Source organism: Argopecten irradians, chromosome 14 (assembly GCF_041381155.1).
Source record: "Argopecten irradians isolate NY chromosome 14, Ai_NY, whole genome shotgun sequence".
NCBI lineage: Eukaryota > Metazoa > Mollusca > Bivalvia > Pectinida > Pectinidae > Argopecten > Argopecten irradians.
Genome location: NC_091147.1, coordinates 36,564,351 through 36,627,147, shown reverse-complemented (window position 1 = coordinate 36,627,147; position 62,797 = coordinate 36,564,351). Strand labels below are relative to the sequence as shown.

The 62,797-nt window shown below is 33.2% G+C and overlaps 2 protein-coding genes and 2 pseudogenes across 2 annotated transcripts; 3 read left to right on the top strand and 1 right to left on the bottom strand.

Moving 5' to 3' along the window:
- Positions 1–13,988: 13,988 nt before the first annotated feature.
- LOC138307182 (angiopoietin-related protein 7-like) lies at positions 13,989–20,970 on the top strand. The gene is made up of 5 exons (XM_069247814.1): positions 13,989–14,283; positions 17,147–17,256; positions 18,573–18,669; positions 19,074–19,238; positions 20,723–20,970. The coding sequence occupies exons 1-5, from the start codon at positions 13,989–13,991 to the stop codon at positions 20,968–20,970; spliced, it is 915 nt and encodes a 304-aa protein (XP_069103915.1).
- A 6,274-nt stretch (positions 20,971–27,244) lies between these two features.
- On the top strand, positions 27,245–33,866 carry LOC138307912 (leucine-rich repeat and transmembrane domain-containing protein 2-like). The gene is made up of 4 exons (XM_069248840.1): positions 27,245–28,473; positions 29,803–29,903; positions 31,842–31,866; positions 32,225–33,866. The coding sequence occupies exons 1-4, from the start codon at positions 27,696–27,698 to the stop codon at positions 32,434–32,436; spliced, it is 1,116 nt and encodes a 371-aa protein (XP_069104941.1). The 5' UTR covers positions 27,245–27,695; the 3' UTR covers positions 32,437–33,866.
- A 1,283-nt stretch (positions 33,867–35,149) lies between these two features.
- Positions 35,150–41,038, top strand: LOC138307181 (uncharacterized; annotated as a pseudogene).
- A 15,350-nt stretch (positions 41,039–56,388) lies between these two features.
- LOC138307180 (angiopoietin-related protein 7-like) overlaps positions 56,389–62,797 on the bottom strand; it is a 6,811-nt pseudogene continuing 402 nt past the window's right edge.

Here is a 62,797-nt window from a genome sequence, read left to right as displayed (position 1 = left end):
AATAATGTTTACACTAAGAACTATCTTTGATCACGCCAACTCATTTTGGAATGCAAATCTTAATAATATACACTGCATCCTTTAGATTTTTTTTCATTTGGAAACAAATGAAACGATTTACAGAAGACTTCTCTTTACCACTCACGTTCTTATATTGAAGAAGAACCAAGTTCCTTCAGGTCAATATAGAGTTAAGAACGCCAATATTTAAATTTGCCTTGGTTTTATCAAACACTCTCCAGTGTAACATTTATGATAATAAACGCAAAAACATACTACTTATTAATATCAACATATATTTACTTGTAATTACTATATTTACAATGAACATTGATTGTAAAATAATCGCAAACTGCAACATCTGACATGGTTTTTGGTAGCATATTGTTATTTCTTCGGAAAACAATTAATACAATTATTTTGTTTCCAGAAAAAGGAATTTCCTTCCAGCCAATGTTACTATTACTTTGTTGAATGCCAATAGGATGAGCAATATTTGTATAACGTCATGGGTATTGAACACGTGTAGGAAAAATAGGACCAAAATTCGGGTCGCAAATTCACTTAGCAATTTTACTTTACAAAAATAATGTGTTAATGATATATCACAAAATGATAATGCTTTAGACACCTACCTTATACATTGTGTTGGGAAAGTAACTAGGCACTGGGATTTTCTCCAGTAGATCTAGAGCATGTCAACTTCTGATCCACGTAGGTTAATCATGTGGCCTGTATGATATACATTGTGTTGGGAAGGTAACCAGGCACTGGGATTTTCTCCAGTAGATCTAGAGCATGTCAACTTCTGATCTAAGTAGGTTAATCATGTGGCCTGTATGATATACATTGTGCTGGGAAGATAACCAGGCACTGGGATTTTCTCCAGTAGATCTAGAGCATGTCAACTTCTGATCTTTGTAGGTTAATCATGTGGCCTGTATGATATACATTGTGTTGGGATGGTAACCAGGCACTAGAATTTTCTCCAGTAGATCTAGAGCATGCCAACTTCTGATCTATGTAGGTTAATCATGTGGCCTGTATGATATACATTGTGTTGGGATGGTAACCAGGCACTGGGATTTTCTCCAGTAGATCTAGAGCATGTCAACTTCTGATCTATGTAGGTTAATCATGTGGCCTGTATGATATACATTGTGTTGGGATGGTAACCAGGCACTGGGATTTTCTCCAGTAGATCTAGAGCATGTCAACTTCTGATCTATGTAGGTTAATCATGTGGCCTGTATGATATACATTGTGTTGGGATGGTAACCAGGCACTGGGATTTTCTCCAGTAGATCTAGAGCATGTCAACTTCTGATCTACGAAGTTTTATCCTGTGGCCTGTATGATGTAGACAAGCATTATTTGTTATTCCTATATTTATGATAAATGAACATGGAACACGGTATGTCGCACAGGAATTTGTCACCAAGGGGGAAGGTGCGGTGAATGGGGTTTAAAGCCCCAAATATGAAAATGAAACCGAATGATTTTTGATAATATTGGTAAAAAAATATTTTTATTAAACTACTTCCGTTGAACCCAATCTATGAACGCCGGAAGTGTAATACAATTACGACAAGTATCAATAGTCCATGATCAAAGACATGTACTCTGCGGCGTCGAGATTCGTTTACAAGGTGGGCGGGGCCAAATATGACTTAAAGGGCACGTGGGTTTGGATGTTACAATTTGGTATTTGTATCGAAGATGGACAGGGCCGTCGGGGAAATATCCAGAGATATAAGACTGTTTTAAAAGTAGGCAGTGTTTATATGTAGTGTCTAAGTATTACTATGGGAGGTATATACATTCCATATGCTTATTTCAATAGTTATTAATTGAATAAAACCTCGTTAGCATAATAGAAAATATAAACAGAAAATCTAAAGCGTGATACACGTAACGGCACTCAGTTTTATATATACCATCTATAGAGCGGTTAACATACTATAACTGATGAACGTTATATTTCATCGGTTGCTTAGTTACTGTTTGCATACAAAGGTCTACTGTTGGCTACAGGTCATATATTGACAAATATTTTACCACGTCTAATTTGTGTTTTCTATAATGAGTAGAGTGTTCATGTTGACATCGGCTCAGACAGAAATGATTCCTCTGGCCTGAAAGATTTAACTATAGTATATGAAGTGGACATATAATTGAAAATCATTTATCGATATTCGGTTTTTAACATAACTGAATATGGTAGAGAAATACGGTAGAAAACAGGAATAGTGAAATGAAACTGAGCATTTTTGTAGTGATCTTTTCGACTGTACAGTCTTTTACATGTGCTGGATTTCCACAACTGAGCAAAATAGTACTTCGTGTGGCACTTGCCTATATGAAGAATACGAATTTTACCGTTTTTTTATCTAGACACCAAGATCTTTTCATTATATTCAATAGGCTATCTAGTGTGTCCATATTGATATAAATTAACTAATTCTGAAATCTCTGTGGACTGTTCGTATACTTTTAAATTTACTTAAGGTCGACAAGTTTGTTATTTCCAAAACTGCTCACGGTTAGATAATATGGATAAGCGGTCTTATAAATGATTTGTGTTTTATAAGAAATACATATTGTTTCATGGCCCTGTGTTAGTTGAACTATCAAATGCGTATCTTGTCCACTGTACATATCATGCATATTTGGTCATTGTATTTAGTGTCTGTGCTTTGTCCCGTCTTTTTTATCGGTCGTATTTTTACTACTGTACATGTTATTCTATTTTCGTACCCGAAAAGCCCTGAAATTTTGTCGAATAAATCCGCAAAACTAATTACAGAACTTTTAAAAATAAATAAGCCTTACCTTTTCTGTGGGATGTTCTGAAGGATTAAGTTCCAAATAGGAAATAGACGTGTGTAGTACATACATATTGCGGGATAGGGGCACGTTTGTCGCTGTATGATAGGGTTTTAGAAAGGGTATTCAAAAAAGGTGGCGGGGTCTGCTTTTATAAATATGCAAATATATGTATGTACCTGTAGCATGTAGTGTCATTGTTGTTTGGGTCCATTTTCTTGTAAAATTATGTCATCTTGTTGATATAAACTTTAAAGTCTATGTTTAGAATTTTAATTTACAGACAAAAATCAAGCGCAACCCCCTCGAACCTGAGTGGACACACACGTACGCGATGTCAAATGGCTTTTGACTTCAAGAACATAACAAGTTTATAGCCCAGAATATAACGATTAAAATGAGTAAACGATCGTTTTTATTATATCAGGGTATTTTATAGATTGTATATTATATATACGGATACATTTCCACTTATTAATGTAGAAAGTACACGTAGCGCGACTGTTTTAAATATTTATAATCGCCAATACCGCAACACTGTCCCATTGAATTTCCCGGCTCTTGTCACCGCTATTTGTCTCATATGACGGCACGAATCTACGGCCACCTGGTGACATCAGGGGCGATAAGCTATGCGATTGTTCTAGACCTGGTGACATCGTTGTGGACTTCGTTTCAAGCATATTTTATTGAAAATAAGTTAAATACAACCTGCATTTTTTGTTGAAAATCATGAAGTGCACCACAATAAACAAACATCAAGACAAAAATAGCATATTATAATTTGTTTTTATCACCTTAAAGTGTCTTCTTATGGTAACTCTTTCGTTTCATTATTGCAGTGATTGTCAACAGCTCTGCAGACCTGATTGGATACAGCTCTGATATATACAAAATAGGAAAGAGAGGCTCTATTGTATACTGTGATATGGATACTGAAGATGGACCTTGAACTGAAAGTATTGTTCACATTAAACCCATATACTAGCAAAACTGTAACCAGAATGGGTTTTTTCCATTGGGGATTAAAATTGACAAAATTGACACTACTCTCCAATGCAATTTGACATTTGTACATGTATACATCTAACTTTCTATGTGCTTTCTGAGTATGTTGTTAGATACATCTTACCTGGTTATATAGATCGTTCAGTGAGTGATTGTTACTAGTGATAAAAACCTTTATAATGAATGAACACATACGTACATTTGTGTTTCTACCAAACCTGTCCCAAGAGAGCTATGGATCACTGAGGACGGCAGAAAAACATCGATTCATCATTTATATTTGAGAAAAAAATACAATGTTTATAATTCATTATTGCCGTTGAACCTTATCTGTGAACGCCGAAAGTGTAATACAATTACGACAAGTATCGATAGTACATATATATATGATCAAAGACAAGTACACCGCGGCGTCGAGAATCAAAACGTTTTCTCATGGCATGGTTCGTTTAAGAGGTGGGCGTGGCCAAATATGACTTGAAGGGCACGTGAGTTTGGATGTTACAATTTGGTGTTTGTGCCGAAGATGGACGGGGCTTTCATATGTACATATGTATTAGCGAGGACTGATGATATATCAAAATAAACAATTATGATATTCTAAGATTGACCAAATTATCGTTGGTGTCTTAATTCTTAATTAATAAGTACTCGGCTTAGTTTTTATTATCGACAATTTGAAGTCGGGATGGTCAGGAAACTCATGATCTATACATAAAATCGAACATGCATGAAGTTTAATAATATAATGTACGGCTCGTAGTAATGAACGTACATATAAAAATCTTCATCTAACATCTCTGGTATGTTTGGTATATTTTGGCCATCATACTGAAATGTTATAATTTTGTCACACACATATAGGCCTATAAAATCTAATTTCAAATTGTAGGCTAATGTTAATAACACAAGGAAAATTAAAAACGCAGGGTTTGTTTAGATTTAAATGCCTCTTAAATTTCAATATAAAAATTACGATTACAAATTAAAAATCGTTAGGATTTCTGTAATAAAACCGTACAAATTACAATGCATGTGTTAAATGCAATACAGATACATGTACAAGTATATATTAAGCTTATAATTAAGTACCGTGAAACCCGTCATGATATAATAAACTTGGAGTTTTAAAAATGAAAGGTAGATGCGTATACGAAAAACCGTAATGATTTCTCTTATACACCGATACAATATTTGCTAGATAAATTTTAGTGATAGCGAATATATAATTGAAATAATAAAAACACCTTCTTTGTTAAAGAACTAGGTGGATTTGATATCGTAAGGTTTTGAAAATAATTAACTTTATTAAATAAATTCTAAAGTCGCATAAGCAGTGAACATTTCCTTGAAGAAATGCAAGCTTATATAAAATGCCAGCGTGTTACCATCTCCTAATATTATATAAAAACCAAGAAATTTAATTATTTAAACACAATGAGGTAAAATCCACAAGAATCTTTATCCGGGCTATGCTCGTCAAGAAATTTTCAATCATTTCGGATAGGACCTCTCTAATCAGTGTCTGTTTTCTTGTCAGGAATTAAATGTTCACGTATATTTCAATTAGGTTATCTAAAGACGAACAAAGGGAGATGTCGATTTCTTTCGTACATGGAGTGACTACATGAATGGATTTGGTGATCCCCAATGATACTTCTGGCTCGGTTAGAGACAATGATTGTGTTTTGTAGCTAATTTATAATTTTTACTGCTTTCGTATGAAAATCAAAGCAGATTTACAGGCAATATGCTTCAATTGGTTTAATAACAAAATTTTGAATTTGTAACATTGTATATAATGCTTTTTAATTCATTATATGTCTGAAAATATGGTCAATTGAAAATTGTGCATGGATCCTCTATGTGACTTGTTGGTTGGTTGGTTGGATAGTTGGCTTATTAAAAATTACAGTCCTATTGACAACCAGTGGCATTTCAAAAATGTAGTCCATGTTTACGATGCGTAGCGTGTGTGGAAAACATGTATGTTCCGAGAAATTGCAGTATGTTCGTGTTGTAACGGTGGAACGCTTGTAATTTTTTTTAAGTCCATCTCACTGAAACGCAACACATCTGATCCTATTATATTGACAGCGGGCAAACCACATTCCTTTCACTTTCGTTATACTGAACCTTAATCGGGAGCAGACACTACCTCTTGAGAGATTATGAGTGTGTCTCGGTCAGTGGACAGAACAACAGCGATTGATCAAGTCCGAAAATTTTGACCATCATACTTTCATTTTTTAAAACTATATTATATGGAGTTTCTTTCTATCACGAAAGTCTTGTGTCTTTGATAGAATAACCTTGTTACAACGTTATATAACGGTTTACATCAACTCTTACGGTATTATTTGTAGATCACTTTTACAGGTAACGATAACCTTCACATCCTAACAAACGTGTCTAAGATCCTACGTGTGGAAGTTGAATCATTGACTGGGGAATGGGCGTATGCAGAGTTCTCCAATTTGCAACTGATAAATCTGAAAATTACAAACTGAGTGTGAATGGCTTTTCTGGAAACATAAAACGTAAATTAACAATTCTCATTATTTCAATTAGTATTTTATTGATTAGCAATATTTTTAGATATTTCTTAAATGTAAAAATAGCAAAAATATCAATAGTTTTCTACTGTTAAATGGAGCGGAAATCGTGATGTTATGTAAGGTGGAGGGTTCGTGGATGGCGGCTACAGAACTCAATGACATATTTATGAACAGGTGTCGATGTTCTGAGAAATGATCCCCGTGTAACGTTTACAGTGATCAAAGAAGTAAAACAATTCTTTTTACCTAACAATTTTGGAGACAAATGTGTTGTTTATTTAGGTGTTTTTGAAAGAAAACAGATATATTGAGAAACATTTCTTTACCCACGTGAGAGATAAATCTGGGGTCGGTTGTTCAAAGTTCTATTAAAACTTAATCGTGGATTACACCTACGTTAAACCATCATTAGTTTTATGACGTCGTTTCCAGAAATATAACGTTACACAAACGATCATTAACGTTAACGGGGATCAAAGTTCTCATAAGCCTTGATTAACTCTGAGATATTTAATGGCGGAATCATATTTAAAGGTTATTTCTGCAAAGGAACTTCCGTAAAATTCTTTTAGCGGAGTTCAGTTATCGAATTCACAAAGACATATCAAAACAATGTTTGAAGAAATGTTTAGAAGTGACACTGGAAGAAGCAGCATTGTGAACTTATTGGGTCGGGAATGTACATTTATGTGTAATAATTTAAACATGGTAATCGACTTATCAATATCAAAAACATGTTAGTGTGAATATCAAGCAAATGAAATAAATATTTTAACAAGCAAACAAGCCAAAGCGCATAAATAGTAGCTCTGAATATAAAGTAAATACACACTTTGGTGAATACAGTGTATTTCAAAATAAAGATGAAAATTTTGGTCTTGTGTATCTAGATATTTGTACATATGAAAGTTTACGTATACTTAACATAAGCACTGGGTTCCCCCAAAAGCAAAAAAAAAGTTCTTATTTGTTAAACATCACTCATATTTTACAACGCCAACCTAATTTCTAGACCACAGCAACCCACCTCTATGACACACATCATAAGAGGCTGTATAATTTGTAGGTAAGCACGGCTAACTGTATTGGTGAATTTTGCAGTTAATGTAAAATTTCTCTTACAAATAAAACAAAATCCTGGTAAAAAAATAAAATAAAAATTATTATCGTTCATTTCCCTCATACATTTGTAACTACATTGTACACATTTTGACGTCATATCGGGGAGAATTACGTCACTACAGGTAACCGTTGTAGTCATTTGTGCCGAGCCGTAGTTAAAATATATAGACATTTGCCGTCTTGTTAAATTAGATATATCCATGAAGATCCTCTTGATTCCTGAGTATGGAAATTATGGTATATATAACCTTAAACCTTATTTCTCAGATTATGGCATCCCAGCAGGCACATGACGTCACATAGACGTCAGAAGGACGTCGGAATCCGACGTTGGATTTTAGTCAGATACAGTTGGATGCGAAGGTTTTTTAGATGTCAAATTCTGACCTTGCATAGACGTTGTAATCTGACGTCAGGTTTTGACGTGGTATTAGACGCCATTATTATAGCTGGTTTGTCCTTTTAATTGTCAGTGATAAAAATGAATGCAAAAGTGCAGCACTTCAGGACATAGCTTTTTTTAAATAATTTAAACTCAACAGCACTGATATTGTTACCATCTAATTAAGACACTTGGCACATTTGCATTCATTTTTACCACTTACTTGAATAACGCATTTCACCTTGAGGTACAAAGTAATATAAAAAATAACACAAATTACAATTTAACTGTAGATTTTTCAAATTTATTTCTTAAACAAAAATGCATGGTATGTGTCTTTTACTTTAAAATCTTTAGATCTCTTAGTATGATTCACCTTTAATTGTAATACTTACTGAATAATTATCATTTCAAAACATCCTTGATTCAGAATGATTTTTAACTACGAAAGACAAAAAATCTTGAATTATCAGTGAATCATGAACATTTGAATTAAAGATTTAAGTTTTGTTCTTAATTGAATGTCTTTTTCCTTTTTTTCAGTTACTTGAAAATATTAAACTTCGTTTTAATCTGTCATTGTCATCTTCTTACCACTTAATATTAATGAAACAATATCTAATTATGAAATATCATTTTGACAATTTTCATTCAAGACCTATGGGGATGTACATATAAGCAGGAAACAAAACGCATCGGTAAGATCCTTGAATGAAAAGACACAACACTGTTCAGCACGTTCGGTGTTCACACGTTCCTTTGTCTGTCAGAAATTAGTATTACTTTGAACTAAGTGAAATGGGAGTATATTGACTTCAGCGTCCGTGCATTCCATTGTTTACATATCTGAAATATTTCAAGAAAATACTCTGCAAGTGAATGAAAAACCATAATTACAATCATTAAAACATTTCATTGATGTAAATGCCCAATTAAACAGTGTTTACCTCAACTTCGCCGAGTATCCGATTTCATAATGTGGTCTCTTGACTATTATATTGGCAAAGGAGGTTGATGTTCTGTCAATAATATATAGTATAGATAAATACAAAATACACATATATACTATGTAAAAACATCAGGAATAAAATGCATGGCTGGCTAGAATTTTCACCACCTTCGGTAAAAGTGCAATGTCTGCATGTGTCACCGCGCCTATAATACGATTAGATGTTATTCTTTGCATATATCAACACTAACCTGTTCACAACCCCATCACAATAAGTTTAATCCCATGTTATTTTGAAAGTTTGCAGATTTCGCGGCCACTTTGTTCTGTTCTCGAATCCATGCGCTGATTAGTTTATTGTGAAGCCATATTTGTGTCCACGCTGTCCTTCGAAGCTGAAGCAAAATGAAGCATCTAAAATGAATCATACATTAGTCTGTGTTTTTAAAGAGGCACCATTGATATTATCCGATATATGAGAAATAACTATTATGTGTGTTGTATTGCGTTCTAGGGGAGGGACTCCAGGTCTTAATGAAACAAAATTGTAATATTGATTTGTAATGTATAGGTTCAAAGGGTCATCGACCGCCTTGATAATTTAGGGCCAAGTTAAAAATAAAAAAGGTAAACATTGTTATATTATAACATTAAAAAAGCCGTCTTTAAGAAATTGTTTGTCTTTAGCTATGTAACGGTGATAATAGAAACTAATTTGATAGTTTGTTATAAATTGAATGAATTTTAAATTTGTTATTATGTCCGACACCTATAAACAATGATTGTTGTATGTTGCCATTTTGAAGATAAAACCTTAATCTGACAACGAACAATAACTTGCACCTACCTCTTGTGTTAAAGAGACAATTCAGTGAGGCGAATTCTGTTACATAACCACGAAGCAAAACATGACATGAATGTATTTTTCTACATCCCTTATGAAACATATGGCAATAAATAATGACAAATTTCACAACATTGTTGAGTATTTTGATTAATACTGTTGAAAGTCTAAATCGTTGATTAATACGATTCAGCAGGTACAATATGTAAGCTGTACCAATACCTGAGCTAATGTCACGCACATTTAACAAATACAATATATAGCCACGGAGGGGTTGATGAAATTATCTTAGGCAAGAACATACAGGCATACAAGTACAAGTAATTAAGGTTTGAATCTTGCTTTGGTCGATTTAATGGGTTGATGAATTGAGTTCCTCTTGAAACAAATTGAATGAACTGCGAAGCAGAGTATTTTAATTGTTTCAAGAGGAACCCAGTTGAATGAAGTGCGAAGTAGTTTATGTTAAACATGTTTCAAGAGGAACTCTACTCATCGCCCCAATGAAATCGACCAAAGCAAGACTCAATCCTTCTATATCAACGCAGTCGTATTTAATTAATTATTTCGATATTAATCAATTAAAACGTTTTGCGAGTCTCTGGACTCGTGCAAGTCTATAATAAGAGACATGAGAAAGAAGTCCGTCATTAGATTACAACTAATTAAAATAAAAAAGTGCAAAGATGATATTTTTTCATACATTTATTTACAAACAATTATCTAATCAGTGTTATTCAGTTAAACTAGAGTTTGAAATTATTGCAAAAAGAAGGATAATGTCTAGGCTCTGTGATAAGGTTGTATCCCGCTTCGATTCAAAGTAGAGAGTCACCGTAACGTGATGGGACTGGAATTGTTCTAGGCCTAGTGGTTTATATACCCTTTAAACTTGATACTAGTTAAACAACTGATTAAAGGTAAATCAATATTCATTGACTTTCATGAAGCTTTTCTTATCGTCGTTTCGCCTTCATATCACTTGTTACAAAGACGTTCTCAGTTTTGACACGCGTCACACAGGGACATGGCAAATTTTATTCTTTTTCGGTACCACAATGTTGCTCGACTCAAATGATGAACATGGGTCAGTAAAACGATTAAAGGAGAAAAAATAATTCTATAGACCCAATTAAATCATTCCTAAACCTCTAAATGTGTATTATATGCCTACTGATTAGGTCTACCCCCACTCTACAAAAAAGTAAGCTTAACAATGTCTCACACTCTTCCTTTGCTAACGACGTGATCAAAACTAATACTAAAACTACAAAATGAGGGTTCATAAAAATGTTTTTTGAAATTTAAATGGTAGAAGTCTGTAATATTTGCACTATTTAAATAAACCACTGTTAGGATCTAGGCCTACCACCACAGTAGGCCTACAGAAGCTGCACCTTCTTAGGCAAAAGTAGGCCCAGAATATTTTCTTGCGCGAAGACATATGTTAAAATATATCAAAGTTCATGTTAAAATTTACGTTACAGTTTATTATTTAAGTAGGACCTTGGGTAGCTACAGGTTAATGATGGACTATCAAAGGTAACATAATGGACAGCACTGGGTGAAGTTTTTAGTAAACAAGTGATTTAAATAAACAAAGAAAAATGAATACAGAAATTCAACGCCCTTGCTTTTCTCATATATGTTACTACAAATGGATATTAACATGTACATTTCAATGGTCGTATTTTCCGCATACAGGTAAAAATCCAAAGTGAAGACGGATTCAAAACATATTACGAAGTCTCAGACAATCCAATATTTCACATGATAACAAGTTTTCGGCATATCTCCCTTACATACTCCAGAGGTTGCTGAATATAATGACAGTGATAGTAACCCCTGGAATACATTAAGGATGTCCCGTTATTGGCATTTTAAGAAGGTGTTGTTACATATGTATAAGTTCTGGTTTGTCACACTCTAATCAGTTGGCCAAGAATGATTAATAAAACATAAACATATTTTTTGTGATATGTTAGATTCAGACAAACTATTAATAAATCGATTTTGTCATTTATAATGATTAGCAATGCATGGATATATTGAAAAAGGACATTTACTTAAGGACATCGTCGGCATATGCGTGACCCCGAAAAGATTGTCACAAAATCTTACCGGTATGTTGACTTCTACGCAATACAACTACTGATATCTCGACATGTGTAAGCTTAAATGAGTCATTAAAAAGTATTTTGACAATATTGTTGGTGCTAAAACACAGACAGTTATGTCAGAATATGTATTCTGGTAAATCTTGGTGTTTTCATCCCCGGCATTCAAGAGGTTACTTTTGTTATTGTTATATTAACGGCTGTACTATATAAGATATGTATGCCATAACGAGCCTTCAGGCTCGGTGTACGACAAAAACATGAAACAGGTACTTTGGTTCATTGATGTACATAAAAAAATCGAATAACGGCAAACTGTATGCTCTATGTAAATCTTTAAATATATTGTATACACCAGTGATTGGTGAGTCTTATCTCTTCAAAAGCCTTCGGTTTCAGTCCAGGGTGAAACCCTTATGGTATTAAAAATGTGATGTTTATGCTTATAATTAAGCAAATGAGTTATACGTGCATATAATCATTCTATTTTACATTTGTCTGTTGATATGAAGTCTTTGGAGATGTTATATTAACATTTTAAATTATATAAATATACTATGCTTCTTACTTATTCTTGTTATACTTTTTTATACTAACAGAGAATCATATTAACATTCAAAAATATCAGACTACATTAATACAAATCCCATGCAGTGAGCTTCGGCCGAATGTAAAATGATAAATGCAAGTTTTCATTCCACTTTACATATTTATATTATAATATATTTCTATGTTATCTATACTAACGTGAACCGCCTTTTCGTGACCTCAGGAACTCTGATAAATGTATGATTACGCTAGAGCCTAGGTTTCAATGAAAATTTGGGCTACTTAGTAACTTGCAGTAGCAATGTTGAAAAATGCAGATATGAATACTGTATTGTAAAATAGAATCTTGTTAAATCGTCATCAATATCAAAATGAGATATGGCTTTTCTGCATATTACAGAGTCATCTGACTTTGCGGGTAAGTATTGATGTGACATCATGTATTTGCGAGATGAATGTCATACTTTTCATGGAAAAGGTGTGGATTTCGCTAACAAAGTAATGAGGTCACATTGGGTGCCTGCCCTCAAGTGAGGTGACAGCAATAAGCAAAGACAAAATGTGTGAGTATATATCTGATACATTAATGTAGGTTTTCAAGAACCTGAAATGCAATATTGTTACCAACAATATATAAATATCTATTGACGCTTAAATTTGATCTTATGCTTGAAAAGGTATAAAAGGAAATTAATCTAAATGAAAAGTAGCAGAAGTGTAATCACTAGCATCATACTTAATAAAATTTGAGGTCATTTGGGATAATATCGCAACTGTTAATGAGACCAATAATAACATGAAAGCATGCTAAAGCATAGAGAAAACAAACTACAAAAATGGCTCTCAGTGATTAAATGACAACCTATTGCAGGATATTGGTGACCTTAGATAATGAAAAAAAGTAATGACGAAGCGTTTAGCTTTACATGAAAACTATATAATCAATAGTATTTCATTAGCAGCCGTTCATGGGTCCATGATATTGTTATCCTTGTATACTATATCTAACCCATTGATCTTTACTACTGTAATTCATAACGCCAGATAGATTGCGTTTGTAAGCTACATCTGTCTGAACCTGTCAATTCAATTATTCGCTTCCAGCAAAGTAATCAACATAAAACATCTGCCAGATATATGAAGAAATATGACTCCACCCATTGCTGGGCTTTTTAAATGATGTATGGTAAAGCACCCAATAAAATCATGCAAACATGAGACCAACGACGAATTGACAATATAATGAAGATTGTAACTGTGGTCAGAAGTGCCTCGAAACTATTTCAATTGACAGAATGATTAGCATAATAAAACAAAAGAAACGCAATATGAAATTAATTTTCATATATGACGTTTAGATTTTTTCGCTGATAGAAAACAAAAATGCGCAGAAGCGTGCCAGCTTGATAATTATTTCCATAACAAATACTGTTATTGGGTATAGGATAGAGATTTAGCCACGCCTACTTCGGTTTTTCTCTAATAAATACAGTCATCACAGATTCCACGAGCAAGGGATTAACAAGGATTTGGCTATATCATGTCGAGTATGTGATCATATATATGATATATAATCAGAAGCCACTCTCCACAATTAAGGGTTGTAAATACTTTTAACAAGGAGAAAACGAAAATGAAACTGAACATTTTAGCGTTGTTCGTTTCGACAGTGGAGGCTTTCAATGGGGTTGGAATTCCGCAACATAGCAAAAGAGTACTTCGTGTTGCACCAGCGAATCAAAGTGTATACAAACTGGACTCAATTTCTGAGATTTCGAATCATGGAGCATGTGCCAAGTACTGCAAAACTGAACCATGCCTTGCTTTTTCGTACACGACAGATAACTCAACATGCGTGACTTACTCCCGCTTTTTTGAAGAGTCAACGCATGCTGAAATCTCACAGTTGACTTCGTACTTTAACAGGGGTAAGTTTTAAATATTTTTCCTCACGATTTGTCAAAATAAGGCAGATTAATTCAAATACATAAATGTACACAACTTCACCAAATCACCTAATTAATAGAGATTTTTCCACGACTGATCCTGCTCAAAATTGATCACCTTCAAAAACCGAACGCGGGTGTGATATTTGGAATAACTTTCAATATATCATTAGTAATTAAAACTTTCCGATACCGATCTCTCTGGATCCCGAAAACCGGACCGGTTTGCGATCTGAACACTCAAATGAAACTGGCATCACTTCTTGAAACCGGCCTTACCTAATGAGCAACGTCTGATATACCGACCATGAAATGCACACTCGTATCCATGACTCTGTACCGGTGTGAAGACTATTTTAGTACACTAATTACACCCAAGGAGGTAATGGTTTAATCAAGTTTATTGTCTGCATAATGAATTGTAGCTAATTAAACAAAACAAATTATCATCGTGCCAGATGAATTGAAGCTAATTAAACAAAACAAATTATCATCGTGCCAGTAGGCTGCACATGGGTCAATGTTTTGCTCTATGAAAAACAGTAGAGTTAGAACTGAGGAAATTTTGAAATCAATTTTGAGTTCTCACATGAGTTAACTACTTTTGTTATACATGTTCTCATTTCGAAGAAGCCGAAGCCATTTGTATTTTTTAGATAACCATATGCATGGGTGTATAACTTAACTGCGGCCGTACGTATGCAGTGCAGACGAGGATATGACGAATCCTCACAAATGACGTTTATATAAGTGGTGACAGTGTCATGATTGTTGATTTTATTCATTTTAAACAGTAATTTTAAACATATAGGATATCACACTAGTGATTATTTCACATGACATTTTATGAAACGAGTCTAAGAAGTTTTTTTTGCAACCTAGGTGAATATAAAACGAATACTTTAAGATAGTTTTGATCACATAGCTAGCAAAACCTACATTACAAAGAATTTTTTACGTCAAAATGTATTCCAAAAATCAAGCGGAAGTCGCCATTTTGTCCCGCTGTACTCGAAATACAGAAGTCACGCCATTTTCCTGACGTCATTTTGTTTTGTTTCTGTTAATCAATTTAGTTGACGTTTTAACCAGCCGTCAGATATGAAAAAAACATAAAGGGGTCTTTAATATCAATTTATTACATCAGTGTAGAAAAACAATAATTGAAGCATAAATAATGACACATAAATTCATGTACTCTAACAGACACTCGCACAGCGGCAGAAACGGCAACTATTAATTCGGACTATAACCAAGTTTATCTGTAATATATCTTTATCCAAATAAGTGGTGATTTAAATTACATTTCAAGAGTTAACAATATAGTCTTATAAGTTGATATAATATTTACTGTACATAAAACACTTTCATCGTTTTTGTATAATAATCATTAAGAATTAGCATACTACGAATTAAAGACTTCTTTCAGAATATATATTATAATATAACTGAAACTTCCATTTACGCCAAACTCAATACAACGAATATCACAATTAAATCTAAATTACCTCATTATGTACACTTACCCCACGGGATAGGGCGGGGGTCCAACAGCTGACATCACTATATAGGGACAGTACGGACTGACAATTATAAACCTCTAAAACGGACAAGCTGGAAACAAGGACTTTATAATACTTTTTAAAATAATTTTCATACTTTATGAACTTATAATTAATTTTACTTTATACGATTGTTAAATCTATTTAGATACTTACTTAATTTATACCTCTGAAATATGTAATGGTAATAATTATCTATACTTACGATAGATCTAGCTGTTAAATTCATCCAACGACTTATAGTAGAAATGTGAATGCTTTGACAGCAAAGAAAAAAGTGTCAAAGTTAGTTCAAAGTATTAGTTACTAAAATAATACACTATTGAGCTTCTGATCGGTGTCCAGAATAAAGTCACATGCCAACTTACGAATATATTAAAATACAATACAAGTCATATAGTTTACAGGTCAAATGGTATAGCCTTTGTAAGAACATATTAATAAAAGTACAACCCAGAAATATCCCGTCACAGGTATATAAGCTTTTTTGTTTCTCAAATAGAAATTTATTGTTAAAGATAATAAAACGGGCCATGACCTTTGGTTACATATTAGATATTTTTGTTACTCTATTATCACGCCCAGCCCCGATTTCTCGAAACAAAAGTGTAGACTTCAGTCAAAATTTAAGTTTTTCTCCATATGTAACTTATATGAAAATTTATGACTAAAATCAGTTTTTGACTTAAGTTAAAGGCAAGATGTATCAATATCAGCTAAATTGTATACCAGAATTGTAAACTTGACACCAGTATTTATGACAATATGATTTAATGCGCATGTTAATCCCTCTGAAATGGAATTGAATTGTCTTGTGTTACACATGAAACTGATCTGGATATCATGTACATTTATTTTTTAATGTTTTAGGTATTATTATAGTAACTCTAACATTGCAATATATTTAACTGATGTTGCATTTATAATTACCATACGTTTATAAATATGTCGATGAATATTGTATATTGTTACAGATACGCTAGTATTGTTTAATATTCTTATATACTATTCAAGTTATAACTATTATTTGCTAATAGATATGTTTTTGAATGTATTACAGTAGAACCTGGTTAAATTGAAGTCCTTGGGGAATGGGAAATCTCTTCAAATTATTCATATATTCATATCAACAAGGAAAAATACTATGGATATGTGTGAGTAGGGATTATAATTCTTTTAAAATTAAGTAGTATATCAATGTAACCGTTTTCAAATTAAGTGTGTCCCACTGTATATTGTAACATCGTTACATGATAATGCACTGCTCAATTCCATTATTTTAGTGATAAACCACTGCGCAGACCTGATTGGATATAGCTCTGGTGTATACAAAATAGGAACAGACGGCCCTATTGTATACTGTGATATGGATACTGAAGGTGGACCTTGGACTGTGAGTATGATTCACATAAACCAATGATGCTCCAACAGAAGGAATAAATAAAGTTGATGACTGACAGACGTATAACTCAATTTATCACACTATAAAAATTCAAGATGCAAAGATGACGTGACATGACATTATGGTCGTCGTGACGTTACTTAATTGTTGTCGTGACGTCATACTGCTGTTACTACAACGTCACATAATCGTGGAGAACGCACCCCATGTAGCTTGTCATTATCATATGGGAAGATCGATCAAATTTTCACCGGTAAATAGCAGATGTTCAGAATAAGAGAATAATATGATATTCCCTACCTAGAGGTTTGGATAGAAAAATTTCTACCCGAGGTTAAGATTCACGACTGTCTAATCCCTCCCACAATTTTTTTAGGAAATGATCCTTTTTTTGTCCTCGGTGATTTCAAAACCAAAATACTTAAAACTACAATTAAAAAAATATTAAAAAACTAAAGACATATCTTATTGACTTATCATATCACATCATATCTGGAGAATTTTTGTTCCTTTACTTTGTCATAAACGTTGTTCCACTGTGACAAGAAATCTTCGTTATTTTGAAATATTAAAGTTCAAAGAAATATAACATATATTCTATCAAAACCTTTATTTTACAACTTCCGCTTTATCACGCGAATCTTTTCTACGCGTGCAGGATGTCTTGCCCTAGGTATGATAGCTTTTACCTTCACCGGAAGTGCAGAACCGGGGCACGTAATCTACGTGAGGACGCAGAGACGTGCAAAATGTTTATTATGGTTTTTTTTTCTTGACGGGGATCTTAAAAAGAATTAATAATTATGACAGTATCTTTATAATCCTGATACTGATTCGCTTATCAAGTTAGAGCATGGCTTATTAAAGGATTAACTTGATTAGATTTTTTATGTTATGGAGATATAACACAAAAATCTGAGTGTAATCTAAATACGAGTTATTATGTAAACCGCGATGCAGTTTATGATGATAGTACAATCAGTTTTTTGTGTTATATCTCCATCACATAAAAAATCTATTCAAATTAATCCTTATAATTTAATTTACTGAAGACGATCTCTTCAATATTCAAAATTTATTTTGGGACTCTTTTGTCTATGAAATCACTACGCCGTCATCTCAGCCAATCAGAAGCAGCGTTACATACGGCGACGCCATTTTTTCCTTTACGGGCTGATAAAGTAAATTTTTAAGCCAATGAAAATTCCCGTAAAAAGCAAAATTGAATTATAGCCAACTATTCAGGGTTTGAGACTTTGAGATGCATGTCAGTTTAGTTGTCATTTAATACACGATTTTTTAAATAGGTAATCCAAAGACGAACACAGGGAGATGTCGATTTCTATCGTCCATGGAGTGATTTTAAGAATGGATTTGGTGACGTCAATGGGGACTTCTGGCTCGGTAAGTGGCGATAATAGTATCTTGCAGTTGATTGGAACATTAATTTATTTATGGAAATCATAGCAAAAATACGTGAGACAAAACTGGTTATATGATGGTTACATTAGCAAGGATTGTGTTAATTACTCCAATGGTAATTTCCACTATATCTGGCAAAATAATCATAGAAACTAAGATGCATTGTGCAGGACATTTATATCAGGAAATGCAATGTTGAATGGTGTTTATACACAAATATGACAAAAAGCATACTTCCTTATCACTTTTCGGAAATTTACTTTCTATCCATGAAAACTTGTGTAATAATATAGAATATCATATTCAATATGCTTTGAACATAAATCAAATTGTGCTATTGTTTGTCTCGGGGACCATTCTTTGAATCGTTGTCTTCCCTTTTACAGGTAACGATTGCCTTCACCTCCTAACAAACGTGTCTAAGATCCTGCGTGTGGAACTTGAAGCTTTAACTGGGGAAAGGGGGTATGCAGAGTACTCCAATTTCCAGGTTGCTGATGAATCTCAAAATTACAAACTGTTTGTGAATGGCTTTTCCGGAAATCTTTCATGTAAGTTTCCAATCCATATTTCCGCAATTTAAACTCCTGAGCAACCCAATGCCCTTTCTGAAATTAAACGTATCGGTCCAAAATAAAATTACCATAACACAGAAGTTTTCGTTTGAAAGTAGTACTGATTACGAAACATACAACGGATTTATTGATGTTATTATCTAATTTATTGCCAGATAAGTAAGGTTATAGTTATTGTCCTTTGTAAACTTTGTGTTGACAAATGTATGCTAAAGGTAGGTTACAATGTAGCTTGGTTTAGGGTTGCATGGTATTATTTCCCAGTATACCAATTTAAGTTCCGGTCATGAATGAGCTTATAAAGCACGTATGTGCAGATACTTACATTCAAAATACAGTTGGAATAACACAGAAGCGTGCTGGTTTCTTTTCATTTGAAAATAATGCATTCCGAATGGTGATCGATTAAAGGAAATACCTTTATTTTAAATTTGATGAAGGTTATTAGGGAAAAGTGGTACTTAACACATATAATCCATTAGCATAGTACCTCATAATCTAAGTTATTCCTTCTACTTGCAGTATTATATGTCAGTTAAGATAATAACATGTTTGGTATCAGTATACCAGGGAAATAAAGATTTCCAAGAGGTTACTTATTAGGTAGGACAATATCAGTGCAAACTAAATTCTAAACATAACTAAACTATGTAAATAATAATATGCTACTATCAAATTTTACGCTTCACATTTTAGAATTTTTTTTTGATCCCGAAGAATATAATGTTCATCCGTGGATGGGCAATGAAAGACAACTCTGTATCCTACATATGCCGCAGCGTTGTTCCCATACGTTACATATGGCTGCCAAACTGTCACCACAATAACTAACTGCACTATGTTAAATCCTTGAAAAATTTCCAAGGAAAAAACGAGCTGCTTGATATCTAGACTATTAGTCGTGCTATTGTAACATCAAAATTTATTACGCTATATGAAATTATATGTGGTCAATACACATGTGTTGGTTACTGCAAATAATCCAGTTGTTGTGAAAAAAAAATCGTGATTTTGTCAGTAGGATAATACAGTAAGTAATGTTATTCAGGAATCAGAATCTGTATCATATCAGAGTTATGTTTATATAATACGAATCAAGTTGTAATTTGAATCATCAAATAATTGTGGCACATATACCTGTTCTCGTTTTGCTGCCAAACGTGGCGCAAATGTTCCTATAATGTATTGCCCATCCTCTTGCTATATACCACCTTTCACTAATGGACGAGGGAGGCAGTAAATGTTCACGCGTTTATCATACGACTTAGAAATATTACTCTCTATTTCGATAGGGTAGTTCATCTAGTGTATCTTTTTTCATAATAAAAGCAACAAAATATGGGAAGGTATCAAGGTATTAATTAAACAAGGTCCGTGTTCGTTCACCCAAAATGAGTCATCAAAGCAGACCTTTGTGGGATCATATTGCTGCTTTTAAAAACCTTATTATTCCATTGCAGTTGATAGCATGGCGTACAGCAATGACTGCCAGTTCAGCACGCCAGATAGAGACAACGACAAATCGATTCCTTACGAATGTACTCAGCACACCAAAAGTAGCTGGTGGCTGAATAACTGTGTGGAAGCTCAAATAAATGGGATTTTCAGGAAATCTGTTGTTGATGCTCAGGTTATGCGGTGGTCGTACTTCCCAGACCCAAGTGTGAGATATCAGCCGTTAGGCACGACGAAGATGATGATTCGATAGACTTACCGTAAACTTTTTTTTTAAGTTTTTGACCCGCGTCATCATCAATATTTAAAAAAAAGATAATTCCACTATTACCGTGGTACTACTGTATAGTCCCTACACTGATGTAAAATTTCATAGCTGATCTTTTAAAACAAATTTGTTGGGGTTATTATCATGCCGATCCTCTGTGTAGTCTTTGAAAACCTCATTCTTACGATAGAATATATAATACGTAAAAACCAGAATTTTGATAAATTTAGGGGGATCAGGGAATAAAGCAAAATTAAAACCTTTGCGGATATAAGCAACTACGCAGTACATGGGGTTTAGTGTATAGTTTTAATATTAGGAAACAGAAAGTAGGGTATTGGATTTAAGACATGTGTCGATTATTGTAGACAAGTTTAGACTATCCAAATCTCTCAAAATAACTATTTGCTCAATGTTACAAATAGGAAATGAATGTACGGTGTGTGTAATAATAGTGTTCCTATTTACTGCAGTCAGCGGCTTTCTGGCTTCGAGTGCGTTCAGTGTTTAGACAAAAGCAAACGACGAGGCAAATGGTGATTGATCTTTTTGATAGAAAATTTATATGGTGTATTGATCAGGTTGCGAAATTTGTTCCTACTCGAAATGGTTGAGTCGTGGGGGTCTGACAGTGGTCAGATAGATTGGTAGGCCCCCCTGATAGGGACTTTTGGATGATGTGACGGGGACGTTGGACTCTCGGGTCTGATCACAGTCAGATAGATTGGCGGAGGACTGCAAGCAGAATGGATGTGCTGATTACAGGACAGATAGACTGTCGGAATGACGGATGAACCGATGGGTAGACGGAATGATGGGATGGAAGGACTGATTTTTTAAAGTATAATATGTTTTATGCATTTGTGTCATGCATTTTTCAATTTGCTTATTTCCATTAAGATAATGTATTGCCGCTATGTAAAAACTGTAATTTGTATTATCATATTCTCTTGTCATGGGTGCAATTTTATGTCATGTTTGTAGTTGTAATGCATGTATTCTAACAGTGAAGGAATGACCTTACACGTTTTACTGCAAACACACCGTATTTGACTGCATTATTTATTTCTAATTAATTTGTTATATATGTGTTTCATCTATTTAACATTTTTGTAAATGTAATAAATATCTGTTATTCTATCTATATGGTAATTATGTGACTGCCGAAGGACATGATTTTTCATAAAGTGTGTATGCATTAGGGCTAAAATAAGGTATAACTCTTCTCATAAACTGTTGTGTGGCTTGTATATTTTGGCAAAATATTTGAAAAATAGTACTTTTCAATAAACCAAGTCCACCGGGTTCGCAACAAATAGCTATTAAATTAGTGTCTAATAGCAGGAACTGTACAAAGAGCGTCCATTTGATCTGATTCTTCTTTACCAAAGCATGAGATTGAGCTTTGTAAACTAATTAGATTAGTGCCTGTTTGGGAGACTTCGGTATATTCGTGTAGTATCTTCTTGTCCAGCGAAGACAGCAAGAAACACACCTAACCCGGTCACATTATACTGAGAAGGGCCGAACCAGTCGTCCTCCGCTACATACACGTTACACTCTGCATACATGGGAGGCCGTCCGTACAAGACCCTGGTTGTTAATAGGACGTTAATTAAACAAACAAACAAACAATAACTAGTGCTGATAGACAGCAGTAGTAGATCAGTATTATGTTTGTTTAAATATGATGTGATGTTTTACACTATTTACCGGTAAGAACTTAATAATTGTTTTTTTTTTATTAATTTAGCGAAAATTATCTTAAAATTTGCTGATAACATAGGAATGCCTGTACCACAAGTCCAGATTTTCAGGTTAATTTTTTCACCAAAGCTCATGTCTTTTTAAAAAAAAAAACAACAGTGACTCGTTATGGAACATCTATATATATTACCTAATAGGCCTGTCAAGCCTTGTCATACGGCCATGTCATCAATATCGTAAGCCACGTGTAATAACACTATCATCACATAACTGACCCGTCCAGCCATGTCATACGGCCATGTCATCAATATCGTAAGCCACGTGTAATAACACTATCATCACATAACTGACCCGTCCAGCCATGTCATACGGCCATGTCATCAATATCGTAAGCCACGTGTAATAACACTATCATCACATAACTGACCCGTCCAGCCATGTCATACGGCCATGTCATCAATATCTTAAGCCACGTGTAATAACACACTACTGTGCCGTTACATAATTATGTAGTTTTGACGTGATTTATATATAACATAACGTGGTTGTCTCAGTAGACGGAAAAGCGAAGTCCGAGCCAGATATCTACAGTTTTATATAGAGACGAAATTAAAAATTCCATTAAAGTGATTTATATTTATATTTATAAAACGTATATGATAGATACAATCTTACACTCTTGAGTAGTTAATACGAAAATTATCACTCGTTAAATAATTTGTCAAGCCAGTCACCTAAATTATTGAACTCATTTTACATAGTTCATATTACATAGCCACTCATGTAAGATTTTCAATATATATTACACATCCAGCTGGCTGAATGTGATAGAAAACGCATAACACGTATGCATAACATGTTATACAATATATATACACAGACAACTTATACCAGTTGTTTCAATCACAAGCTATCAGAATTATATATATTTTTTTAAATGATTTCATTTTCAAATATAACAAACTTTTTAATTAGATAAAATATATTGTACAAATTTTGTTTTGTCTGTAAACTTTATGCGTTCTGCGAATTAAATCATTTTTATCACGTGTTTTTCGACATTTGTAATTAACCAGTGTCATCGCTTTGAAACATGTGACCGCGGTGGCCGAGTGGTTAAGACGTCTCGACATATCACCATAGGCCCTCCACCTCTGGGATGCGGGTTCGAATCCCATGTGGGGCATTTGCCAGGTACTGATCGCTAGTCGGTGGTTTTTCTCCGGGTACTCCGGTTCCCCAACGAACAAACCTGGCACGTCCTTACATGATCATAGCTGTTAATAGGACATTAAACTAATTAAACGAAACTAAATACTTTGAAATAAAATGATATCAAAAGCCCTCAATTTTTTCCGAAAAAAAGGTCCTTAAAAACAATAACAACAAATAAAATTTATATCGATGGCCTTAGGTAAGTACAAAACCGTGCATTTCAGTTTTCCTTCTGTAATTTTTGTTTACAGTGAAGATTCATCTCGCTGTTTTGCCTGGCGTAGTGATAATCAACTAATGTGCGGTATTTAGGACGATGGCGGGAAATATAATACTACCCTCGCTATTACAAATAACATAATGAATTGTTTTTAATTAAATTGTTTTGGAGGCAATTATAAGTGTACTATAATAACATATGCCATTCAACAAAATTATCAATTTCGTTTGATATTCCCATTTTAAAAATCAAAAGCCGTTTCGAAAAAGGTTTGGACCTTTAACGCTTATATAATTCAGATCTATCCATACAGCAAATTTACAACCGATACAAGAACATGCCCCTTTGAAATTTTTATAACAGAGATTGACTGGTACAGTTAATTGTAACAGATAAATAAGTTGACTGTCACTACCTCAGACGGCAAGACAGCAAAATTAATCTTCACTATTAACATTGATTAGGCAGGAAATCTAGAATTTGTTCATTTATAAAATCATCTTAGGCAATCAATATATATATTCGTTTTCTTATGCTATTATTGTTCTTAAGAATCATACAACTTTTATTTCGTAGTGGGTGTTTAAGCGTTAGTAGTTTAACGATATCTTAGCGGTGTTTCAATCATTTTGCCCAATATTCTAATCCGATGAAGCTAAAAAATAGTGACATCAATGTGTATAATTATTTTTTAGACAACATGATCAAATAAATTACGTTTAAACGAACGATTCAGTTGAATGTCAAATGGATTACTTTTTTCCAAATTAATACGCAACGCCGACATCTTTATTGTGACGTCATAATGACGTTGGATTTTCGCGCTATTCTCGGATTTTTTTCTTCATAGTACATATGTAGTATGGAGGAAAATAATCTGCCAATCCGAAAGTATTTAGTATGAAAACAAATAAAATTTGATTTTAAAGGAAAGACGTTATAAAATTAGCCATGTACCTGACTCCTAATATAAATAAATTGACTCTAAGGTCTTAAATTAAAAAAGAAAGATGAAGGTTACACCTTACCTTGAAACTTTAACGAGATTCAGCCAACTAGAAAAATTCTGATAAAACTTGTCTATAAACACTTTTCAAAGGACAAGGTGGTAGTATCTATAGATCTTTCAAATAATGTTACAAAATGCAATTTATTACCCTAAGAAAGTGGTCTCAATGCCCAGATTGTCTTTCTACAGAGGTGGTCGCTAAGGTAGGTTTCAGTGTAAATACGGAACATTCGAAATACAACATTGTTTTAAGGACTAAGCAATTAATATTTAAGATTTCATAACTTTCGTATTAAATATCGAAAAGACATGAATACTTTCCAATATCGATGTGTATCGCTTTCGTGCTATTCCTTACAAATGTATAATATTACCATGTACTACAACCATACACTAAAGAGTGATTGATTGGCTCTCGAAGGTTAGTTAACACAGCGTAAACAAATATGTATAGACATCAAAACAATAGAGGCAAGGTGTTGTTTGAGACGTTTTTCCAAATATCACAAAGGAAATGTGAAACATTTAATGTGTTCTCTACTTCAGTATTTGTTTACCTAGCCAACGTTTTCGAGTTCAAGGATCGTTGAACTTACTAAAGTAAATAATGTGTATTGTTGTCGGTCTTGGCTGACCTTTTCGGTAGTATAGCATGCGAAGCCGGTTGATTAATGTTATATCAGATTCCAAATAATTTTTCAAGTATTTAATCGCTATGTAGGTTTAGTTTGTTTTTAAAACAGATCAACACAGTAAACCATGATGTTAAATATATAACATGTGCGCTACAGTCAAACGAAACGAATATCCTTGCAATTTATATTCTTTTCCAAAGACGCATGGTAGAGCTATGTCACATTTATATATATATATATATATAGTAGCAAAACACCTGTCGATTTCGTTCAAAATTCTCCACACTATAAAATAATTAGATTTTCTACATAGTAGTCTCAGTGAATCATGCTAATAAGTATATATGTTTTTATATGTGCTCGTCGCCAAAGCGAGTAGGTATTAATTGTACTTTTGCTTGCGGAGAAAACTACATGCGGTTTTTTCCTCAAAAATGAAGACGTCACAATCAATACCTACCCTCAAGGGAGGTAACTCTATTACAAGCAAAAACAGAATTGTGCTGCCTCAATGAAACATGCGTCTATAAACACTGAAGTCCGGTCACATTGAATATGTATACTGTAAAGTTATATTTTTTGCGACGAATTAATTTCGCGTTTGAGATCCAGTTTCAAGACGATTTAGTTTCGCGATATCAGCTTACACGCGTGTTGTTTATATCTTTGTAACTTTTACGTGACGAATAATTTCCGGGATTCCACACCATTGGCAGAATACGCGAAATCAATCGCATGATAAAATAAGTGGATTTACAGTAAATATACCGACTACAAGCGAAGCAGTCCACATTTACATTCAAGCGAAGTCAAGCGAGAAACTCGGAAGAGAATGCTAGTAAGGGAAATGGATCAAATTATGATTCGCTAAAATTTGATTTTTCAAATTCGCATCATTTTTGACTATAAGGTTTAATTACACAGGTATGCATATTTCAACATAATCAATACTAATTTAGATTAATAAAAAGTTAAATTTTGATTATAGTCGTATGTAGGCTGTGTGTTTATATGAAGGCAAATAAACGGCATATGTATGTAGTACCAAAATATAAGTGAAGATAAAAAAGAAGAAAAAATTAGAATATAAAATAGTACAAAAATGTATTGCGAATATCAAATAGTACTAAAAATGTAATGTGAATATGAAAAAGTACAAGATATGTATTGTGAATATTAAATAGTACAAACATTATTTTTGATATGAAAAAGTACAAAATATATTGTGAATATAAAAAAGGTATAACTAATTTCACTAACTCTGATAAAATTAGGATTTTGAGTGATATAAACAAAAATTTGTTAACGTAAATCTAGTGTCAAATTTAATTATTTTATCAAGAAGGCCAGCTTTTTCAACACACAATAAACTCTTATTCACGACGGATTAAGAGGCTTTTGATATTTTTTCACATAAGTTATTGTGTTACTCACATTCACTTCGCCATTAGATTTCTAAATAAACAGAATCGGTAGATTGTTTGATTCACTGGGCGAATCCCCAAGTCAATTATACCGCATTTTTGTTGACATGTAGAAGGGAGAACAACAAAGGACTTTGATCCGAAAACACAACACCAGGTGTATTTGTTTACACTCGTTTAAGTTTGACGGTATACTAGTCATAATACATTAGTATATATTTGTACTGCCTTTAATGGTCTCCATTCCATTTAAATTCAAGACATTTATATCTGACACTTTAATAGCTTTTATTTGATATTATATATATATATATATTCTGACCATTCCTTTATATATTTAGTATGACCGCTTCCGTTAGAGCGGTTAGATCGGACTACGGTTAATGGAGGATTAAATTAATTAATATTTATCAACACGATGTGATTAACTTTAAACAGTTAAGTAGACAAAGAAAAAAATTAGTACTGGATTTTTAGAAATCGAAACGTTTCAATTCACGATGTTGTGCTTTGAATTGGTAATAAGTAGCGTTTGTCTACTGTTTTGTTTTTCAATTTGTAATGCGGCACCAACTGGTTGCACTGAGGCCGGATTTTATGCTACATGCGATTTCGCGGCCTGGTCGCCTCCGCTTGCGTCATCGGATTTCACTACGACGCCATGCTACATCATTCTCAACAATGTTGATGGGACACTTCCGGCGAACGCATTCTCTGGATTGTCCGACTGTGCAGATCCTTCCGGTCAGAGAAGCATCGCTATCACGTGCGCCGGAAGTAATGCTTTGGTAATTGCAACAGATGCGTTTGCTGGAACGATGACATGGATTACAGAATTGAGCTTAACAAATTGTATAATATCGGCCGGATTATCGTCCTCGGACATCTCCGGATTGTCGGGGCTGGTTGACTTCCTAACTTCCGGTGGGACAATTGCGTCATTTGCATCTACGACGTTTAGTGGGTTATCTATGAACTCGATCGCCATGTCGGGTACAACCATTACGGCACAAACCTTTCCCAGTGGGTTTCTGGAGAACGCTGGATCCGCTATGACGAAAATCACACTTGATAATTGTGGATTAACGTCAATTCCAAGCGGTGCGTTCGATGGTAAGACAGCAGTTACTGCCTTAAATATCGCCAATAACCAACTGACGACTCTCGCTACGGACGCCCTGGACTCGATGGTCTCTCTTAATACCCTCTCCATAACGGGTAATCAGTGGGCCTGTACGTGTGATATATCCTTCCTTGTACAGTGGGTGAGATACACGGGTAGGTATATTCAGTAATAAGTGAGAGTGTTAGGGAGGTATCTCGTAATTTCATAGTGATTTACAAACACGGTTAAGAAAGTCTGACTCATTACAATGTAGTTATGGTTTGTTTTACGGGGATACAATGTTTTCGAATTGGTTTTGTTTGTGGTATTTATCATTAATTTTCAAGTACCAGACTTTGTTAATTGTATGGTTAGTGTATGAAACTGTGAATTTTTAACATATTTAATTTCATCGGGTTATGAAAGAAGTTTTGTTTGTAAACTGTGTGAATCTGCAAAGCGGATTCTCACAATGGTTTGCAAACAACATTTATTTCATACCCCAGTAAAATTAAAAATATGGCATTAAAAATAGTGACATCAATGCTTATCATTAATTTCCCAGACTACGTGAAAACATTAAATATATTTACACATAACATTCCATTGGTTTTCCAAGGGATTGTTTTGATATTTAAGCATAGGTGTCACATGTTTTAACATCATCGGGATATGAAAGAAATTTTGATTGCAAACACATGTAGTAACATCAATGCTTATAATCAATATTTCAGACAAGTTGATAACATTAAATTGTTTAAACGTACGACTTCATCGATGTCTCACAGGATTTGTTTTTTAATCAATATGCAATGTCGACGTCTCTATTACAACTTCGGGTTTTCGCGCCATTCTCGAAAGCTTTCTTCATAGTAGTATAAAGAAAACATATTTGCCAATCAGAAAGTCGGATTAAGAATGGAAACAAATAAAAATTAATTATAGTGCTATGAAAAAAAGAGTCGGCCAATCAAAAAGGTAGATTAGTATAAAAAACAAAGGAAAGATACTTATTTTATTGTAAACATATATGTATAAACAAAAACTTTCTCCTAACTTTTGCGTACGTAGCCTTTGGCGAGAATAACTTTTGCATCTTACATTTCAAGTCACTATCTTGTTATTTAAACATATATATATATCAGTGTAATTCAGATCTACTTAAACAATTTCAACAACAGGATGGTGATTTGGAAAATGGTTCTTCGTCCAATGCCACATAGCCGAAAATATTTTGAACATGTTTACAAGTATTGGAAAATCATAGAGAATTTTATATCGATATGAAATTCTTCATGATTGCGATGGACCATTCCATACAGATTTGTGCTGTAACGCATTATGCATAATTATGTGGGTACAAGGTATCAAGTCACTATTAACAACTTGTAAATGTCTGTGGAGTTTAGATAAATAATGATATAAATGACAATTTAATTTTCAATAGTTGAAATTTTTTAATAGTTAAAATTGTTGAGTTTTGTATGATGGATGTATTTTAGGAGTGACGTTGGATGGTGATATCACTTGTACGACGCCAGCGACGTACAACGGAAAAACTCTTAACAAAGTCACCTTTGCCCTAGGTTGTGAGACTACAACGGTGAGAATGGTTCAATACTTATGGGAGGCATACTTTGATTCTGCACAACGATTTCTATAATTTTTTTTAAAATAATATCAATATCATTAAATTATGTGTTTGCATTAATTCTATCTATTTTGTGTTTTTATCAGGTAGATTTTATTTGTGACAAATAATTTACAAGTTGTTATTATATTGTACATATGTTTTTTTTATTCCATTGGGGAACTGGTTTTGTGTTTTTTGTATAAAATTAGAAATACCTAATATAATATACCTGTATAACGTGTCTACAATATTTACACAAGGTCTCATTCGCTAACATTGTTTGTTTGCTCACAAGAAAAACTTACTAAAAAGGTTGTTAGTTAGTTGCAACATATACTCATCCCTTTATATATTTTTCACATAATGATATTTCATTAAATATTCGTCAGGACATGTTGAGTGCCAAAACCGTATAGCATATTTAATGTAATATGCTATCATAAGTATAGGAGAAACACCGAAATCTTTGGAATAGTCAAGATAATGAATTGTTCGAGGCCCGTAAGGGCCGAGAACTAATCATTATCTTGACTATTCCACAGTTTTCGGTGTTTCTCATACATGTACTTAAAACATGGCACTTAATGTCACCGGTACTCTCCACTATTACACTGGGTATTGTTTAACTATTCCACAGCTCCAGGTAAACCCTTACTACCGATTTAAACCCTAAGACCTATTCATGATTCATTTATTTACTTCACTAGGAGAACAAGAATCATGATTTGCATGATTTTTTTGAAAGATCCATGCAGAGGTACTATATGGTACTCACACTGAAACATTTCCTCTGTTTCCCATGCAGCACATTCCTTAGAGTGAAGTTTAGAAGAAGAAAAAACAACAAAATAGTCCCAACGCTTTGGATATATAAACAAAATAGTGAAATCATGTTGCTAAAGAGTGTGTTTTTTGAAAGTATTCCTTGGGAATTATCATCTTCTTGAAAGGTGTTGGGATGTAAATTTGTTTGATTGATGCAATTTTTATGGAATATAAAGTGATTTGGATATACAAAATATGGAAAAAAACCATGTCAAGCATCTGTAATTTCATTTTGGCAGAAAATTCAGCATTTATCTCATGGGATTTACTCTTCTCTCTTCTGGATTTGTTCAAATTAATTCTTTTTTTTTGGGTTATGGATACAATGGCTGTGAAAGAACTTATCAAATTTATTTTGGAATGAAGTGATGAAAATTGTATACATATATACATGCATATGTATATCGTTATTATGAAAATAAGTTTACAAATACTGTACGATCACAACAACGTTGACAAGTACCTGGGTTAATCTTTAATCCATCTCTCCGAGGATTTAATGAATGAGGATGTATTTCTGATTACATGCTAAGCTATGTTCACCTGAGTCACTACATTCATCTTCAACTGTGGAATAGTTACCTTTTCCCGTGGAATAGTTCACAAACTATTCCACAGCAAAAGGTAACTATTCCACAGTAGAAAGTGATAATAGTAGCTATAACAATAGATGACATCACAGCCATGTTTTGATAATATGTTATTGATCAAATGCTTAAATATTATATACGAAATGTTAAAAACAAACAAAAAGGTGTTCCATACTCTTAATCTAAACATAATCAATAACTGAAGATTAATCGCGTATATATGTGTCTAATCAATACAAAAAACTTATAAAATAATCTATTTTGTTTTTAGTGCATGCGTAATCAGTAATTCATTCCACATTAGAACATAGAGCCATGTGTTTTTTCGGGAAAATTTCTAATATTTTTATCTAGAAGTAAAATTACTACTCCATTCATACTTTTTAGATGTGTCAGTCATATACACTCATCATCATAAACTGGAAATATTTTAACACTTAATTAATATCAAATAAATCAAATTGTATATTTTATTAAAATTTTACTATTTCAGACATTTACCTCATCGGAAGAATCAAGTAAGTTTTTAATTGCTATATTGAGTTATCTTATAACAACTTCTGATGAATCTATTCGAATAAATTCAATATCTAGAAGTAATTATACAACAGATTTTCGTCAGATATAATATTGCATACATGTTACATTTATGTAAATGACGATATTTGACAAGATATGAATGATTTCCTGCATCATATAAGCTTGTTAGTAATACTAGTACGTACTACAGTAGTATACATCTGCACATTTACACATGTATTGAAATTGACAATTTGATAATGAATGATATGAAGAAAATACTTTTTTACGGTTGTCATGAATGGCTATACATTGGAATTTAATTTATCAATTTTTATATTTGCTCTACTTTCAAAGCTTGGGACAAAACTCTGAAGTACGGGACCGCTGTCATAGCAACCATAGGTCTGGGCATCGCTACTGCCGCCTTGGTGAGCCATTGCTGCATGATGCAAAAAATGGCGCAACCGAACAACACCTCAAATCCAACGAAACCTAAGTCAAAACAAAGTAAAGTAAGCGTCACTCCGGCCAAGATAAACGAACCGACAAGGAACTCTTTCTTTTAAATCCGCATCATCTACAGTGTGGACTTTGACGATACATTCTTTGACAGAGTTTTGCGAGAGAAGAATACATTTGTATAAAATTTTCACAGCTCGTCGCTTTACCGCCTGGCGTATGAATTTTTAACTCTGATTGTATTATTTTTTCCCTTAATTAATAAGTTTCGCGAATTCATATTTTCACAGATGTGTTTGAAAAGGAAAACCTGTGAGATCACTTCTCATAGGTTTTTATTGATTTATTGATTTAAAGAAGATAAACTGTGTATTAGTACTACAATGAGATAACAAGTGATTCATTTATGGATAAAAACAACAGTTTCGTAATAGCTTTTCATGATCTTTGCACCTGAATTGCTGCTTTTGAAAAGAAAATGAAATAAAATGAGAAAATTCTAGAGAGTTTGAAAGCATCCCATCCTCAATTTTCTATGGGTTACTGTCACTGTCGTGATATCCACTACTGGACTATTTCATAGCAAATCTGAAGGCTATGTGTGAAACAAAAGATGAGACTTCTGTCATAGAAAAATTTGAGATGTTCTTTGTTGTTATATAATTGTATATTTTATCTATAGATGTGTTGACAAGTTTAAAATCTACCCTAAGGTATTGTGGTCTTATTTTTGTGGAGTGACCACCAATTACATATAGTATTCACATGTCAAAGTGTTTATAACTTTCCTTGAGGCAATGGTGTCATTTATAAGCTTAAGTAGATATATTTCATATCAAACTGTCGATATATTGTCAAGTCGTTTAACTGTGATAATATCTTTATGCTATTAATCTTGATTACATCCGGATTTACCTATTGGACAATGGTCATTTTATTATAAAGACACATGCCTGATTTATGAACATCAGTTGGATTACCAACCTTCAAAGCGGTCACTACGGAATTTTCTTGAAATTACAAATAGTGAACTGTGTGTGTGATCATTATTCAAATTCGGAACTTTTATAAGGTGGATCGCCATCTACGGACAACTAATTCGGTGTCTACATATTGGATTACCAATACCAGTGAACTTTCATTTTATTTCTATGTAATGTGCCACATATGTTTGATATGTGAGAAAGAAACACAATACAAGAGAAAGGTAAATTCCACTTGAATTCTTCGTTTTGTGTCCTGCAATTTACATCATTACCAACGGTCCGAACCGAACCTGAAAATAACACACATTTTCCTTATTAAACCTCTGTACATCACCATAATAGAATAACGGCGCACTGTTTTGTTTTGAGTTGGACGTTTTTCAAGGATCTTCAAAAGGAGTACTTGCGGGCCCGGAACTTGTCTTGTTTTTTTTCTCAAATAAAATGCTTTACTTGAGGATGAAAGAATTCATAAACGGAGATGATATTTTGAAGTAGCCAGTATAATCCTACACTATTTCAAATGAATAAAGACAACTTTTATCATAGAAGTGATTACAGTTATCATTTGAAAAAAACCCTAGAAAACTACGTTGTACATATCACTCATTGACATCACAACCAGTTCGATATCATATATGTTTATTCATGAGTTCTTCAGAGTGATGTCCTGTGACCATCGTTCTTTATGTCATTAACTTGTAAATCAAATAATCATTTTGACATTTGTTGAAAAATCTTTATGTAATTAAACAAATCAGTTACCTTTTATTCGGTCAATAATGCGTTTTCCGCCTGAATTAAAAAATGACTGAGGGCTACGCCCTCGGTTATCATTCATTCCATTTATCTTACATCTTCTGTGAAGAGAGATGCCATGTCGATGTGGCACCCCTACAAATCACCTCATAGGGTAAGCCATTTTCAATTATGCATTCAAAGGGGAATTTAAGAGGTGGCATATTTTAAGGTTGAAAATACTGAGGTGGAGATTGTGAGATATGTCGACGGATCATTCATTTATAAGTAATAGCACTTTTCTAAATACACAGTACTACTAATCTTTGGATCCCTTATTCAAGCTATTCAATCTTAAAGTTGATCTACTTAATCAAATTTCAATATTACCGGGATCTTAATGACTGCATATACATCAATAGGAAAGAAAATGGTATTACGCCTGTAAGTTATCTTCATAATATACAACAATAAAATGGGACGGAGATGTGGCAAGAAATATGGGAAAAAAAATCTCCGTCACAAACTGCTTATTAATGTCCGCATTCATATAAATATTTCAACAAGATTACAAGAAAATCTTTGTCTCATTGAGTAACTGAAAATATTTCCCGATCACAAAATCATTATTTGATTATTATTTATATAATATTGTAAAAACTTTGAATTAAGTTTCAATTTCCCGATTTTATATAGTCTTCAACGTTCACTCTTATTCAAAGTCGAACAGTATAAAATGTTACCGTTGATATTTGTGTGTTCAAACAAAGAATAAAAATAAAAATACGACTGATCACTCTCTTCGTTCATGCGATATCAAACCAACAAGACAAAAAGCATGACGGCAACAAAACAGATAGATAGTTTTCATATGTTCTTGTGAAAGGAAGAGAAAATAACGATAACAATTTTGAATTTGAATAATTATTTATTTTCATTACATAAAGTTATCATAAAATTTATAGATAGACGGAAGAATTGTTGTAAAAATCTAAGGTTGTCTGATAGAAAAAGTCCTGTAGACTATAGTAAACTATTTATAGTCATAAGTATATTGGCTTATTTAAACCCTAACTAAACAGAACCTGTATTAGCCATGTGGTTTATGTCAGCCTTGATGGTCACGACAGTAAATAGATATGTAAAATAGACCTATAGAAACCACCTTAATCCCAAATCACTTCGCCGAGTATGGCCGACATTTCAATAGTCATAATACATAGCCTATAGCGTATATTTGTTTTTCCATTAATTTATTAACGGCGTATTTTCCATTTTAAAGTCGACAAATGGGACTTTAACAACGCGTATTTGCCAAGTACAAATTGTGTTGCTTTCCCTTACAGTTGCTCACATAGCATAGACCGTGTCTTGCCCATGGAATCGATCTCCTTGGTTTATTAAATATAATTATTTTCACAAAATCCCCGAAACTTGACAGGAGGCACCGACCAGTTTTAGCGAAAAACCATGTGGTTGACCGGGTTAGTATTCGGTACTTTTGTCACCTAATGGTGCTTCCGGCTGCCAACGCACAGCCAAGCGGTTGCATTCCGGCGGATGCGTTTCTGGACTGACGGACTAACCAACAGAAAACTACGTGTTTGGGGAGTAAGGTTTTGGTGATTGCATCGAAGCCATTCGCCGGTTCCCTTTAATTGATTACCGAACTGAGTCTGACTGATTGCATAATCTCCGACGGTTTATCGTCTTCAGACTTTGCCGGATTATCGGGGCAGGTAGACTTTCTAACTTTCTAACTCCCGGTTGATCAATTGCGTCATTTGCACCTACGACCTTTAGTGGGTTATCTATGAGTTCGATCGTCATGCCGGGTACAACTATCACGGAGCAAACCTTTCCCAATGGGTTTCTGGAGAACGCTGGATCCGCCATGACGAAAATCGCACTTGATAATTGTGGGTTAACTTCAATTTCAAGCGGTGCGTTCGATGGGAAGACAGCTGTTACCGCTTTGAACTTGCTACGGACGCCCTGGACTCGCTGGTCTCTCATAACGGGTAATCAGTGGGCCTGTACGTGTGATTTATCCAACCTTGTACAGTGGGTGAGATACACGGGTAGGTATATTAATTAATGAACGGATGTGTAAGTTAGTTATTTCGTACTTTTTACAGATGTTTACATACACGGGTCGATAACAATCGTTAAAAATGTAGGGAAACTAGAAATTGACACCAGCCACAAAAATTCTGCTAAGTATACCCTCAAACTCTCATACTAAAGGGAAAGCTCATGTCAAGATTTAAAAAAAATAATACTCAAATAATAGGGTTCTATAATTTTCTTTTAGATATTTGAGCTTGGAATATACTATCTATACAAATTTACATTGGAATTAAATTCAACAAATGTAATGAGACATACATTTTCTTGACATCGTTAAAAATGTTAATGACGTATTACATGAGTGACGTTTGATGGAGATATCACGTGCAAAACCCAAGCCACGTACAACGGAAAAACTCTCAACAAAGTCACCTTCGCCCTAGGCTGTGAGACGACAACGGTTAGTGAAGAATGTCTTTTAATGTTAGAAATCATACAAAGAAATCTTATCAATGAGTTTTGATAAAAAAGGTGTTTTTTTTATTTGATATTTGTTTTTATATATTTTATCGTTCTTTCAGTCATATTCACTTGTATTGAAATTGCTAATGAGTTAAATCCATCAAATGCCGATTGCCGAAAATAATGTCAATAAGTCAGTTCCTATCAGTTGTCGTCTCACAGCCTAGGGCGAAGGTGACTTTGTTGAGAGTTTTTCCGTTGTACGTGGCTTGGGTTTTGCACGTGATATCTCCATCAAACGTCACTCATGTAATACGTCATTAACATTTTTAACGATTGTTATCGACCCGTGTATTAAAACTAGTATTCTAAAACATGTGATGAGTAAAGTGTAAAGTATGAGATAGTTAAAATAATAATTGATAGACCTTGATGTGCTGCGATTATTAAAACTAGTATTCTAAAACATGTGATGAGTAAAGTGTAAAGTATGAGATAGTTAAAATAATAATTGATAGACCTTGATGTGCTGCGATTATTAAAACTAGTATTCTAAAACATGTGATGAGTAAAGTGTAAAGTATGAGATAGTTAAAATAATAATTGATAGACCTTGATGTGCTGCGATTATTAAAACTAGTATTCTAAAACATGTGATGAGTAAAGTGTAAAGTATGAGATAGTTAAAATAATAATTGATAGACCTTGATGTGCTGCGATTATTAAAACTAGTATTCTAAAACATGTGATGAGTAAAGTATGAGATAGTTAAAATAATAATTGATAGACCTTGATGTGCTGCGATTACTAAAACTAGTATTCTAAAACATGTGATGAGTAAAGTGTAAAGTATGAGATAGTTAAAATAATAATTGATGGACCTTGATGTGCTGCGATTACTAAAACTAGTATTCTAAAACATGTAATGAGTAAAGTGTAAAGTATGAGATAGTTAAAATAATAATTGATAGACCTTGATGTGCTGCGATTATCAAAACTAGTATTCTAAAACATGTGATGAGTAAAGTGTAAAGTATGAGATAGTTAAAATAATAATTGTTTGACCTTGATGTGCTGCGATTACTAAGACTAGTATTCTAAAACATGTGATGAGTAAAGTGTAAAGTATGAGATAGTTAAAATAATAATTGATAGACCTTGATGTGCTGCGATTATTAAAACTAGTATTCTAAAACATGTAATGAGTAAAGTGTTGATAATGAGATAGTTAAAATAATAATTGATGGACCTTGATGTGCTGCGATTATTAAAACTAGTATTCTAAAACATATAATGAGTAAAGTGTAAAGTATGGGATAGTTAAAATAATAATTGATAGACCTTGATGTGCTGCGATTATTAAAACTAGTATTCTAAAACATGTAATGAGTAAAGTGTAAAGTATGAGATAGTTAAAATAATAATTGATAGACCTTGATGTGCTGCGATTACTAAAACTAGTATTCTAAAACATGTGATGAGTAAAGTGTAAAGTATGAGATAGTTAAAATAATAATTGATGACCTTGATGTGCTGCGATTACTAAAACTAGTATTCTAAAACATGTAATGAGTAAAGTGTAAAGTATGAGATAGTTAAAATAATAATTGATGGACCTTGATGTGCTGCGATTAACAAAACTAGTATTCTAAAACATGTGATGAGTAAAGTGTCAAGTATGAGATAGTTAAAACCACTTTAACTAATATACTAACTAAGTGTACTCCTAGATGAAATGTAATTGGATAACATTTGATATAAAATTGGTAATCTCTATGAAATGAAATCTGGGAACTTTATGTAGATAAAAATATGATAAAGGTTTTATGACAACTAACATGTATCATGCGTTGAGGCAGATGACTGAAAATAAAGACAATTTCTTGGATCAATTCATGTCACGTGTAGTCGTTCATTTATATACTACAATGAAACCTGTCTTATCCGACACCTGACTTTTCGACATCCTGTCAAATACGACACTACCTTATTCCCTGAACAGCAAAAGTGAAAAGTAATAGATTTTAACATCATGCGTAATCTGGCCGAATGAGTCGCTCAGTTTGGTGTCGTATAAGAAAGTTTTACTGTAGTAATAACAATATGTATAATAAGTCCTGATTTTTTGTTGTATATAGATATGCATACTATAGTCGACTTATAATATTAGCTGATTGCCGAAAATAATGCCAATAAGTCAGTTCCTATCAGCTAATATTATAAGTCGACTATGGTTTGCATATCTATATACAACAAAAAATCAGGACTTATTATACATATTGTTATTACTACAGTAAAACTTTCTTATACGACACCAAACTGAGCGACTCATTCGGCCAGATTACGCATGATGTTAAAATCTATTACTTTTCACTTTTGCTGTTCATGGAATAAGGTAGTGTCGTCCAAAATAAAACTAAAAAACGTACCTGCGCACTTTACGCGGGTGCGCACTATACGAACAAAAAATAGTTTATACATAATGTTGAAACTGCTGTTATCTTTATATATATATCTAAATGAAAGTTTGATTAAAACAAATTAAAATAATATAAAATTAAACAGTAATGTTTCCGTATTCCGTGCTATAATTGAACATTTCCTTTTACATGTATATTATTTTATTTTGACTAATTTATTAACATATAATGGATAATTATAGAGATGACAACTCTTCCAACATTATATTTTATCTGACAGTTCCATACCAGTATAATTCTTCATATAAAAACGCGGTGAAACAGAAAGTCGATTTCCCAAAAGCAGTGTTGGGATCAAGATTTAAATCATATTGTTCCTTACCTTTTTACTTCGATATAATTGACATATAAATATACATATGTAACACTATAAACGAAACACGTTTAGAAACATTTCGATAAATACTGTCAACGTGATTGCCTTCTTAAGTAGACCTGGTACACACAAATCGCATGTACACATGAAACTTATACCTTAGGAAAACATTGATCGGAACTTTTGCGTTAAGATTCGAACCCTTATTTAGACTGGGAAATAATTCTGTTTGATTATAGTACATAATCATTGAACTATAGTCCTTAATTCTATTAACTTGATATTTAGACACCTCTCCCATATCGTTTGTGTTGTTTTCCTAATGTGTCGGCAAAACGATTCATTTTAAACATTAGTTTCTTTAATTCGAGAGTTAATCTAAAATATCTTAATATTTTATGTTAAATTTTATATTCAATGGGGGTAGAATGTTAACGTTGTAAAATTATTATATTCTCTATTTCTAAACTTATACATATTAATCATTCTTTATTTATAAGAGTTATATGGTGTCTTTGTTTCTGGTTCATTCCGCTTGATAAAACGACACTTTGAACTTCAATAATCTTCAATTGTCACATATTCTGATCAGTGACATGTTATGCAGAATATAACGTTAAGTTTAGAAGTACAAATCGGTGTAAAGATCTTGGTTATTTCAAAATGTTGTACGTGGGATTATGTGGATTCTATGTAATGATCCGTAATGACATCTCCGTTACAAAAAAAAGTTGTATACATCGGCGTGATTAAACATGTGGATATGAATGAGGGGGGTAACAAAATGTTGAAAACCCGGGACTTACCTAAAATTTCCCTATCCTTTATATCTACATATGAAAGAGTCTTTTACTCCTTTTCTTCGACGTTCTATTGCAATTTCAATACTACGATATTCTGCCATTTTGAAATAAATTCGAAAAAACCGCGACTGTATTTTCTAAAGTTAACCCAGCCTATTTTCTGGACAAATATTAAAATGTACCGAGAAAAGACTTTTTTTTACGTCATCACGTCACGAGGTTTTAGTGTAGCCAGGCGACATGAGTGTATCGCCCGAGACCAGCCAGTATTACACATGTAGTTATGAAAGAAAGTATCGTATTTACCTGAGACATGACCCTTGTGGTAATTGCTCGTCTTTCATACTAAGTAACATTCTCTTCCTATCGTACAAAAATAACAGACGAAGCTTATACACGTAACATAGCAATGATTACCCGTCACAAATTGAAGTACTCCTTCAAATTATAGCGTGTCGCGGATTTTCGGTATATCAAATAATTCATGTTCTCGGTGACAGCGCGATATGCCTTATTTACTCTCAGACGTAATATTTCCTCGGAGCAAGCCCTTGGGAATTTTTACACCTGTGTTTGTACTGTTATATCATAGCAATAATTCATTACTGTCGGAATTTAAATTTATATAAAATCGATGAAAAATGCAATATTAAACAACACCAGCGTGATAATGTATACATAAGTGTACAATCTACATATTTTCTTTCTAATTTCACAGCATTGGACAAAGCTCTGAAGTACGGGACCACTGTAATAGCAACACTAGGTCTGAGCATCGCTATTGCTGCCTTGGTCATTGCTGTTTGATGCAGAAAATGGCGCAACAGAACAACACCTCGGTTCCACCGAAGTAGCAAATGATAAAACCAAACGACTCGTCAAATGCATCAACTAAGAAAAGAAAACCCGGAAAACGAGCTGCCATTCCCCTCGTTTAAAATTACAGATAGAGAAGTGTATATAAAATAGAGGAAGACATTGTAATAGTCAATGAATGGATTCAGTTCTTGCATAGCCTTTATAAAAAACCAGAAGAAATGTGGTCTGTTGCGTATAATGTATACACAACAGACGCCCATTCCCAGCGATCTTCTGTAATAAGCTTTAGTGGTCTAAGAAGCATTATATGGTGTATACACCGTTTGCATCTGCGATAGATTGGCATATCAGGATCAACATAATTCACGTGCAAAATAAAAAAATAAAAAAAATTACGTAGTAGTCAATTTGCTTTGTCGATGATACTTCGTGATTGTTTTTATTTTATTTTTTTAGTTTAGGAACTTTGTTTCGGCAAATTATAGACAGATATAGTAAGTGGTGGTTAACTAAGTTATATGTGTTTAATTCCATGTTTTAAATAGCAAGTATTCGAGGTTTAGAATAATACTCTCACTGTTTAATCATGTCATTACGTTTCATGTATAACTCGGCGAATGTATACATCAAATACATGTTTTTTTATTATACGTAGTCCTTCTTTGCATATGACGGAGTGATCTCCCTTACAAGAAGGTATCAATTGTGACGTCGTAACTTTGTAAGTAAAAATATGACGTTGCACGAATACTTATATGACGAAACAATCAGTACCTACGTACCACAATTGTATAGAACTATAATGTGCAAATTAATGGTACTCATTGAAAAATGTTTTACGTGTGTAAGTGAGATAGTAAACGGATTTTTTTTTCAATTGACCTTTAATTCTGTAAGCCCACATGTTTCACATTATACACACTTGATATTATGCTGACTTCTTATGTTTTTTTTTTACAAAAAAAAAAAAAATAAAAGAAAAAAAAAGAAAAAAAAAAGAAAAAGAAATAATCAAAATGAAAAATTTGTGTTTAAAAAAAAAGCAACAAAAAAAAAACAACTCAGAATGGCTTTCATCTTGAGGACTAACTTCTCAGAACAGTTGTCTAATTCTATCTGACTTATAACTATCAGCACAAACCTGTACCCGCAGCGTGAACCCGCTTCACGTATTCTCTAAAAATGCTTGAGGATTAACTTGTTCATGAATATTTTTATGTTATGGGGATATATTTACATTTCCTTGTCTCTTCTACTATATAAACTAACCAAAGCAAAGTGAAGTAAGTATATGACGGCATAACTGACACCCAAAACGTGACAATTATGACGTCACTAATGTTGACGTGGTAACGTCAAATAATCACCGTCATAATGGCTGTTCCATCTTATGGATGAAATAGTCGTTAATAAACGGTTTTCCTGGTGTAACTTAAACAATGTTAATGCAGAATCCCGAAGATGAGTTGATAATGTAAATATAAGCATTGAACTATTTTCTTATGATGTTGAGATATAATATACAAATGTTGAGTGTGATCTTAACATATTTAGAGTACACATAGATTTGTGTGTTATTTAAGCATTAAACTATCTTCCTATGGCATCTATGGTCTATATATGTGCCAGAGCTTTGTAGACAATCATATAGCTAGCGAGCATTATGACGATTGTCTGCAAAGCTCTGGTATCTATATAGACCATAGATGCCATAGGAAGATAGTTTGATGCTTAAATAACACACAAATCTATGTGTACTCTAAATATGTTAAGATCACACTCAACATTTGTATATTATATCTCAACATCATAAAATTATATTCAGATTAGTCCTGATAATTCAATTTCTAAAGATAATCTCTTCAGTATTCAAAATTCATTTTCAATCAATACAAAGGTTAGTCGCCAAATTTTAAGAATAATACGTGTCACTGTGACTATGCATGCAGTCTATTTAGAATTGGCCAGTAAGTTAATGGTACATATAACGTAGATTCAGGTAATTAGCACGGCTGTAAACGTGTGACATGTGCGTTTAACATCAGATGGGTACGATCACATGGGTGCACGGTGCATGGTCTCCTCAGTTGTCAGAATTTAGTTCACGGAACTGTATGCATGAACCAGGAATTAGCGGTCAAATCAAGAAATTGGGGGTTTAGTCGTCTCTGCCATATTGGAGTGCCGAAAGCCATAAAGGTATAAAACATACGTTATAGCTTATACATTTGAAAATGGTAACATTAAGGGGAGACAATTACATTATATTACATAATGTCTAGTTTGGGGTGTTGTATTTATACCTGCCAGGTATAATTGGTTGAAGGGGGTTGGGGGGTTGGGGGGAGCTGGTGGGGGACTCTTTCATTGTATTACATAATGTTCATCTCAGGTAAGCTAATTTAACTAATTTGTATTGATTAATTGTAATATTAGGGATATTAGTTTATTAAAAGTATGTATTTTATGTTATAATGATGAAAAATACCATTTTGTGAATATTTTTTCTGTTAAAGAAACATATTAATGGTGTTTCAGGGTCATTCAAGTTTTCCGGAAATATGTGTTGGTTGCATAGATTCCAGTCATGGACAAAGACATGCATCTTTTGTGCTCTTTACAGGTTTGATCTTTGTTTAATTTGTTTTTTTTTAAACAGAAAGGCTCTGGAACCATGTTCATGGTAAATTTGAATATGTAAAAAGGTTTGGTATATCTGGTTTTCTTCCAAAATCTTGACATTTTCTATAATATAGGGGTACCTGATTATGTAATGCATTATCTCCCCTTGGCTGGGGACTTTTCCTAATTTTTCATTATATTCAAAAAAGTTAATGATGTAACCAATAATTAACTTAAACAACCTTAATACTATTTCAATATTTAATACGTAATTTGCAAGCAATCAACACAGTGTGTAAGTTCAACATTTCATGTTACTCCGCGGGTGACTGTCCGAAGGTGAGGCCCTGTCCTGGAAAAACAACTTGACCGGTTAAGTTTATATTACAATTTTGACATACAGCCGAAATACACTTTACATCATAGTTGAGTATTGGAATTTTAATTTCTGCTATAGGGAACAACCAGCTAAATAAAAAAGACCTTCGAAATGGCCCCTGTGTATAAAAAATTGAGTCTAGGATAGAATTTTAACCCGGCCGCTGATTGGCTGGCTAATAATGAATTTCAAAAGTAAAAATGTTTTCTGACAGGTAATTTGGAAATTCATGTCGAGATTTAGGTTCAAAATATCAAATTTGATAATGAATAGATAGACATATTAGATGTCAGGATATTTTAGTGCAAAATGCGCCTGATTTCAATAAAGCTGCCCTGGTTGGAGTTTGAACAGAAGAACCCAAACTTTTTTTCTAACTAGTGTTATATGAGAACCTAGACTTTAATTATAGAACACAATATCTAACTAATTTTCCTTTGTTTTAATAATACAGTACAAAACTTTAACAAAGTTTACCTCTGTGGTCTATGTAAAACTATTTAGTTGGTTGCTCTCTGGTAGCAAAAAATGGCATTTATCAGCGGTGGAACATTATACAGGATTATACGGGTATATCACAGTTCATTAAATACATTGATTAATATTTAATATGTAATTATAATTCAATTTTGCTTGTTACGAGCATTATCATTGGCTTAAAAATTTACTTTATCAGCTCATAAAGGAAAAAATGGAGTAGCCGTTTGTAAAGTTGCTTCTGATTGGCCGACATGGCGGCGTAATGATTTCATAGACAAAAATCTGAGTGTACTCTCATCATAAACCGATTCGCGGTTTCTTTAGAGTACACTCAGATTTTTTGTGTTATATCTCCATAACATAAAAAATCTATTTAAGTTAATCCTTAAATAAATCGATTATTAGTTAAATATGTAACAATGTTAGAGTAACTATTACAACATTCTTTATTCATTAACATATGTATACATAATAAGTATAAATAGAATAGTATGTAAATGTGTTTATTAAGTGATAACAATTCAATAAAATAATGCAACACATATTTGTGCAATTATACAATATAATGTCAGATGAAGTTAAATCTAAAACAAGAAAAATAGATTTGATAACGTTAAATTGAATTACATCGTCACAAATAGTTTCGTGAAGTTTATGATTCTGAGAGAACGTTTAAAGTCAATCCTACACACTGACAGCTTCAGTTTGCGGCCACCATTTTTTACCCACTGTAAAAATTCCCATCCGCGTGAATGCAATGCTTTGAAGTATATAAACAAGCGGTTCAAACGCTTTTATGATCCGACGAACGTAATCTTCATCCGGCAGAAGCGCAGTGCCTATTGCTCTTTATTTGCAAGGGTTCAAGTGATAGACCAAATTCCAATATAATCAGCTGACCAAAAACGGAATATCTGTTACGGAAACAAATAAATATCGCTCCTCTTATAATGTGGATTCCTTCTCAAAAAACACAATTGAATTTACTAGAGAAAATCGAAGGGATGATCAAAATGTACATTAAGCAGCTGTTGTATCATTTATTCAAATAGCTTATACCATAAGCCTTTCCATGAGTGCTTACAAGGGGACGCTTTGAAAACACTAGGATTCTTTCCTACCATTACTAGTTATTAATATTTTGTGTGGTAGTAGTATTAACTTTCAGCAAATGTTTAGCAATTATTGTAAAACATATAGACCCATAACTAACATGTTATTAATACAAGCGGATATTATATTATTGATTATTCTTTAAAGAAAATAAATGTTTTCTCTGATCGCATGTTTTAATGGAGATTTCCGGAACATTACGTCTCTATATCGATTAAAAGTTAAATAAAGTAATTTTGTTCAGGTTTAATCAATAAACATAAATTATTTAAAGGACGATTGTAATGGCGTTTAGGCGATATCCGTGTCGATCTATTCCGTCTCTACTTATTACAAAGTTTGCAATCTCGGCTCTTAAGGAAGAACGGGGCTGAAAGGGGATGAACTGTGGTATCTCGTTTTAATTGACATTAGTCATAATGTTATAAATGGGGAAGTGGAAAAGGGTTTGTAATATTTGTTCAGACGCCTTTGGGGCATAAAGGGTAAGTCCTACAGGTTAGTGAGGGAAATAAACACTGAACCTGTATTGACAATGTATATATATTGGCATATCAAACCAGGTGATCGATATAGGCTCTCTGGACCTCTGTTGGTTATTTTATATCAATTTATTATAAATTTTCGTTCAATAGTGCTGGAAGATTTATTCTAACATAAACCATAGCAATAACATAATATAGAATATAGAATAATTGATATAGATCATAATATTTCAATCGCAACCTTTCGGAGAAATTTCCGGAAATAGTCGGAAATATGGTCGCGAAGATTTTTTGAAAGTTATTGCATTTTTCTGAGTGCTCAGTTACGTTACCAATGTGCATTCAAGTTACTGATTAGAATTAATTTAGATTACTGAAATTGGTTTTCCTTTCTCAAACATTTCTGGATTTCCTCATGAAGAAGATAATTCTTTTGGTGTTACACTTCAACATGACATGTGTGTTCCGATCTTTCTGATATGGTAACAACATACAGGATTAAATGTTTATATATTTTGATATGTATCTACATGTACATTCCATCATATTAGTCATGTATAATTGCTTTACAATCAATATACGTCGGACACCATTACAAATTAAGGTGTTTTTTCAATAAAAACTATCCAATAATTGATGTCTGATCCAAGTTAAACTGAAAATGTAAAAAAAAAATGAATAAATAAAAGAACAAATTTAAAGTGTTTATCTGATATTATCAGCGGTGGATAGGTGAAGTCTAATAATTGGTTCACACGCTGTTTCCCAACAATTCATCACTGACAAAGAAAATATGTTCAATACTAAAGATGTTTTTAAATCGCTCTTTACTTTTTTATCTTAAGTATGCTTTTAAAGATGAACTATAGTTGCTTTTTAATGTTAAAATTTAGCCCCACATGATTTTGCATGCCAGTGAGCCGTTAACAACAACAAACAAATCAATATTACAATTTTGTTTCACAAAGACTTAGAGTTCCCTCCCTCTACAAGTTAAATCTTCCTCCATCGCAGAATCATCTTTAATTCCATATCTTGTTAGACATAATACATGCCAATCTTTACAATAATGATAGTTTTGACACTGTAAAAATGACATGGAATATTGATGATGAGAAAATTATGCTCGCTGACTGCACTAATTATTTATTGAAAATGCAATATATTACATTGTCATAATTACAGCTAAATGGGTTATATGGAAGATCAGGAATATAAAAAATACCAAAAAATCAACTGCTACATCAGCACTTCAAATTTTAAAAGAATAACTTAAATATAATCTGCCCTTATACATAAAATCATTCAAATTGGGAACAAAAGTAGTTTCAAAATACCGAAATTTATTACAAAAACTAGATGTATTTATAATTACTATTTTATCAATAAAGTACTGATGTGTGAGAGTTTGGTCCCCTTGTTATTAATATCAATTTTAATACTGTTGTGTTATTCATACTGGATACTCACCTATTTAATCCTTAAAACTACTTATGGATTCAGGTTAAATCTTATGAAAGTCTCTCTTCTACCTATGTTTTATGTTAGACTTGTCTCCCCACAACTTGACATATTTGATGGAAATATTAACTACCTGTTATACACAATGTAAATGAATTATCCGCAATTACAAATATCAATGAGGTAATGATATAATAAATGATGAATATACCTGTAAATAATGTGAAAGCAGTGAAAGTTTGTGTTCAAGATTAGAATAATCTTTTTAAATATAGAAATGTGTGTGCAAGTCCTTCTGTGAGAGGAACCTTATGTTATTTATATGTGTTTTGAATAAAACAAATGAAAAAAAATAATGCTAAAAAAATAGTAAAATAAAATAGGCTGTAACTATCAGTCATTCTACACTAATATCTCCAAATAATCTTAACACAGCTGAGCGAGTATTTTGGTAAAAAGTAGGGAGCTAGTCAATTTAACCAAGTAACTTTTTTAAAGCGTAAATAAAGTAGATGTATATTAAATTCGTTTATGTGTGGTCGTACCGTCTTGTCTATGTTCTGTATGGGCCGCCGAACTAAGGTGTGTGACCGAGTTGAGTCCGAGTTCATGGAGGACACGTGAATTCGTTTAAGGGTGATTTACGGCTATAATATGATAACAGCTTCATACCGACATACAAGCACAGATGACAGACTTTGGTAAGTCTATATCTATCATTTTTTTTTCTTATTTTTCTCTTTTTGTAGCCTTATACCTGATAAATATCATCGTAAACATTCGTTAGAACGTGCTTGTCAGTCATGACTAACATTGTAATTGTAATTTGCCATGTGTATTTTGAGAAGTTAATGTCGAATATAGTCTTGTATTTTGATATGTGCATCTTTGAATAAGCTATATACATATATTTGGGTCATTATTATAACTTGTATTTAGTATTATGGATTTGTAAAGTACTCGTAACTTTGCGACAAAAACCAGGCATACATTACAAAAAGAGGATTCTTAGTTAAGGTACGTCGATTAAACGAGCGGACACTCGATATTTTCGTCGAATTTGGTCTTATTTCAAAGTGAATTGGAGCGTTGAACGGACGGTTGTTACCGTCCGCCAAGGCATCATCTGAAAAATAAAAAACCAAAACCTTGCCCGCTAGGACTCAATCACAGTTGGGCATGCCTTGTGAACTCATTGAACATTTACCGTCTACCATGTGATACGGGACTCCTTGCTCAAAACTTCGTCACCTGTACATGTTTAACACTTCACTTCTACAACTGAATTATGTAGTTCTTCCTTAATGACATTTTGTTTACAGCACCAAGCAACAGATAATAGGACAAAAATTCTAAATGTATATTTTTTTCAATATTTACTTTCTTGAAATGCATTCGCCTGATGTGTTGTGCAAATTGCAAAAATAAATTTGCATGTTATACTTCCGGAAAAGCCATTCACAAACAGTTTGTAATTTTGAGATTCATCGGCAACCTGGAAATTGGAGTACTCTGCATACCCTCTTTCCCTAGTCAAAGCTTCAAGTTCCACACGCAGGATCTTAGAGGTATGGGTTAGGAGGTGAAGGTTATCGTTACCTGTAAAAGTGAGGACAACCATTTAAAGTTTGGTCCCTAACCGAAACAACAACTGTTACAGTAGTGGTAATGTTACCCCTAACTATATAACGTTTTAATGAGGGTTTCTAAAGTTAAAGATGCTCAACCGGTAACAAATGCATTTTTTTCTCTATCAAAAAGAACCAGAAAAATAAGTGTTTTATGTCCGTTAAACGAGTTACCGGCATAGTTACCACCCTGGAAGAGCTTGAGCTCCTTATTTTACTTCAAGATAAACATATTAGTGCGCCCCGAAAAAAGTCCATGGCACTATGCCCTATATGGAATGAAGAACTGATGTGGCATCGACTAAAACCAAATATACCATCGTGTGTTAATAAGACATAGATTTACATAAGTAAACACCAATTATTGCTGAAATGATGAGTATCGTCTATGCTTTGTTGGCGATGGAACAACATTAAGAGTCAAAATTCAGTTTAACTAAAATAAAATCTAAACTGTTTGCTAAAACAAATATTGAATACTGATCAATGCATGCCGATATTATCTAGTATATGGTACCTCACTAAGATATGCAGGTCATTCAGCAATATGTAAGATTTGTGTCAATTCTAAACAAATAAGTGATAAACGTTATTTTATAGATACAGCACAGTGCAAATGCCCAAATATGCTTAAACATACTTCTATATGCATGCATGTAATCATCGGGAGAGGGCGTGTATGGGCTTTGCCTGCAGCCCGATCCAAATTGAATCTTTTGATCTAATAAAATATGAAACTGAAATGAAACACGTTTTCCATATACATTGTTTAACTTGATTAAAATAAGAGAGAGGCATACAATTGTGAAAGTATAATACAAAGTACAATATTCAAGCCATTTTTACACCGGCGCAGTTCTGCACTTTCGCTCTTGTTTTGTTCCCTGTCCGAGATACTCATAATATAACCTGTAAAAAAAAGCATGTTTCTAGTATATCTGCTCTGATATTCAAATAAAAAGAGTTTAAAAACTATAAATTATCTACACAATACAATTGTCGCCTCTTACCGAGCCAGAAGTCTCCTTGGAGATCGCCAAATCCATTCTTATAGTCACTCCATGGACGATAAAGACCGACATCTCCCTTTGTTCGCCTTTGGATTACCTAATTTTCAGATATAAATGCATGTTTACTTACAGGAAATCAGACGCTCGCTAAAAAAGGGTTCCATACCAACTGATTGGCTTTATTCGATGATAAAACTTAGCTTCCTTAGACCATCGAGGATGGCGTAGTGTGGACTGGTGAATGTTTTGCACGAATCTAAAGATCTACTCTGCTGCAGTTGAACAATTAAAAATATTTATGATGGTTAAACATTTTCTTTTCTTATCAAATGATAATGCATTTAGAAATTAACACCGGATCATATTTATTATGCACAATGTATAACAGGTATTGTAACCGTTTTGACGATTTTGGCTTTAAGAAATATAAACATTGTTATTTCTTTGTAATAAGCAATAATTAATTTTTCTTTGTTTTCATACCAAATCTGGCTTTCTGATTGGCCAATATTTTTTTGCATACCACTATGAAAAAAAAATCCGAGAATGGCGCGAAACCCCGACGTTATCGTGACGTCACAATAGAGACATTGACGTTGCGTATTGATTCGGAAAAAGGAGTCGCTTGAAAAACCACTGTAATGTTACATTTAAACATACTGCATTTTATCAAATAGAGTATAAAATTAATTATAAGTATTGATGTCACTATTTTTTAATTTTATCGGGTTATGAAAAGAAAAATTGTTTGAAAACTTTTGTGAGAATCCGCTACGCGGATTCACACAGTTTGCAAACAATTTTTTTTCATACCCGATAAAATTAAAAAATAGTGACATCAATGCTTAAATACATTAGGCCGTCCAATGGTTGATTTCGGATAGGTTGTGTTAATATGGATTTTGTGTATAGGTTCATTCATTATACAGGTGCTTATTTTTCATCGGTAGCAACTTTCAATAAAAAGTCTACAAAGCCAGGTTACAAATATCGAACAACACACATCAGACAAACGTCATATCGTGGTGGAGAATAGTGTCCATTTTAATATATAATAAAATTATACTTTTGTCAAAATTTGCTAGGATGGGCGTTAGTGCCGAAACAGTTTAAAAACGTTCTAACGATGAGAAGTGACCGAAATCTGGGCCAATCTAGAGACATTTATGCTACGTGTATCACACGTACTTTTCCGGCAATCTTCTGATTTATGTTTCCGACGTTCCTGGAAATTTCTGCAAGATATTGTGGTTGCCTTTATCTCTGAGCTGACGTAGCTATCAATGTCAATTCAACAATATCCTCACAATTCATCGTGAATATCATTAATACGATGATTGGATAAAATAAAATACAATTATTTAAGTTACCGGCATTGCATTTGCTTTCTCATTCCTTGAATTATCAACAACGAAGATATTGTTTTCAATGTAAATCAGTGTAAAAATAAGATAAAGTTCTATGTTTTTCTTCTTCAATATTTTATTGCAAAAAAAGAAGACACATAAAACATATATTTAGTTACAGAAGATATTCATATTTCCTATTCAAGTTAGACATAACAAATCCATAATTTTAATGCTGCATTAAGTCAGTCTGTCAACACATGAGCTATGAACCATTTTATCAGCAAAATAACATCTTATAACACACTTAGGCTAGAGATATCAGGGTTCATTACAGATTAAAATATAATTTCTTCTATACAAACACTTCCATTGGTATATGATCCAAGTAAAAGTGGAAATGTAAAAAAATGGATTAATAACAGGACAGACAAAGAACAAAGAACAATCTGTGCAACAAAGAAGATGGTTTAAAACACATTTTCTTCTTTTTAGCTGTAAAAGATGAACCACAGCTATTTTCAATCGTGAAGTTTGACCCAAAATGATTCTGGCTGCTGGTGAACCGTAAACCTTACACAAATAAATCGATATTAAAATTTTAGTTTCATAAAGTTTAGTTTCCCTTTGCAAGTTAAATCTTTCTCCATTGTAGAATCAATGTTAATTCCATATCTTCTTTCTCTTCTTTAAAGTTGTTCTATTTGCATTTGTGTAATCTACAATTTATATTCTTGCTATTCCTGACGTACATACATTACCAGCAATATTTTTTTCTCATCTGTCGGATAATTTCAATGAATGCAAGGACGAGGAATGTATAATTCATTTTGCATGCCTCCTATTCTTCAACATTCCGGATTCAGCATGGACACAAAATGAAGTAATCAAGAAGTGTTTTATTGACGCGTTGAATTTTCAGTAAATACATTAGAAATAAATCATTTTAAACAGCGACTTTACCATATATATCCTAGCCTTAAAAATGTAGTTTCAGAGTAAGGGAGACAACATTTTTGTTCATACAGACGTTTAAGTTATGTTATATCCAATGAACTTTTCAAACATTTGGTTAACAGTGATAACACTTTTTTAACATTTTGCCGTTTCGAATTATGAGTGTTTAAATATGTACCATATCATCATGAATGGCATCCGACAATAGCAGCCAAAGATGCCAAATAAGCTACGGCTATGTAAAGGATTATAAAATTTTACTTTGATTATAACATGAATGTAATATGTACCAATATTTTGATATATTTACATCAAAGACAACCACGAACAAATGTATTTTCTAAATATTTTTTTGTATTGATATGAAATATATCAAAGGCCAAAACAATTGGTTTCATATATATATATATATATTCACGGACAAATGTCTCTTTACAAGAACCTTTTTTATATTTAACATATCAACGTATTAGCTTCATCAAGGGACAAATCCGAGCCGGATTTCTACTGCTTTATACAGAGACAAAATTTTAAGGTCTACTTATATTTCTATAAACAAAGATTATGTGATAAATAAAATCTTACACTCGTGACTATGTAATATGAAATCTATCAAACTAGTTAAATAGTTTGATATGCCACTCACCTAAAGCGGATATAAGAAAGAAAGAAATAACCCAAATATTGACAGTTAAAGGGTTTGTGACACAAAAACTTTTTTATAAATTTTCTGATAGTTGAACCCCATCAATGTTGGCTGACACACGTTTCATAGCACTCCGCAAAACTGTTTATCTACTTTAAGGGCAGTAAGGGTAAATTGCTGCGGCTGAGAAAACTTTAATGAGCAAGCCGGTCACGTGGTACCAACGAGTCATCCGTTTCACCATACTCTGCTGTCTGCTGTAGATACTGTATATTTATAGAGAACAATTACAAAGTCTTCTAGTATTTTTTTAATATCTGCAGTGGAAAACAATGACAGTGATACCCCTGCTTTGAGTTTTGTTCCGGACATTATTCCATACCAGTTGGACCTTTTGATGAACATGGATAATTCTCTTTCTACGGAGGAGGGGGTTAACATCCCCAGATGTTTCAGATGGTGATCAAGAAAACCAAGAAGGTAATGAAGAGGATCGGTTGACAAACACAACATGGGTTGTAATACACCTATAATTATTTTAATTTATTGGCATTAAATATAGATGTGTATGCCTCCATGGGTATTCATTAGATAATTCAATTTTAATAAGAGAATATAATCTGTAATATATCTTACATAATTGATATTTTACATTAAAATCATCCATTGAGAACAATTAATTTCTCCTTTTATTACATTATAAATGCATTAACTTAAATGCATTTGTATGATTGATATCAGTGACGTAATTACGACTTATATAATTACTACACTAATTTTACATACCTACATATGAATATACATGTATTTCAATAAAATCTTTTTAATGAACATCAATTACAACAATATGTAATACGCTTTATTACTATGTCGATAAACAATTGAAGACTTCAGTAAATGAGTATCATATTCTTAACAACAAAGGAATGTATAATAATGACATTGGTTACTAATGTGAGACAAAGCTAATTACATGGTTCAATTACCAAAAGTCAATTTTTCCATTTCATGTTGTGGATACATATTTAGTTATATCTTTTATTTTCAACAGGTGTTAATGTGGTTTCTGTGATCCGGTGGTTACGGAATCGGAATCTACGGTCTGCTGTCGTGAGATAAATGATATCAATTCTATAGTTTTCAAGAAAAAAACATCTCTGTAGATTGTTTATATTGTTATTAATTTTACCTATTGTTATATTTATTATTAACGAAATGTTACTTTTGTTGCAATATTTATATACATTACATCAATCATCTTCTTGATATAATGTATTTATATGACTAAACAGCTAGATAGTATTACTGATATTATGCAATTACCTATTTAATAATGTGTACTGTAGCATTGGTATGAGTAATTAAGTAGCAAGCAATGGTGATGATAAATTGTCCTTAAGTTGTTACACATTCCATGTATAATCTTTATTAACACACAGGACTGGGTAATTATAATATACATGTACAATAAATACCATTATTAGGTCATAGATAATAGGTCACCTTTTCAAACATGAATTAAATTGACCCTGAAGTAATTTAACTCCTCCATATAAAACCCCATTCTCACAAATGATGATTTTCTCAAACTTGACACTTATGTAATGCAACCATGTATTTTGAATACTTTTTTTTCCTTTGGAAAGCGAAAGAACTTGTATTTAAAAAACTTATTTTATTTCTGTGATTGTTATAGCAGCTATAAGCAGCACATTACACCACACTGAATTTATAATGAGAGCCTGTAATTATTTCATGTGCAACACAGGATAAGATAATTGTAAGTTTAGGTGTTTAGCTCTATTCGTGCCTGTCTCATCAGCAGCGGTGAGCCAGTCGGTGAACCAGTGACGTGTGCTGGCTGGCAGCCTCGTTATCGCAATACATTTTTGCATATCGGTCAGCTGCCCAGATGGCCCTAAGTCTAGCCTGGTATCTCAGTGTATGTATTTGCCAACCCCATGGAGTGGGGTATTTCGGTGAAGTTAAAGGGGGGGGGGCCAATCTATAGACAACTTATCACTTTTTGTGTCAAAAAACCCTTTAAGTATACATAGACATCTCATCGCTGTTAAAATGATAAAATGTTTAACGTTATAATTATACTAATGACATGCGCATATGACGATACTAACCATAGTGTTTGAATATGACCAATATATTGCCAATAATGAATAAAATTGAAAAATACATAAAACAAATTATGCTTCATATACATAGAATCAGTCCATACCGTCTTCCCGCTAGTTCATCTATCAGTCCTACAGTCTATCTGTCCATCTTCTTATAAGTCCATCAGTTCTGTCTCTCATTGATAACAGACCCACGAGTCCAAAGTTCCCGTCAGTCTACAATCCATCATCATCAGTCAATCCCGCGGCCGACTATAATTCCCCACAAGTTCCCAGTCAATTCCCATATGTCTATCAGGTCTCTGTCAGACTCACAAGTCTATCCATTCCCCTGTTTCCAGTCAATTTCATCAGTTCATCTATCCGTGTGTCAAACCAACAGTCCCAAATCAGTTCATTCATCCATCTGCCGGACCATCAATCACAAATCATTACCCTATCAGTCCATTCATAGTCTATCAAACTATCAATTACAAATTATTTCCAAATCAATTCGTCCATCCGTCTGCCGGACCATCAAGCACAAATTATTCCCAAGCCAGTCCTTTCATCCGTCTATCAGACCATCAGTCACAAATCATTCCCCAGTCAGTCCATTCATCCTTCTGTCAGACCAACAGTCCCAAGTCATTCCCAGATCAGTCGATGCATCCGTCTGCCAGACCAACAGTCCAAAATCATTCCCCACTCGTCCATCCATTCGTCTGCCAGAATATCAGTCAAGAATCATTCCCAGATCAGTCTATATATGTCTGTCAGACCATCAGTTCTAAGTCATTCCTCCTGTTTTAATATACGTTTCAATACTGAAAGAAAGAAACACCTCTGACTGCCTTATATGGGAACAATGACATCACAAATACCGTACTTTCATTCTTAATTTATAAATCATAATATTGGACAAATAGTGACGTTTAGAGATTTGGATGGTCTAAACTAGTCTATTATTTTTGTTATATATCTTGAATTCAATGTCTTATTTTCCGTTTCCTAATATTTATCAACATACACTCTACCAAATCCTTACAGTACCACGGTACTATTATTGTTAGAAGTCTTTTGTTGTTGATTACTATAATCTTTTTTTTTTCAAAAGGGAAAATAAATGTTTACGGTTTAATGTAATCTACCGAATCATCATTTTCGTCTCCTTTAAAGGAAGGATTTTCACACTTGGGTCTGGGAAATATGACCATCGCATAACCTGATGATCAACGATTCGTTTCTTAAAAATCCCATTCAGATGAGCATTCACACAATTGTTATGCCACTAACCACTTTTGACATACTGACCACAATTTCGATTATTGTCGTTGTCTCTATCTCGCGTGGTGAACTGACAGTTATTACTGATCGCCATGCCATCTGTAATTGAATACATTAAGTTTAAGGTAACAATAAATTGTCTCATAGGACTGTTATGATGAAACTTTTTACGTTTTCTTGGATGAAACAGAGGCCTTTATCTATATCTTTATATTTTCATAGTTGTTTTTCTGTCTTTGTTATGGGAAAAATATTCAACTCTAATACTAAGAAATGTTTGTTTACCTCATCTTTGGGAATCCTCGGAATAATGTTCTTTTGTTTAAGTAACTCAAATTCCTATGATGTTTTTTTCTGCATGATGCTAATCATACAATGAGATGTTACTGTACGTAATGCTGATGATAATGATGATGATGATGATGATGATGATGGACATTGGTGCTCTTCAAGATGTTAATTGCATCCTGCATTCTGATTGGTCTGGATATATTGGTAAATTACATCATTAATTTCATAAGTTAACAGGTGACAAAAGTATCCTATTAGTAACCCTGGTCAATACTAGCCGCAATATACCGCTCGGCCTGGGAGATCGTAAGCTGAATAGGTTGAGCGTCAGATTAGTACTCCCGACCCAAGGCAGAGGCAGTGATTAAAAATGTTCCACCGACGATGAATGGTGATTTTTATATATTAAAATAAGGAGCACATAAATTAGTATGTTTCGGTAATAACAGAGATTACTTACTATACACTAAAGCTGTTACCTTCGTTGAAAAGTTTGAGCTTCTTATTTTATTTCAAATTATAAAAGCATTTAGAATAAATAATTGCATCCCAAAAAATCAATGACACTATGCGCCCAATATGGACGTGAAAGTTTCTCGATTTATGTATGTTCAGCGTTTGTTAAAAATTCTTCATCACATGTACGAAAGAAAGGAGGGTTATCACATTGGACTGTTTTACGGACACTCAGTTATAACCAAAATATTTTGCATGATGATACATTAAGGTCAGACTATCCGATTTCTCTGGGCTCATGGTGACTTCAGAGGTCAAAAGTCAAAGGGTGTAAATTCACATTTCCATTGTTTAAGTCCTGTTTAATTAAATATTAGAATAGAGATAATTTGTTTAGCAGTTTTTGCCTGCAAATCCTAGGTTTGTGAAATTCAGTTCAGAAAACTTGTGAAAAAAATAAAAATAGGTCACAGTGATCTAGTTAAGTATTTGATCCATTTCAGCCTTAAAAACTTTAATATTTTCGTTGAAATCTAAGATTTTTCAACGATTTTATACAGTTTTATTAAGGCTTGCTTTATAAGCTTATTACAAGCATAAAATAGGTCACAGTGATCTAGTTAAGTATTTGATCCATTTCAGCCTTAAAAACTTTAATATTTTCGTTGAAACCTAAGATTTTTCAACGATTTTATACAGTTTTATTAAGGCTTGATTTATAAGCTTATTACAAGCAATGCCCTCGCCTAAGGTGGGATTTTACAATTGCGCCTGCTGCCCCATTGCATGATCGTAAAAGTCGACTAAACTTGGAATCTTAATTTCGTGGGTACTCAGATAGAAACACCTTATTTTTTGAACATTTTGAAACTTTAAAGTAATGTTTAGAACTTGATGTGTATTTTGTCACGATAACTACATCTGAAGGTAACATTTTCAGGGTCACGTGCATAAATTAGGTCACATTCAATGAATGTTATCGTCTGTCAGCTAAGTATCTTCTGAATTTTCCATTTTTAAAGCAATTGTTTCAGCCATTTAAGTTTGTTTTCAGAGGAAATAATCACCCACATATGCAATGCAAGTATTATGTTAGAATTGTGCCTGCTGTCTCATTGCAAGATCGGGAACTACTTAATCTTGGATCTCAATTCTAGTGGCTATCTAACAATATTGGATTTTTCTCTAAGTCATCACATAAAGAAGGTTAATTTCTCGGAAAGACTTTCCCATCACTACTAACCAGTTATTTTCAAGTCTATGGTGACCGTTAGAGATTAATTACATTATATTGATTTCTAAAGCAACTAGATAAAGGTCGCCTTTAACGATCATGCAACGGGGCAACAGGCACAATTCTAACATTAGACTTGCAATGTAGTTGTTGCTGAAGATTATCCAATGAAATAAAGTTAGTTAGCTTAAACACTTGCTTAAACATGGAAAATCCTGGAGATACATAGTTGACAGACGATACCTTTATTGAATATGACCTCATTTATCTCCATCATCTACCTCATGTAATCATAAGATGTTATCATCTTAAGCACATCATGAGAAAATCCAAATATAAGCTCTAAACGTCAGTCTATATCTTTTAAGTGCATCTACTATTGCATTTTCATATAAGCAACCACAAAATTAAGATTCCAAATTTAGTTTTAAGTTGTCTAAATAAGTAATTTGTTCGGAAAATTGCACTGTTCCTCTTTACTGATACTTGACCATGTGGGACTGCTCTTAATTGACACACCAAATTTTAAGTTTAATGAATAGCTTTTGACTTTAATAAGATAATGATATTTTATGACGATAGATTATATGATCAGTTATCCTTAGGCACTCGAAACCTCACAAAATCAAAACGTTATTGTCTTAATTAGATAACCAACCTGAATATATTTCTTTCAATTAAAAGAGAAAACCAGCATGATTTTATGTATTACGAATTTTATCATGAATCCACATACTCTGCACACAAGAACTTTAAAAGCTCAGACATGTGAACGGCCGGAAGGTAACTTGACATACTCGGAAATACTGTTCCAATCTTCATCCAAGCGAGATAACTCTAGCATACATTTGATCACAGTAGATATACTAAGGTCAATAACAATGACCTAACCTATCAGGCAATAAATTGGATAAAGGCATCATTAAATTTGATGTATACTTCGTAATCAGGATGACTTTCAAATGAAAATTACCAAGCATGCTTCTGTGATATACTTTCTTTTTCTTTTTAGACTGATAACTTCTGAAAGCAATGTGCTTGCTTTAGAGTTTAAATTGCAGAAATGTGGAATGCAAACTTACTTGAAAGATTTCCGAAATAGCCATTCACAAGCAGTTTGTAATTGTGAAATTCATCAGCAACCTGGAAATTGGAGTACTCTGCATACCCGTTTTCCCCAGTCAAAGCTACAATTTCCACACGTAGGATCTTAGAGCTGTTTGTTAGGATGTGAAGGTTATCGTTACCTGCAAAAATGAAGACAATCAACCAGTGTTCATGAAGATAAACTATAGAACCAACGTGTTCCATATACATATATATTAACATTCTGACTGTTTCGTCACTATATGGATCAACCAACTGACGAAAACAAGCATTTGCCTAGGAATACACCATGTATATAACGATTCTCGTAATATTTTAGTGTATATTTTCTAACGTGCTGTTTCTTGATATAAAATCATTTTAGGTTTACTGTTATAAGTCAATCAAATCTTATTTTAACTATATTTCTTATTTATCGTTTGTCATTTGCAAAAATGGGTCGACCGGAAGGCGGAAGCTTAAAAACGCGACGTTGTTGAACGACTTTGTCATCCAGAAGTTCCATTAATCTCGTTTCTCGTCGTAAATGGGTGTCATAATTTTTAATATAATATAGAAACCTTTCAATAATTTTTATTCCATTCCATTCCATCCCTATATATTAACAGTCAGTTGGCAATCTATAGTATAAACCCTGTTGATTTCAACCAAAGGCTACTCAACATTATTTCTCGATATATTAAGTATGTCATACACTATTGGAAGCCTCGCGGAAGAATATACATGTACATTAATGATGGTCGGCATCAGGAACATTTCGCGTTTTCCGTAGCCTACCGATCGTATGATTGAGGAACATGTATCAAAATGCAAAATGTACCTATGTGTTTTAATACATGAATACATGTAGAACAGTTACATTGTTCATTGTTTATGTTACTACAGTATCTTTTTGAGCAATGTTTCCATGTGTATGATAAATGTACAATGTTGTACAATGTACAGTTTTGAACATCCCGATGACGTAGCAATGTTTACATGTAGTGTCAGTAACACTGTCTTATTCGCTACAACACGTACGTCCTATTTTTATTTATAACACATTTGGTTGCATGCAAAAAACCTACCTGTGTTCGGCCGACGTCCGATTAATTTACAAAAAAAAAAAAAAAAAAAAAAAATCCCCACACACCAAAATCAGTAAATAATGACATTTAACCATTATAACATCCGTGTATTCAAGTAATTTTAAATGTGAACTGATCAAACTAGAACTCAAATGATCAAAAGTTATATGTGCCGTAACTGGATGAAAATGTTGACATGTTATTTTTTATCTCCATTAATCTATTGGAAATCATAAGGTTTATGAATTGAGCTGTGGAAATCATTCAAACGGCTTCACATGCTTTAGCAACGCTAGTTATAACACGGACATTACGTAATGTACAATTGTTGTTTTTATGCATTATGTATATTTAGATGAAAACATTCGTACTTGTAAAATTGAAACCAGTGCACCGAAAGTACTGAAATTCTCAAAATGACATATTGAAAGCTAATATTGATTCATGATTATGAAAAATACGGCGTATATAACTTTCAGATTGTAACTATAAGGATTAAAGTATCTTTCTGGTGGCTCGCTGTCTATTTCAAATATCGATACCTTACTCAAATTTTTCATCGGATTGAACCACCAGAATTATACTTTAATCCTTAGGAATATGAAAGGATGCTACTCCAATAATTTACACACTGGTTCATATTTCAGTTGAGCGTTCGCCCTTGTGAGTAAGGCTCTGAGTTCTGTTCCCTGGCCGAGACACACGCATAGTCTTTAAAAGTGGTAGATGCTACCCTTGCTTTAGCACTCAGCATAAAAAAGTGTAGCAAATGTGGCTCGCCTAATGTAAATTATAATGTGATCGGATGTGGCGCTTGTTCTGTGTCTCTGATGCATGCTTCAATGAGATGGCGTGATAAAAAGGAAAAAATAGTTCCACTACACGAATTCTACTATTACAACACGAACATGCTACCGTCTCCCGGATCATTTACTTCACAAACGCAACACACCATACATATACATAAAATATCGTCTTGAAATGATCCTGGTTGTCAATAGGACGATAGCGTAATGATTCAATCAACCAATAATAATTATTTTTCTTTGTTTCTTGCTGTTTGATTGGCCTATTCATATTTTGCATTCAACGATGAAAAAAAATCCGGGAATGGCGCGAAAATCTGACGTTAACGTGACGTCACTATGGAAACATTTACGTTGCGTATTGATTTGGCAAAAAATAATCCCTTGGAAAATCAAAGGAATCGCACATGTAAATATATTCCATTTTGTAAAGTAGCCTTGAAAATAAATTATAAGCATTGGAGTCACTATTTTTTTTTTAATTTCTTCGGGGTATAAAATAAATTTCGTTTGCACGTTTTGTGAGAATCCGCTACGCGGATTCACGCGGATTAACAGTTTTCAAACAAAATCTTTCACATACCCCGATAAAATTTTAAAAAAAATAGTGACTTCAATGCTTATTTACTCAACTGGCCAAATGGTGAATCCATGCATGATCTGCGATTGACCAATTATTTCATGCCTATTTGGAATTCACTGAAATATTATACACAGTCATTAAAATGGAAAAAATACACTCGATTAATTAGTTATTAAATACAATTATCGCCTCTTACCGAGCCAGAAGTCTCCTTGGAGATCACCAAATCCATTCTTGTAGTCAATCCATCGGCGATAAAATTCGACATCTCCCTTTGTTCGCCTTTGGATTACCTTATGGAAAATATAACTGAACATTTAGTTACTAACAAGAGACGCTCTTAGAAAGACTCCAATGCTAACTGATTGACTGTATTCCATTATAAAATGTAATTAGACCACCAGAAAAGTCGTTTTGTTGACAGCTGATATAGTTCTAGTTTGATCCTAAAGCTGAAAAATATATATATCACACATACTGTTTTGCACAAATCTAAATTCCTATTCTGAATAACAATTATATAATTCATGGATACATGTTTTCTCCTTTTTTAATCGAGCATTTACCACAGGATCACAAATTAATGTATATCAAATGGATATCAAGTATTGGGACCATTTTTGATGACAATCATTTTTTCAGCCGTCCTTAATAATTAAAAATAGTTGGATCCGGCTGGGTGGGATAGATCCATTCCACGTATTTTGTGTATAGGTTCATTCATT

What these genes read in the sequence shown, in the direction of transcription:
- LOC138307182 (XM_069247814.1), top strand. Translation starts at nt 13,989, where the DNA reads ATGAAACTGAACATTTTAGCGTTGTTCGTTTCGACAGTGGAGGCTTTC. An exon ending in CAATGGGGACTTCTGGCTCG is followed by an intron (nt 18,670 to 19,073) that starts GTAAGTGGCGAT and finishes TCCCTTTTACAG; the next exon opens with GTAACGATTGCCTTCACCTC. An exon ending in CTTTTCCGGAAATCTTTCAT is followed by an intron (nt 19,239 to 20,722) that starts GTAAGTTTCCAA and finishes ATTCCATTGCAG; the next exon opens with TTGATAGCATGGCGTACAGC.
- LOC138307912 (XM_069248840.1), top strand. Translation starts at nt 27,696, where the DNA reads ATGTTGTGCTTTGAATTGGTAATAAGTAGCGTTTGTCTACTGTTTTGT. An exon ending in TAGGTTGTGAGACTACAACG is followed by an intron (nt 29,904 to 31,841) that starts GTGAGAATGGTT and finishes TTACTATTTCAG; the next exon opens with ACATTTACCTCATCGGAAGA. An exon ending in TACCTCATCGGAAGAATCAA is followed by an intron (nt 31,867 to 32,224) that starts GTAAGTTTTTAA and finishes CTACTTTCAAAG; the next exon opens with CTTGGGACAAAACTCTGAAG.